This window comes from Panthera pardus, unplaced genomic scaffold (assembly GCF_024362965.1).
Source record: "Panthera pardus isolate Hobbes unplaced genomic scaffold, ASM2436296v1 HiC_scaffold_3, whole genome shotgun sequence".
NCBI lineage: Eukaryota > Metazoa > Chordata > Mammalia > Carnivora > Felidae > Panthera > Panthera pardus.
Genome location: NW_026526876.1, coordinates 47,813,343 through 47,884,040, shown reverse-complemented (window position 1 = coordinate 47,884,040; position 70,698 = coordinate 47,813,343). Strand labels below are relative to the sequence as shown.

At 47.2% G+C, this 70,698-nt stretch overlaps 1 protein-coding gene and 2 long non-coding RNA genes across 6 annotated transcripts; 1 reads left to right on the top strand and 2 right to left on the bottom strand.

Annotated features, from left to right (window-relative positions):
• The first annotated feature begins 23,959 nt into the window (after positions 1–23,959).
• On the top strand, positions 23,960–56,310 carry TBX4 (T-box transcription factor 4). 4 transcript variants are annotated; one of them, XM_019431102.2, is made up of 9 exons: positions 23,960–24,068; positions 28,700–28,900; positions 29,721–29,815; positions 37,894–38,013; positions 39,294–39,441; positions 50,052–50,204; positions 51,171–51,259; positions 51,385–51,620; positions 54,106–56,310. In XM_019431102.2, exons 2-9 carry the CDS (start codon positions 28,703–28,705, stop codon positions 54,723–54,725), a joined length of 1,659 nt encoding a protein of 552 aa, XP_019286647.1. In that variant the 5' UTR covers positions 23,960–24,068; positions 28,700–28,702; the 3' UTR covers positions 54,726–56,310. The 4 variants fall into 4 exon arrangements, with proteins under 4 accessions (XP_019286647.1, XP_019286646.1, XP_019286645.1 ...); XM_019431101.2 differs by lacking the exon at positions 23,960–24,068 and adding an exon at positions 24,703–24,844; XM_019431100.2 differs by lacking the exon at positions 23,960–24,068 and having other exon boundaries at positions 27,877–28,900; positions 54,109–56,310.
• Positions 56,178–57,919, bottom strand: LOC109256129 (uncharacterized). Its single transcript, XR_002075518.2, has 2 exons — positions 57,021–57,919; positions 56,178–56,850 (listed from the first exon to the last, which is right to left on the bottom strand). It is a non-coding gene; the product is annotated as an uncharacterized LOC109256129 (long non-coding RNA).
• A 5,690-nt stretch (positions 57,920–63,609) lies between these two features.
• Positions 63,610–66,207, bottom strand: LOC109256131 (uncharacterized). Its single transcript, XR_002075519.2, has 3 exons — positions 65,915–66,207; positions 64,660–65,341; positions 63,610–64,211 (listed from the first exon to the last, which is right to left on the bottom strand). It is a non-coding gene; the product is annotated as an uncharacterized LOC109256131 (long non-coding RNA).
• Between the last annotated feature and the right edge of the window lie 4,491 nt (positions 66,208–70,698).

Genomic DNA, 70,698 nt, shown 5'->3' with positions numbered 1-70,698 from the left:
CATCTGTAGGAAAGCTTTTGGATTATAAGTGGAGGAACAGACAGAATTCTCTAGAGGGGGAACCATCTAAATACTTGAAAGTTGTCATGCACCCCTTTTCCTCTAACCCACCCAGTCATCTCCCTAATTTCCTCAACTGCTTTCCACTAATAAGAATCTATGGTCTCAAGAGACCCTTTGAAAAATGTGTGCCTCAGCGGGTAGAGCACAGAACACAGCATCTCTCTTCCTGCACTGGTTTAAATACAACTCAATATCACTTGCTTTTTGGCAACCATGAAGCACTGTTGGCTTAAATTGGTTCTATGGGGTCAGCTGTTTGGCCACATCATCTCTCCATTATGGACAAGTGACACTGATTTTTATTTTAATCAGAAATGATGGGTTGGGGCACCGGGGTGGCTCAGTTGGTTAAGCACCTAACTCTTGATTTCAGCTCAGGTCATGATTCACAATTTGTGAGTTTGAACCCCATGTCTGGCTCTGTGCAGAGGCTGCTTGGGATTCTCTGTCTCCCTCTCTCTCTGCCCCTTCTCTGCTTGTATTCTCTCACTCTCCCTGTCTCTTAAACATAAGTAAGTAAATATTTAAAAGAAAAAAGAAAAGAAATGATAGATCAATGGTGGTTTTTTCTTTTTTGCAAAAATGATAAAACCTATTTTAAAATTCATATAGAATTTCAAGGAACCCTAAATAGCCAAAAACAATCTTAAAAAAGAAGAAAATTCACGTTTCCCAATGTCAAAACATATTACAAAATTACAGTGATTAAAACAGTGTGCTATCGGCATTAGGACAGATGTATAGACCAATGAAAGAACCGAAAACCCCAAAATAAACCTTCACATCTATGGTCAATTGATTTTCCACAAAGGTATGGAAACTATTCAATAGGAAAAGGAGAGTCTTTTCAACAAATGGTGCAGGGAAAACTGGATATCCACATTTAAATAATGAAGTTAGATTTTTACCTCATACTGTATGTAAAAATTACTCAAAATAGATCAAAGACCTAAAATGTAAGAGCTCAAACTATAAAACTCTTAGACGAAATCATGGGAGAAAATCTTCATGGCCCTTAGATTTGGCAATGGTTTCTTAAATATGATACCAAAGCACAAGTGACAAAAGAAAAAAATAAATAAATTAGACTTCACAAAATTAAACACTTTTGTGCATCAAAAGACATTATCAAGAGAGTGAAAAAGCAACCAAAAGAATGGAAAAAATCTTGCAAATCACATATCTGATAAGGGTGTAACATCCAGAACATATAAAGAACTACAACTCAACAACAGAGAGACAAATGTCCAATTTAAAAATGGGCAAAGTGGGGCACCTGGGTGGCTCGGTCGGTTAAGCGTCCGACTTCGGCTTAGGTCATGATCTCACGGTCCGTGGGTTCGAGCCCTGCATCGGGCTCTGTGCTGACAGCTCAGAGCCTGGAGCCTGTTTCAGATTCTGTGTCTCCCTCTCTCTGTGATGTGACCTCCCCTGTTCATGTTCTGTCTCTGTCTCAAAAATAAATAAACGTTAAAAAAAATTATTTTTAATGGGCAAAGAATCATGAATAGATAGTTCTCCAAAGAAGATATACAAATAACCAAAAAGCACATGAAAAAATGCTCAACATTATTAACCATTAGGGAAATGCAAATCAAAATCATAACTAGATACTACTTTATACCCACTAGGATGGCTAGAATTAAAACAAAACAAAACCAAGTGTTGACAAGGATGTGGGGAAATTGGAGCACTTGCATATCCTGTTGGGAATCTAAAATGGTGCTGTCCTTCAAAAGGCTAAACAAAGAATTACCTTATGATCCAGGAATTCTACTCCTGGGTATATACCCCTAAGAATTGAAAACAGGATTTAAACAGACAGTTGTAACCTATGTTGATTACAGCATTATTCACAATAGTTAAATGGTAGATACAACCTGAGTGTCCATCAACAGATGAATGAATAAACAAACTTTGGTTCATATGTACAAGAGAATATTATTCAGCCACAAAAAGAAACAAAGTTCTGATATATATTACAACATGGGTAAAACCTGAAGGCATTGTGCTAAGTGAAATAAGCTAGATACAAAGGGACAAATATTGTATGATTCCACTCACATAGAATGTCTAGAATAGGAAAATTTTTAGATCCAGAAAGTAGGCTAGAGGTTACCAGGGGCTGAGGGAAGGGGAAATGAGGAATTATTGCTTAATATGTGCAGTTTCTGTTTAGGATGATGAAAATGTTTTGGAAATAGATACTGCTGATGCACAAAATTTGAATGTACTTAATGCCACTGAACTGTACAATGAAAAATTATTAAAATGGTAAATTTTACATTATATATGTTTTACCACAATTAAAACTTTTTTACATGATTGGGGCACCTGAGTGGCTCAGTCAGTTAAGCATCTGATTCTTGATTTTGGTTCAGGTCATGATCTCAGGGTTTGTGGGTTTGAGCCACTTGGGATTCTTTCTCTCTCTGCTCTTCCCCCAATTTCTCTCTCTCTCTCTCTCTCTCTCTCTCTCTCTCTCAATAAAGAAATAAACTTAGAAAAATGTTTTTACATGATTAAAATGGCAATTTTTATGCTGTATATATTTTACCTCAGTTAAAAAAAAAAGGTAATGGGTCAGCACTGCTGCAAAGTCATAAAACACCTTCATTGTGAACTTGAAAAAGGGTCCTCTTCCTCTGGGTGAAATTGAGTGGAGTGCCTTCATTTTAGCTCCCATTTAGTCTCTCAACCTGTAAGATGCATTTGGGGAGTGAACAGCCTATGCAACCATACATGGTGACCATGTGCTACATTTTCTATTTCTGTCTGTTTCTGGTTGGTGAAAATCATGTTGGGTCTTCATTCTGTTATCCAATATACTTGCCATCTCCCCCAGTTTGGTGATACCTACAGAGCTGATACTATGCCATCTTCCACACCATTGATTGAAAAGTCAAACTGGGCAGAACCCTGTAGCTCCTCAGTAGAGCCCTCCTGCCAGACTTCTACTGACTTGGACTAACACCCTTAGGGTATGACTGTCTAACTGCCACTCATCCTACTTGTGCCTCTGGAATAATACATATATCATCATGCTGTGTCCTGCCTCCTTCCTCGCTAGTATTCTCCACATTTTCCCACATTGTCCTCGAAGATTTCTTGAGAACTAGATCAGTCTTCACCAAACTCCAGACACAGGGTATCTCCTTCATCTGCCAGTCTGGACATCCTATTACAAAAGAAAATGAGATTTTTTTTTTTGGCCTGCATGCATCTTTAATGGGATGGGATAAAGCAGGGAAATGGTTTCCCAGTTTGAGCATGGCTAAGAATAACCTGGAGGGTGACTGTTAGGCTCTCCCCAAAGAGATTCAGATTCAGGAGGTCTGAGTGGGGCCCCAGCACTTGTATTTCTGGTAAGTTCTCAGTGATGGTAAAGCTACTGGTCCAGAGACCACATTTTGAGAACCACTGATGTATGGGGGCAAAGGAAATGCTTTGGAGTCAGGTAGACCTTAACTTGTTTGCATGTCAGTTTCTTTGAAATCAAGATAGTAATCCCACCTAATATGGTAGCTGTGGATTAAAAAGAGAATGCATAGAAACACTTAGCTTGGTGCCTAGCACATAAGTGATCAATAAACGTTGACATATTACTATATCTGGTAATGAATCTGCGCTGGCTGCTTTTCTGAGCTGCTCACACACCGTTGCTAGATCATCCATCTGCACACTGGAGCAGGGGTTGGTCAGTTACTGGCCTCAGTTTTTCTTGGGTTAATCTGGGTAGTGGGTAGGTTTCAAAATTGGTTACCTGAAGAAAGTAGATTGATTAACTAAGAAAGAAGAGAAGAGAATAAACCCTTCAAGTGGGAGGAAGGAGTCCTGGCTGAACTGGGGGAGGATTCCTCTACCCTCTGTTTCTCTTTTGCCTCTTAGCTGGTCACTTATAATACTGTCAGAATCTTACTTTCCAAAGCCCATTCATAGATAGCAAGTCAAGAAGATGGGTGCCCAGCCAAGCCTGGCTCCCAGGCAGGGCAAACCTCTGCCCTAGATGGATGGGACTCCCAAAGCAGACCTCTGCCTCACCCTGAGCATCCTCATTCCTGCCACACCTCAGATGCTGGGCTTCCTGCCTTACTCTTGAGATGCATGTTTCAAAACTGAGATGTCACAATATTCTGTGTTTGTTCCTGCCTGGTGCTTCTGTCTCAGTGGCAGTCCCCAGGCTCAGAGGTTGAGTAGGACTGATGGACAGAGCCAGCCAGGCAGCAGATTCATCCACCACCTCTACTCCCCTCTCCCAAGTCCACAGGCCTAGGCCTGAGAGGCCCCTCCCACCTCCCCCCCCCCCCCCCAAATCTCCCAAGCTCTGAAAGGAGAAAAATGTCCAAAACCTCCAAGAACTGTAGGAGCAGAGCCTACCCCAGAACATGCTTCTCAGTACCTGCTGCAGGTACAACAAAGAAGCTAGACTGCTTCTTTGTTGGCTCTGCAACCGTGGATATGTTAACAAAGCTCCTGATACAACGCAGTTTCCTCTTTTGTCAAATTGAAGCTAATGATCTTACCTGCCTCAGAATTGCTGAGAAGATTAAATGATTTTTTATGGCTAGTGCTTAGGACAGATCCTGACACATGGGAAACTCTTAGTAATACTGATTTCATTACTATTAGTTTCTGGGCCAGAGTTTTTAAAACTAATGGTATTTCCCCATCTGTAGTGGGTTCAACCGTGTCTCCCTCTCCCAAAGGTATATCTAAGTCCCATCCCCTGGTACCTGTGAATATGACCTTATTTGGGTAGGCTGTTAAGGATCTCAAGGTGATATCACCCTGGATTTAGAGTGGGCCTTAAATCTAATAAGTGGTGTCCTTACAAGAGAAAGGACACAAAGAGAGGCACAGAGTCAAAAAGGCCATGTGAAGAACAGATTTATGCCTGCCACAAGCCAAAGAAGTGGAGTCATCGGAAGCTGGAATGAGGAAGGAAAGATTCTTCTTTAGAATTTTCAGAGGGAGTGTGGCTCTACAGGCAACTTGATTCCCAACTCTGGTCTGCATAACTGTGAGAGAAAAAATGACTATCATTTAAAGCACCAGGTCTGTGGTGAGTTGTCATGGCAGCCCTGGGAAATGAATACACCTTTCTTTCCGATTGTCCAGAGGCCCTGCCCAGGCTCACTCTCTCTTGCAAGGGTCTGTTCACATTTCTCTCTCCTCCTAGCAAAAACACCCAGCTCTTGGGGAAATCTACCTTGATGTGAAGTGGGAAAAAATATAATTTAGCTAAAAAAAGTCTTTCCCTCTGAGCATTAAAAACTTTCCCTCACACGCCTGCATTCCAAATGAAGCTTTCTTGGTGGAATGTGGGTCTGAAGATTTTCAAGGCCTGCTTGGTCTCCCTGGCTGGGCTGGCTCACTCTGCAGAGGGCACTTCTGCCCAAACACTGACCAGACCAAAAGGTCATGAGAGACCTCTTTGTGCTGCTTGGTCTGTAGGGCAGGCTTGGTACATCATTGTCCAAATAAATGTTTATTGACTTAAGAGATAAGGGATGGGTTTTGCTGATGTCCCCACCTTTACCCTAGTCTTAGAAAATTCTATGAGAAGTGAAAACATATCCATACCCAGAGTTGTACACAAATGTTTAGAGAGGCTTAATTTACAATAGCCAAATCTGGAAACGATACAAATGCCATCAACGGGTGACTGAATAAACAAATGGTGGTATATCCCTATAGTGGTATACTACTCAGCAATAAAAAGGACTAATCTATCCACCAGTATAGGTGAATCTCAAAGTCATTATGCTGAATGGAAGAAGCCAGACACAAAAGAGTACATACTATACTATTCCATTTACATGTAATTCTAGAGAACAGAAAATTAATCTATCATGACAGGAAGACTAGAAGCTGCCTGGGGCTGGGGTAGAGGGAAGACTGGCTGCAAAGGGGCATGAGGGGACTCTTGAGGGTGATGGAAATATTCTGCATCTTGATCACGGTTATGGTTACACTGATGTATACATTTATCAGAACTCATCAAATCAATACTTTAAATGGGTTCAGTTTATTGTATGTAAATTATATCTCAATAAAGTTGATTAAAAAGAAAACTCTGTAAGCTGTGGGCCCTAAATACTACATCCTCTACTTCAATAAAAATAGAATATGCATCTTGCATGTGGAGAAGTCTACTTTTTAAAAAAAATTTTTAATGTTTATTTTTGAGAGAGAGAGAGACAGAGCATGAGTAGAGGAAGGGTAGAAAGAGAGAGGGAGACACAGAATCCAAAACAGGCTCCAGGCTCTGAGCTGTCAGCAGAGATGGATACGGGGTTCAAGCTCAGGAACAGCGAGCTCATGACCTAGGCCAAAGTTGGACGCTCAACCAACTGAGTCACCCAGGTGCCTCGAGAATTTATTTAGACAACAGATATGTATTGAACACCAGCCCAGTGTGTGGGCATCTGGTTGGCGCTGGGAGGTCCATAATGTAGGCTGTGCCCTCAGGAGTCCAGGGCTGAAACAGAGCTTGCCAATTTCTCAAAGACAGATGAGCTAGGATGAAAAGAATGTGCCAAGGGAAAAGAATGTGTCATCAGTGCTACCTTGACTGAGATGCTTATTACAAGTATTAAAAATGCCTGGGCTCCATCCCTGACTTAGAAATGCTGAAAAGGCCTAGGAATCTTTGTTTTTAATAAGTGTCCCAGGGAAATCTTCACATCGGATAAATTTAGAGAAAATGCTTAACTGGGTCTCTACTTCAGGCAGAGGTGGGAATCACTGTCTCCCCCCAATTAGAGGACTTTGAACTAGAAGGGCCTGTGAAGGGTAACCCTTCCCACCCACCTACCTACCTACCTCTGGCCAATGGGAATCTGCCAACTCCTTCTTCCTCTCTGCTCCTGGAGTCTCAGCCTGTCTACCAGAAATTCCCGTTTAGTTAACTCTCTCCCCCTTCAGAAGCTCCTGACTTTTTGGTCCATCTTGGGAAAAATAGAAAAAAGTTCCCTCTCCCCAAATCCCACTATCTTTCAGAAGGGTAAATGTTTTATTAAGCAGTTCTGCAACTTGGGTCAAACATGTCGGTCCTTTGACTAGGCAGTTTCTGCTCCTCTGGCCTGAGAATTCAATGCTAACCTAACCTAGTGAACACATTCCCCATGGTCAGAGTGGTGGGTGTGAAGCTGTTGGAGGGGGTGGGGGGGGATTCCTTCCTCTGTGCATTCAGGCCACAGGGAGAGGTGGTCACTATGTCAATGAGCACTCTCTACTCTGCAAGCAGACATTGTGTTTTCATGAGCAAAACCCCAACACATCAGGACGATGTGTGGTAGCAGTGGGGACACAACATTCAGAAAAGTTCTATGTCACAGCTAGAGATCACCCAGTACCTCAGGGTCAGAAGCTAGACGCCCTTCCCAAAGTTGGCCAGGTTCCTCCCTAGGATGCCAGGACTTTGGGCAAAAGGCAAGCATTCAGGCCTTAGCTGCTATCCTTCTCCCAGAAGAGGAAAACTGTCCCCTCTTTGAAAACATGCCATGGTGACCATATTTTAAAATCCCAAATCAGGGGGCACCTGGGTGGCTCAGTCAGGTCATGATCTCTCAGTTTGTGAGTTAGATCCCTGAACTGGATTTGCTCCTGTCAGCTCAGAGTCTGGAGCTTACTTCAGATCCTGGTCCCGCCCTCTCTCTCTGCCATTCCCCTGCTCTCTCTCTCTTTCTCTCAAAAATAAATAAACATTAAAAAATAGGTGTGCCTGGGGGGCTCAGTCAGTTAAATGTCCAACCCTTAGTTTCGGCTCAGGTCATGATCTCACAGTTTGTGACTTCAGGCCTGAAGGTTTGTGACTTCAGATCCTCACTGACAGTGCAGAACCTGCTTAGGATTCTCTCTCTCTGACCCTCCCCTGTTCATGTGCTGGCACACATACTCTCTCTCTGTCAAAATAAATAAACTTTTTTTAAAAACCTATAAAAATAAATAAAATAAAATAAAATAAAATAAAATCCCAAATCACGACATCATGCTTGATAAAAAAAATTTGTAGATTGACACAAAAAGTCAATCAAAGTTAAACATATATAAATTATGTTGTAGTTACATACAGAATAAATTATATTTCTGGGAAAGAATGCAATCAAGGCAAGACACTGTCTTGAAAATCTAGGCCAGTGATTCTAAATGCGGGCAATTTTGACTCCCAAGGGACATTTGGCAATGCTTGGAGACATTTTTGGTTTTTACAACCTAGGGTAGGGATGAGACCAGGAATGCTGCCAAACATTCCACAACAGGACAGCTCCACAACAAAGGATCAGCCAGTCTAAATGTCAGCCTGTGCCCAGGTCGAAAAACCCTGGTCTAGGCTCTCTGGTGCTGTACCTGTGGACCCCAGGGTGTTGGCCCTGGCATTGGTTTCTGTCCTACTTACTTTGGTCCTGGCCTTGACGTTGTTGTCAGAAGGGAGAGGCTTGGGACCCCTTGGCTCTCTGCTGCTTCCTCTCTTGTCAGCAAATACAAGGAGACAACTGCCTTTGAAGAGGTGCCCAGGAACCAACCCCAGCATGATGAGAGTCAGGCAAGGTGTTGCATGAGTATCTCCCCTGGAAGAGCGTCCAGAGCAGAGACCAGCTGCAGCAAGGGGCAGGGAGGAGCACTGGATTTGAAGGGTTCTAGTTCTGCTTGACTCTGCTTCTGACTTGGTCACTTAATCTCTGTGCTTCAGTTTCTTCAGTTCCTCCTCTGGGCACAGGTGCCTGTTCTTGCCTTCCTCACAGGGTTGTTGTGAGGGTCAGGGGAGATGAAGGGTGTGACTGGGTTTTGGAAAACTCAAAGGTCAGGCAGTACCAACCCACCGAGTAGCCTGTGTGTGTGGATACAGGAATTTCCCAGGTGGCCAGCAAGAGGTGGGAGGATAACTCTGGGCTGAGAGATCAGAATGAGTAGCCTGTGGGGTTACGAACAACCAGGTACTAACGGAAGGAGAAGGAGGGGATGGAGAAGGAGGGGATGGGGGTGGCTGGCAGCACAGTGCTGGGCAGCAGACGGAGCCTTCGTTTGAGGATTCTGTTTTCTTTTGTAGCTCTCACACAGAGGGGGCAGGTGCTGTATAGCTGTCCAGGAGTCCCAAAGTTTTTAGGAATTTAGGAATTTGGAAAAAATTTTCTTACTTACAAAACTTTCCTAATTTCTTCCTTTTTAAAAAAATTTTTTTACTGTTTATTTATTTTTGAGACAGAAAGCGTGAACAGGGGAGGGGCAGAGAAAGAGGGAGACACAGAATCTGAAACAGGCTCCAGGCTCTGAGCTGTCAGCACAGAGCCTGACGCAGGGTTCGAACCCACGAACTGTGAGATCATGACCTGAGCCGAAGTTGGGTGCTTAACTGACTGAGACACCCAGGTGCCCCCTAATTTCTCTTAACCCATAATCTTTGGCTATGGTTTTCTTTTCATGCACATGTGTGGGAGAGAACATCTAGTCTGTTCCCATAAATTTCTGTTGTTAGATATTTAATTTTGTTCCAACTAATGTTTATTATAGACATTTCAGTTATTCCAAATTTGTGCCAATATATACAACATAGAGAAGAAATACCTACCAAAGAATTAGAAATTTAAAACTAGATTTAAAACACCTTAAAAAGGTGGACAGAAATGCTTAAAGATATCTAAAGGTTGCAAAACCACTTCACAAGGAACTAAAAACATGAATATGTTCAGAACATCAGCTGTGGGTGTAAGTGTTCATCACTTCACAACCATGCTGCTAATCAACCTGCATTGGGCCAACGACACAGCACTCACTCACTCCAGCATCTCCTTCCCGAGGCTGACCTACAGCACATGTGGCCTGAACCCTTGAACTACCCAGGGGTTAGAGGCGCCCACCCCTGCACAGTCGAAAATCTGCCAATAACTTTCGGCTCCCCCAAAACTTACTATTAATAACCTACTATTGACCAGAAGGCTTATGGTAACATAAACAGTCGGTTAATATACATTTTGTTTGTTACATATACTATTTACTGTAATCTTACAATATAGTAAGCTAGAAAAAAGAAAATGTTACTAAGAAAATTGTAAGGACAAGAAAATACATTTACAGTACTATGCTGCATTTATTAAAGAAAAAAGTCCATATATAAGTGGACCTGCACAGTTCAAATCCTTGTTAAGGATGTAAGTAGAAATGAGCATGTGTGTGTATAAATTTTTTTAGAGGTGGCAGTGGAGTATAGTGGTTGTACTTTCTGCCCAGAAATTACAAAGAGACCCCTATTTACCAGCAGTATAACCCTGGGGCTGTTACTCAATTTCTCTTGACTTTGGTTTCTTCGTCTGTAAGAGATGGATAATAACGATGGTATGTGAGAGGGACACTGAAGCCAGCCAGAGAAAGAGCTCCCAATGGCTAAAACTGGAACCATCTGAATGACACAATAAATAACGTAAAATTGGATTTTAACCCAAAGTATAAAATAAGTATTCATGAGGTTGTACTGATATAAATAAATGACTAGATACATAAAGAAATGGAAAAGAAGAGATAAATCTACTGTGAAGAATTCCAAATACTGTTTGTAGATGCTCTTCCCTCAAGGAGGCCAATGTAACCCCACTCCTGACATTCCAGCTATGCACGGTGACTTCCTCCCAACTACTGCAGGGGAGGGGAGAACAGAGGAACTTAATAGGAGAAACCTAGCAAACACTCAGCCAGGTGGTCAAGGTCAACATCATTAGTGATAAGTCATCTTGATAATACAAACCTTTGATAGGATGTGATGAGAAGGGCACTTCACCTCTGAGGCCTTCCTCCCCCAAATCCATAAGCCTGGTCTAGTCATGAGGGAAACATCAGACAAACCCCAATCAAGGGGGGTCCTACAAAATACCTGACTGACACTCCTTAAAACTGTCAAGGTCATCAAAAACAAGGAAAGTTGGAGAAACTGTCTCAGCAGAGAGTGGCCTAAGGAGACATGACTAAGTGTAATGTGATATCCTGGACGGGATCCTGGAGCAGAAAAAGGATATTAAGTTAAAACTAGGGGAAATCTGAATGAAGTATGTGTGGACCTTAATTAATAATAATGTAAAATATCTATCTATTCGTTGTGACAATTATATCATATTAATGTAAGATGCTAACAATAAGGGAAACTAGTGTGAGCAATATGGGAATTCTACGTACTATCTTTGCAACTTTTCCATAAATCTATTCTAAAATAAAAAGTTTATTTTAAAAAGTGGATAATAGGGGCACCTGGCTGGCTCAGTCAGAAGAGCATGTGACTCTTGAGCTTGGGGTCGTGAGTTCAAGCCCCATGTTGGGTGTAGAGATTACTTAAATAAATAAAACTTAAAAAAAAATTAAAAGTGGATAATAGTGTTTATGTTATGTTGTTGCTTTCAGTAAGGGAATTTATATCAAGCATTTAGCATACTGGTATATGATAAGTGTTTAAAGTTAGTTATTACTTATCATTATTGTTCCTATTTCTATTTTTCTTATTAAAAATAGCAATACAGGGATGCCTGGGTGGCTCAGTCAATTAAGCATCCGACTCTTAATTTCAGCTCAGGTCATGATCTCATAGTTTGTGAGTTCGAGCCCTGCATTGGGCTCTGCACTGACAGAGCAGAGCCTGCTTGGGATTCTCTCTCTCTCTCTCTCTCTCTCCCTCTCTCTTTCCCCACCCCTTCCCCACTTGTGCTCTCTCTCTCTCTCTCTCAAAACAAATAAATAAACATATATATATGTAATAGCAAAACATACTCATAATAGAAAATTTTACATACAAAGAAAAACATAAGCCAAAGAAAATAAGGAAGAATATCCACAATCTTACCCTGTCTGAGACAACTACCAATCACACCTTGCTGTGGGTCCCTTCAGATATGATTAACTGTAAAATTTCGATCACACCATATATACAATTTGGTATACATTGGTATATATTTGGTATATATGGTGGCCATAATTCAGTTAAGTAATTTTTGTTGCTTTGTTACAACTCTTTGCTCTTACAAGTACTCAAGAACATAAGTAATGGGCTAAATATTAGTTAGGGAGAAAAAAAGAAAACCCTGAAAAATTATAAAAACTGGGCACTAATGCTTAAATATGCACAAAGGGTATTCAATGGTTCATCAAAACAACCCTCATCTGAAAAGCCAATGACTGACTTTTCTACATCTATTTTGTTTCATAATTTAAAAAAAGTATTTTCTAAAAGTAAAGAAAGATAAAGAAGTAAAGAAGATACTCTAGCAAAATGTTGACACTAGTTATCTGTTTTGTTTCCTTTGCATCTGGCTCTTGACTGCCAGATTCTCTACAAGGAGGATATTTTACTCTAAAGCAGCAGGAGTAGAATCCAGGATGATGGCAAGGCTGTCTTCAGCCTCTCAGCTGGGCTCCTGGGCGGCTAAGTGGGTTTGAGACAGAGCCCCTCAGTACAGGCCCTCTGGGTGGGTGAGGCCTCCAGTGGTGTGTAGGGACGTGCTGGCAAATTTTAGGCACTGTCCATAAGAGGGAAGGATGAAATAGAAGGTAGCACTACTGCTCTTTCCAGAAACCTAGAGAAACCAGAGTGCCTGCTCTCTAATTCGGTGGCCCCTTCCCATTTACTAGAGCCAGCTCATTTGATCCTCCCACAGTCTGGGAAGCAGGTAGACTCCTCTCCCCTGCACTCGATCTGCTCTTCCTGAGGTCCCCGGTGACCTCTAATTGCCCCCCTCCCCTAATCATTTACACTCTCCTCCTTGACACCTTTGCCAGTATTTTACATTGCTGACCTCTCCCTTGCTCTTTTTTTGCCAGGACTGCACTGTGTCTTAGACAACTCTAACTGGCTCTTCTTGGGCTGCATCGCTGCTTTCCTTTCTCCTTTCCCACACCTTCCAGACTCTTCTCTGGGCTTCCTTCTTTTCTCTTTCTAGGAATTCGCCCTTAGTGGCCTTATCGACTACCAATATAAGCCCCCCACCATGCACTGATGTGTTCGAAATCTTTAGCCCCTGTATTTCGACTTTTTTTAAAATGTTTTTTATTTTATTTTTGAGAGGTGAGGAGGGGCAGAGAGAGAGAAGGAGACAGAAGATCCAAAGCGGGCTCTGTGCTGACACCAGATAGCCCAATGCGGGGCTCAAACTCACAAACAGTGAGATCATGACCTGAGCCAAAGTTGGATGTTTAATCGACTGAGCCACCCAGGTGCCCAGATACCCTGTATTTCCAACTTCAGTCTTGTCATGATTGAAAGGAACCTCTGGCTGGCTTAAGCAGAGAGGGGATTTATTAGAAGGATGGATCCACTCACCATCTTGAAGGAAAGGCTGAAGATCCAGGCTTAGAAATGATGGAGGCTGGAGCAGTTCTGGGAGCCAAGCAGTTGGTGCAGGTGAATAACTCCTTCAGGGTACAAAGACTGAAGAATGTAGGATAAGAATGTTACCTACCATGTAGCGTTTGTTGAATCTTAAGTGATCGGTACAGATAAGCAAGTTGAGGCCCCCTAACATGATTAAATTCCCATTCCTTTCATTCTTCCTGCCATTATGCTCAAGATGAGAATTCTGGGAAGACACCATCTAATATGATCTTGGCTGGGGCAGACAGATCCCCTTCACTGACAATCCCACCAAAATCCTCAGTGGAAATGATTCTTTCCCCTAAAACTATACTAGGGTTCTTTTTATTTATTTATTTTTTTAAGGTTTATTCATTTTTGAGAGACAGAGTGTGAGCAGGGGAGGGGCAGAGAGAGAGACACACACAGAATCTGAAGCAGGCTCCAGACTCTGAGCTGTCAGCACAGAGACCGATGTGGGGCTCGAACCCATGAACCGTGAGATCATGACTTGAGCCGAAGTCAGACGCTTAACCTATGGAGCCACCCAGGCACCCCTATACTGGGGTTCTGCACATGAAAAGGGGGAGTGGACTCAGGGGATGCAAAATGACAAATGTCTAACATATTCCTGCCCAGAAACGTCCTTAACTCCTGCCTCTTTCCTGCTCCACTTCTCCTAAATACTATTCTAATAAATTCCCTGCTTGCATAAGTGATCTCCTTGCTGCCACTCTTCACCCCAAAATCTTCCCACCCCACCACTAGTCATCTTCTAAAATACAAATCTGATTAGCCCAGCTCTGTTCCCTCCTAAAAACCTGTTATGGCTTCCCCATTGACCTTAGATAAAGGTGTGGTTTTTTTTTTGTCTCAATTCAACTTTTATTACCCTCATTATACACAGGTGTGTAGACAAAAGCTTTTTATCAGCTAACTACATGAAAAGATATATATTGTACGTAATTCATGTGATCCAATAAGGGCAAAAGCAGAGGACTAGAGTTTTCCCCTTAAGAAGAAAAAATTCAGATCTATGAAAAGGACAATGCTAGTTTTAAAAAATTGTATTTACTTACAAGCATTCAGAATGTCAACAAAACAGCTGCAACTTTTTTTTTTCCCCAACTGCAGAATGAACAGAAAAACATTTCACAGAAGCTGCATCAAAAACAACTAAAGATGAAAAAACTACCATCCCCATGGATATCTAATTTGGGGTGTGCACCAACAAGAGCCTGCTTTAAATTCCCATGCCAGTTTACAGCCTCCATACTGCACCTACCAAGCTTAGTAGCTACTGAAAATACCATGGGGATAAGGCTAGCTAAAGACGCGTTCAGTAGTGTGTAAACTCTATTTAAAAAAAAAAAAACACAAAACAAACAGCTGTAAATTTTTTTCTTTAAAAGTAGTGAGTTCTGGGGGTTAGATGCTTTATGGACATGGGAAAAAACTGCCCTAGAACCAACTTTTTCATCATCACCATCTTCCTTACCTAACTTCTTTTTCTTGTTTTTGGCCAGGATCACTCCCGTTTTTGCCGCATCAGCTTTCCTGTAGCTCAGTATGCAGCAATATCCTTTTTTCCTATCTTTTCCTTCAGCTTAGCAGCCTTCTTCTCATGAGGCTGCCTGTTATCTGCAGCAGTGCTATTCCACGTCCCTCCCAGGTCCTTTGCAACATCACCAATGGACAAGCCCAGATGTTCTCCTTTGATTTTTGGATGATACTCAGAACAAAACAAGATGAAGGCCAAAGGCCAATCTTGGATACACTGGGATCCTTGAACTTCCCTGTTATTTCCCCTGTAGGGGGGATGGATACAGGTTTTCATGTCTCATACTGAGCCTTGTTGGTCTTTACCTTGTCTTCAAATTTTCCTTTCTCTTTAGAAGACAAGTCTTCCACCTTTCTGAGCACTATTTAGAAAACTTTGAAAAGTTGACTGAAACATCTTTGCACTTTGTCTTGTGCTCCTCCTGGCAAGTTTGCAGAAAGAATGCATATGATGATGTTCTGCCTCTCAGAATCCCTCTTAGGATCTCCTTTGCTCCTGTTTCCCTATTTTTCCTCAGTGAGACTCAGGTCACCCAGTGCCTGTCTGACTCTCAAGTGCCCTGGCTATTTCTGTGGAGCTCAATGTACTACACTGGCTGTCTAGGTAAAGTTATTAACATGACTTACAAGGCCCTTCTAAACTTTTACCTTCCCACGAAACTTCATTTTCTGTCGCTGCAGCTCTGCTGTTCCTCAAACATGTTCTCTGTGCCTTTGTACAGGTTATTCCCTTTTCCTGAAATACCCTTTTCACATTCTCTGTCTCTCAGGATCCCATACGAATTCATCTTTCAAAGATGGGCTCAGATGTTATCTGCTCATGGAACCTTCCTTAACAAGGCAGGATGAGTTGGTAACTCCCTCTTTTGTACTCACATCATACCCGGTATGGGTTTAGATTACAGCCCTGAGCACGTTTTATTACTGCATTTGTTTACAAGTCTGTCTCCCCCGCTAGATTGGGAGCTCCCTTCAAGAAGAGCCTCGGTTTTCCTCTGCTTCATTCTTCTAGCGCTTAGCACTGTGCCTAGAATGTAGGGTTCGGTGAATCTTAAGTGAACTATACAGAAAACTGAAGCCCAAAGAGGTTAAGTCACACACCTAGAAGAAGTAACCAACCTGATGGAGGGATCTGGAGAGAGAGATGTGATACATCAGATGGTGCTTTTTATAGTCTAGGCAGTTGCTAAGGACTGTTTGCCCCCCACCTCCCACCCATATACAGGCTGGTAGTCGCCTATTTATTCCCTTGGGAAATTTCCCTTTGGGAAAATTGGGCTCAAACTCAAATAGTCAGGAGAGATTTAAGTTAAAGAAGAGCAAGGCCTTCTTGTTCCTAGACAAAAAAAGTGAGCTGACTCGGAATGCATGGACTTGACCTCTGGGGGCTTTTAAAAACAAGAGAGACTTTATCAGGAGGACCAATTTCCAAGTCTTGTTAGAAGTAGACAAATGTCCGAGTCTGAAGAGTCGGCCTCTTGAGGAGGCCCATATGGAGCAGAGGAACCAGCCGGAGAACTCCAGTGTCTCCAACCTTGTTCCCATTGAGCTCAAGGATGTTTGGGGGAGGGGAGACAGATGAGGGAGCCCTTGCTAATTAAGCCTCTACCCATGAGCGAATGTGAGGCTAATAAGGCAGCCCCATTCCAGGGCACCTCCACACCAAGCCAGCCGGTCTGCCTGTTTATTGCCCGTATGGAGATCATTAATGCCTCCTGACACTGGGGTCATTCCTGGGGTCAATCCCTGAGCCCGTTCTGCAAAACAAGGGGAAATGAACTTCCCAGCACATGTGGCTCAGGCTTGGCGGGGAGGGGGACTCCTGTCACCCCACACCTCAGTTCTGGGAGAGATCAGCACCCCAGGCTGTCAGACCCCCAACACAATCTTTCTCTGCCCAAACTGGACTCTGGGAAGGCACTCCTGGAGAAGGGTGAAGGGAGCCTTCGTCTGGGCCAGGACAACCCCCACTGAGGCTGTCCCAACCCACAGACAGACACTAATCCCCTGGCGACGGGCTGGGGTGGTGTCTGGGAGCTGCAGCTGCAGCTCGACAGGGGCCAGGCCCCCGGCCGCAGGTGGCGGGAAGGCACAGGTCGGCGGCCACGTGGGCACTAGAGGCGACCTCTCCCCACCCTCACCCGCTTCCCCCCGCCCATCCGGTGGTGATTGGGCCCCTTACCCCTCCGGATCCAAGATGGAGTATGGGGCGGGGTTCCAGGCCAAGCAAAGCTGTGATTGGTGAAGCCCAGGCCTTTTGAGCTGAAGGACGGCCTCAGTAGCCACTCAGGAAGCTCCTGGAGGTGGTAGTGGGCACCCAGCCGCTTTACTTCACACTTAAGCAACCAAGGCGGCCTCGCAAGTCCAAATCTCGCATCTTGGGAAGGGCCAGGGTTGGAACAAGGAACCCCGCCCGGGACGGGCCTCTGGGCAAATCCTTAACGGCCTGGGGCCTCTTCCTCGGGAATGATCAGAACTGGGAATGAGCTCCTACAGGCCCAGGAAGATGTCGAGAAAAACCCCAAATAACTTGAAGGAAATCAATAGGATTATGAAATTAATGCCACCGTAGGCTGAGTGACAGTTACCAAATAATGACCTCAGGAGGACAAGGCTGAGGTTAAATGAGACCCAATAAATAAAGGGACGTGTTCAAAGGAGGAACTTCAGAAAATACAGGGACATGGGGGTCTAGCATGGGGACTCCTCCCTGCCCTCCCCTTCTAGGGTCTGTTGAATTCTAGGCGAGCCACAGCCTTGCCTCCCAGAAATGCACACGGGGTCTGTGCCCTGTTCAGTGCCAGTGCTGGCATAGCTCTTAAGCTCAGGGCTCTTTGAATAGCTCCATCCGCCCAGCTTCCGTGGCTGAATGAGGGAATGGAAACTGACTGTGGAGGTCCGACCAGTTAACAGAGCCCCAGTATGCCTCTGATTCCTTAGAGACAGAGAAAGGACCAACTGCAGCAATAGGGGTTGAAGCTAGATGTTAGGAGGCACTTCCCAAACATTAGCTGGGTGGAGGGAGTTTATGAATCTTGGAAGCAAGGAAGAAGGCCTGTTATAGAGGATTTTATTTCAGATGAAAGCACACTTATCTTTATCCCCATTTGTGCCTGGGTTAGTGAACACTGCCTTTTTTTGGCCAATATGGTGTTACCAGCTAGAAAGGGCCATCAGTATGGTCTTTGCATAAGAAAAGTTTGTGGTACAGTCTGTGTATACAGTGTTCTCCATTCCACTACCAAGTGTCCAGGTGAATGAGCAGCCTTTTGCCTGAGTCCTGCTGACTCTTCCAGTGGCCAGGTTGGTGGGGTCAGTGGGAGGCAGAGCATGGCGTTTCTGGGACCATGAAGGAGTGTATTGTCTTTCTTTGGGGAGTCTAAAGAGAAACTAAGTCTTTAGTTTTTTAAAGAGAAACTAAGAGAAACTAGGTAGGTATTTTATTTTTTAGAAAATAAACAATAATGATAGCTAAGCTCTTGGGCTCTTGAGCCTTGGGTGTCCAATGACCTCTTTTCTTACTGTGAGACCTTGGGAGAGTCCTGTTTACAAAAATGAGAATAGTGTTATTATGTGTCAGGCAGTATTTTACACTCTTACAACAACCCAGTGGGGGAGGTATTATTATCCTTGCTTAACAAGTGAAATGAACTTAGGTTCAATGACCATAGAGCAGCATACTTAAAAACATGGTCACTGAAGATCCAGACTAATTGGATTCAAATCCTGACTTTATTTCCTGGTTGTATGACCTTGGGTATATTACCCAATTTCTTCATCTGTTGAAATGAGGACTATGATAGTACTCACCTGGTGAGGTGGTAAGGTTGAAATGAGGTTAAGCACATAAAGCTCTTAGATTCCTGTCAGACACATTGTAGGTGCTCAATAAACATTAGCTATTTTTGTGAGCCCTTCAAGCACGATTATCTATATGATAAATAGATACTTTCTACTGTCCTTTCAGGTGGCTGTTATTATTAAATTCATTTTACAGGTGAGGAAACAGGCTTAAAGCAGATCATATTGTAGGTCCCTCTGTTAACAGCCTGCTGATGACCTGAATTTAGGTTTTTTAACTCAAATTCCAAGAACGCTGTGGTAGCTTGTGTGCTCTTTCATTCTTGAATCTTAATTTGTTTCAGCCCCTCATTCAAAGGGCTCAGTCGGTTAAGTATCTGACTCATGATTTTGGCTCAGGTCATGGTCTCATGGTTTGTGGGACTGAGCCCCAAATCAGGCTCCAAGCTGACAGCACTGAACCTGCTTGGGATTCTCTCTCTCCCCCTCTCTCTGCTCCTCCCCACCTCACTCTCTGTCTCTAAGTCAATAAATTAATTAAAAACAAACAAACAAACAAACAAAAAAAACTCAGTGTGGCTGGGTGGCTCCATCAGTTAAGTGTCTGACTTCAGCTCTGGTCATGATCTCAGTCACGGTTTGTGAGTTTGAGGCCCCCATAGGGCCTTCTGCTGTTAGCATGGAGCCTGCTTCAGCTCCTCTGTCCTCCTCTCTCTGCCCCTTCTCACCTTTTGTGTGCTTGCTTGTGCTCTCTCTCCTCTCTCTCTCTCTCTCTCAAAAATAAACAAACATTTGGAAAAAAAAAAAAAAAACACTTGAGGACCCAAATTAAAAAAACGTTGAGGACCCAGTTTTGGATAGTGTGTGCTTGGGAAGAATAGAGGGCAGAAAGAGGAGGAAAGAGAAGGGAGGTTGGATAATGAAATAGATTCTCTGACTTAGGAATATTTTTTACCCAATATGACCCTAGCAGATATAACTTCCTCGGACAGGTAGTAAAATAAGTGTGTATTTCAGAGAAGTCTTACTGGAGGAAATGGAAAGAAGTAGCAGTGCCGGAGCATGTAGTGTAATGGGGGAGAAAGTCTGATCTGCAGAGAATCCACCTATGGATAAGGACTCTGGAACAGAAGGCCTAGATTGCTAGCCCTGACTATACAAAATGAAAATTTGATCATTCATTCCTTATCTCTGTAGTGCCTCAACTGAGAGTTATAAGAGGGACTCACCTGTGCTATTGGTAAATCACTGCCTCTGTCCTCAGTCCTGAGGGGGCTCAGACCAGAAGGGATCAGAGCAGCACAGTTCTCAGTTTCTTCTCACTGGAAGCTTCCTAATTCTCTTTGTGGGAGAAGGCCCAGGAGGCCAGGGTGAGAGATCATGTGAGCAGAACTGCACCTGTGGTAGGAGGGAAAGCCCCTGAAGCAGCTGCCACCTACTACCCATTCCCCTTGCTCCATCCTCCAATTTCCAGAAGGAGCTCAAGGTCCTGCTTCCACTACCCCAGTTGCCTTAGCTTGATGAACCCAATGGGATGTGGGCTGGAAAATCTAGAACCAAGATTTGGGGCTACTCGGTAACAATAAAGTCATAAGGGACAAGTGAATTCCCTGCTTCCTCACCCATCTTTTCCCTTTTGGGGACTTACTAAGGACCCCCAGGACTTAGATCATAGCACACACTAAATAACATGGCTGGGAAGGGGATGTGGAGGAATTTTGTGTCCTGGAGTTGAATGGGAAGGTATGTGCAAATGCACAAGGACACACGTTCAGATATGTATCTGTCATTATGGAGTGCCTAAGGACTCACTCAACACTGAGCTGGGACCTTTACACATGTCTCTGGAGTGTATTTGACTGTAAGTAACAGAGACCCAGACTAACAACGATGCAAAGAAATAGGGTTTATTTTTCTCACGTTATAAGAAGCAGTTTGACACTGGTCTACTGGCTCAGTGATGCCATCAGGAACCCAGGCTCTTTCTTTTTGTTCTGTTGTCCTTAGCGTATTGGCCTTCATCCTTGCATCAGGGTCTCTAGAGAGTGAGAATTCCAAGGATCTCATCTACAGGAGAAAAGATTATGTTTTCCCCTTCATCCAGAAAGCAAAAAATTCCTTCCCAACCTTCCTTTTGCCAGTCTTCTGCCCAGGCCTCATTGGCCAACATTGGATCATGTGCCCACTGCTAGCTACAAGAGAGACTAGGAAAGCAGGGAACAGGATTTCCATGATTGACATACAGCAGTGATTTTCAGCTCTGATCCTATCCTCAAAGATTCTGACTCAGTGGGTCTGGGGTGGGTCTTGACATTGGTATTTACTAAATACTCCAAAAGCTTTTCTTTTCTTTTTTTTAAAAATTTTTAATTGTAATTTGCTTTTCACCACACTGTGGAGCCAGCTGAAGCAGTCATCCTCAACAAGCCTCCCCTCCCCTCTGGATAAGCCATGTTACTGCACTGACTGGGATTCTCAGGTTTATCCTGCAGCCCCTGCTCCCTTTGGGATTGATTAATTAGTAAGTTTGCAGGTTATTCATTAGTGAATTTGCAGTTAGTAATTGGTTAGCCAATCAGTTGGCTAACTAATAGAACTAATAAACTTACCAATTAGTTGGCCTTTCCTTTTTATGTGTCTGACACATAGTGAGCACTTACTTACATGGTAAGCATAGTAAGGACTTTGGATGAATGAATCCATAAAATGGAGATAAAATGGAATTAATACAGCATCTGATGAGATAGTAGTTGTGAAACCACTTCGTAAATAGCAAGACACTATACAGACATAAGAATAAAAGTTGACAAAAGAAACTACTTTAAAATTTAGGGCCAGGAGAAAGTTTATTCCCCACCCTTTACCAAAAACATACTGTTTCCACATTTCTGAAATGGAGAACTACCTTTTGCCCTGCTGCTGATAAGCCAGATTTTGTTCTCAATTATAGCAACTTTGTCAACGCTTAGTGATAGCATGTATTCTTTCTCCTTGATCCTAGTTCACCTTTATACTTGTATTTTTATTAGCTTATTTTGGTTATAAACCACCTCAAGCCTTTTTGGAAAAGAAGTGGGATAAAAGAAATTTTAGAAATACTTGGGAACTAACATATTAGCTATCCTACCACATGTCAGGAATTTATATGCATTAACTTAGCCAAAGTTCACAATAAGCTAGTGGGTCCATGTAATTATCTCCATTTTATTTAAGTGTTAAGGGACATGCCCAAGGTCACACAGTTGCTAAATGATGAGCCAGGTTTCAAAACCACGGTGAGCCTGACACCAAACCTGACGGCTTTCCCCTCAGCCAACCCAAGCCTGTGTGATAGATGCTTGGTTATGGTCAACTATTTGCTTAGCTAGTTGAGGAGAATTTTTATACTTTGAACTCCTCAAATCCATTTTGGAAGAACAAAAACAAAAACACTGGTCTTTTTCTTTCCTCCCACAGGCCATTTATCAGCCCATTTCCTATTATTTTATGTACTACTAAGAAGGAAAAAAAAATACCAATTAAACTACAACACTACAAGGAATTAAATTACCTTTGATTCTAAGATGTCAAAATTTCAAAGATGTCAAAACGTTAAAAAGAAATGTATGTGTTAATCAGTGAAAGAAAGAATTCCATTCTACTAACGGGGAATGTGTATACAAAACCTCCCTTTCTCTCTTACTTGCTGGTTGGTTTGCCCCTTCCTTTTCATTGCCAAAACCTTGCCTGTCCCTTGCATATCTCATTTTTCCATGTCATCATGAACTAGTTGATACTGATTTGGAGTATCTCCTGTGAGTCTCCAGAAAGACTTGCACTTACAGAAAGTCTCCATTCTAGTTTCTTTAAAGAGCAACACTAGATGGTCTCATTATGAACTTCCTCCAATGATTGTCAACAAATTCTTTCCAGAGTCTGGCCTAAATGTAGTCTTCCCATAGTATCTGGTGATTCACTGCCCTCCCTGTTCACCATTCCATACAGTAGTTGGTTGGTTAGTCCGTACACTATTTATTTGCAAGGGATTTCCCTACAGGTTGTTGGAGAGGGCATGGGAGGGGGCTTGGGAGCAGAAGCTGAGACATGTCATCCAGTCCTCCCTAACACAGGAAACATGACTCCCCAGGCATCTCTGAAACACCAGGGCCTTTCCTTTCTCCACTCCAGAAGAAGGCAGGATTGGAGGAAGATTAAGCTTCTCCATCCCTTAGACCTTACTTCCCCTTCCTGGTTTGGGATTCCATCAGACAAATTGTGCAGGGAAGATGGGGTAGTGGAATCTGGTATTGCTAAGGGTGATAGGGATTCTTGAGCAGTGAGCCCATTGTGGAGATGGGTTCCCAGGCTCCTGACAGCAGCAGCTGGCTTTTCTGAGTTGGCATTTTGCCTCCTCCTTTGAGTGCAGGGTAGTGGGAGAGGCATTGATGTTGGCTTTCCATTTCCTAGCATTAGAAAAGGGACAGATCCATCCAAGGAAGGAATTTCCCTGTCCTGTTTCCTTCCATCTGATTTTGAGGTAAAAATCTGGATAGGAACAAAAGCTGATTGGAACTGTTGGGGGCACCAGTGGAGGAAACGATGCAGCCCATGCTGAGGAGCAAGGAGCTAATTTGGGAATTCTGTTGACAGGGGACTCCGGGGCCTTTGGGATAGGTGGGCAGACCTAGCCTTGCCTCAGTATTCTGGGCATGTAGCAGGCTGTGAGGCTTAGGCATGGACTGGGGTCCCCATGGCTCTGTCTGCCTGTGGAGCTCAAGGGTCCTGTGGAGAGGTACAGACAGACATAAAGAAATAGAGGTAAGTGGAGACAGAGGGAGTGGAGAGTCAGAGGTTGGTCAGGGAGGTCTAGGCAGTGAGGGGGCCTCACTTTCTGACTTTCTGAGGCACAGAGGCCGGGTAGCTCCCAGTGCAGTGGTCTCAGCTTCCTAGACTGGGGCAGGGATTGGGCTTCCTCGTCAGCTTTCTGGGATCTTGAGGCTGCTGGCGGAGTCTTGGCCCTCGCCGCTGCAGTTTCGCCCAGAGACTCTGCCAAGCCCTGGCACCTTGAAGCCTGGGCCTCGGCTCGGATTCAGAAGCCGGCCCGGCACTTCCCCGCTGCCGCCGCTCAGGCCTGGCGGCCCGGCCTCCTCCCCGCCTGAGCGAAGGGCCTGCCCTCACCCGTGACCTCCGCGGGCCGACTCCGAGGCGCGCCAGGCCGGGTCCGGCGGCCGCTGTCCGCCAGGCCGGGACGAGCAGGGGCCGGTGAGCAGAGGGGCCGCGCCCCGGCCGTCGCGCCCGCGCCCAGAGCCCGGGAGCAGGAGCGCGCGGGCCGGAGCGCGTAGGTGTGAGAATGTGTGAGGGGCATGGTCTGTGGACGAGTGCGGGGCTGTGGGGCGCTGTGCGCCTGCCTCCCGGGACGTGGGCTTACCGAGCCGCTGCGTGCACCGCTGGGAGCGGGTCTCGGACCGCGGGGTGTGCGGGCGCGGAGCCCGCGGCCTGGGGCTCGGCGGAGGGCGGCTGTCTGCAAGTGGGCCCCCGGCCCGACCAGGCCGGGCCGGGCCGCGCCCCAGTGTGCGTGCCGCGCTGCGGCTCCGGGCGTTCGGTCCTGGTTGTCGAGTCTCCGTGCGAGCCGTGCGGCACCGCCAGGCCGCTCTGCCTCTTCCCGCCCCTCTAATCTAAACCATGCGGGGCTCCCTGTCCCAGCCAGGCCTGCCGGGCCGAGGGCCGCAGGGAGGGCACCGAGCCACGCGGTGGGGGAGCGCGCGGCCAGCTCGGGGCTCGGGGTCCTGGGGCCGCGGAGCCAAGGGACCCTAGAGCCCCCCTCCCCGGGGGGCGGCGGGCGCAGACTGATTGACAGCGGCGACGTCAGCGCAGGGGGGTGGCGGCCCCGGAGGGAGGGAGGAAGGAGGAGGGAGCTGAGGCCCCAAAGTGCAGCCTCGGAGATCAAGGGCCCGCTCCAGAGTCAGGATGTGTCGGGCCCCGAGGGCGCGGCGGGCAACGGGACACTGACCCAGCGGCCCCGAGTCGGTGCCCAGGCCGTCCTGTGCCACTCGGACCCGAGCCTGCAGTGAACCTCGGGCCGCAGGCGCCTCCGCATGCTGCAGCGCAGTTAGGGTGAGTGTGGGTTCCGGCGGGGATGGGGGTGAGCCGGGCGTGCGGGACAGGGGCCACCCCGAGCCCAGCGTTAGGCTGCAGGGTTGAGGAGGGTGAACTGGAAAAGAGGCGAGTAACGGGACGGGGGTAAGAACCTCAGGGAAAGGCAAGACTGCAGGATGGTGCCGCGATGTGCTTCAGATCAGGCTGCCGCCTCGGCCCTACTTCCAGCGGTTTGGGGCGCGAGCCCTCATCTCCACTGAGTAACAGGATGAATTGGGTCTAGGGACCCAAGGGCAAAGAAACAACAGCGCCAGAGCCAAAAGAACATGGTTAAGCTGCGACTAGCGGAACATTGATCTTGAAACTGGTGTTTGCAGAATAAGAAAGGCCAAGGAAGAGGGCCCGGGTGCTTGAGGCGATATCGATGAAGAAATGTGCGATCGGAACCCTGGACTTCAGAGCCTTTGATGCAACGGGCTCGTCAAAATTAAAGCAAGGAGCATTGTATATAAATAATTATCAATGATCAGGAAGTATCAGAATGTGAGCAATTGCCAAAGAAACAGGGCTAAGTGGAAAACTAATATAGCACTCACACTTTAAAACAACAGTAAAATAATAGTCACTTTCAGAACCAAGCGAAAATTGTAATCACAAACTTTAAAAGGATCATAGACAAAGTAACTCCAAATATAGGAACAATGTGATAAGAACCATTGTATTAAAATCAATAGTAAAAATAAAATAAAATAAAATCAATAGTGATACTATAGGAAATAGTAACAAATGATAAAACTGTAGGAAAAGGGTAAACAATTAAAAACACTATTAAGGGAAATACTAATATTAGTATTGATGGAGTATTATATATAATTTATTATTTATACTATTATGAATTATTATAATAAATATTAACCAAAATCTTTAGAGCGATACTAATATAAACAAAGACAGCAACAAGAATTGCTGAAATAATATGACAATTTATGACCAACATATTAATAGTCCCAGCAACATTATAAATAATGGTAGAGTAATAAGAAGCATCGTACCAATGTGATGAAAAATAATCAGAGTATTAAGAACTACAGCAATATCACAAATTATGACAAAGTAACAAGGAGTAATGATGTGATGAAAAATAACCAGCGAATTAAGATTGTAACGTTACAAATAATGACAAAGTAACAAGATATTGTAATGATGTGATGAAGAATACCTGGAGTATTGTGAACAATTCTAACAAAACAAATAATGATAAAATAACAAGAAGTATTAGAAGGATGTGAAGAAAACTAACATCTATATTGAGAACAATGATATTACAAGTTATGGTAAATAATAAGTTATTGAAACTGTGACAAAGTACAGAGATTGAGGAGCCAGCAACAGAAGCATTTTAGGGGTACGGAATAAAAATTAAAATAACAATAGATTAACATGACCTGCTGGAATAGTATATTTAGTAATTACCTAGATATTAGTAACAGTGTCACCAGGAAGCCCTAGAATGATGGAGCAGGGACCAGAGAGCAACAACATGTTTAATAATGATGAATTAATAAATCAAACCAGTACTTTAAATATACAGTGTTAAAAATAAAAGGTTCTAATAATTTATGTGATATTTTTAATGCTATCGAGCTGACACGAATACTGCTCTCATAATAGAGATAATTAAAATATTTAAAATAATACAAAATGTTAATTTCCCCAGTGCAAGAAAAATATCACCAGTAATTTAGAGTAAAGAGAAAAATGCTGTTCTCCTTAGAAAGCGAGTTGGTTGAAAGCGACGGACGGAGCGAAAGCGCGCGGAGCCGGCAGGCGCGTCCGCGAAGGGGTCCGCGAGAAGGGCGAGCGCGATGGGCTGCGGCCCTCGGGCTCGGCTGATGTGGAACGCGGCTGTACAGTGCGCCGGGGCTCGGGGTCCGAGGGGAACCAAGGGGACAGCCAGTCTGGGTCAGCCCAGAGGGAAGGAAAGGAAATTAGCGGGGAGCCCCATCGAGGGCGAGGGCCAGCTGTCGCGATGTCGAGGGCCAGCTGTCGCGATGTCGAGATGTGTCTCCGCGGCTGAGAGAAAAGGAAGAGGTGAAGCCCGCGGAGTGGAAGGAGAGCACCACGCTGCCCTCGTCCCAGGTGGGAGCGGTGGGACCTGCGTCAGTGGATGCCGGCCGCGGACGTGCTTAGTGCCCAGGACTGAGAGTGCCAGGCATGAGCCAGAAGGCGGCCCTGCACGGCTCCGGGTGCGACAAGTGCTCCGTAGAGGACCCGGTGGCCAAAACAGCATCGCGCCAGGCGGCGCGTCTTCCTGCCCCCGTGGTCTGCCGCGCTTGTGACCAGCCGATGGCCCGCGCCCATCCCTCTGACCCCAGATACAGTCCGGACCAGCGTCTTGGGCCAGGGCGTGCAACTACCCTCCTCATGCAATGTCCCCTTGCCTGGGGGCTCTGGGTTTCCTAGGCTCCACTGGGAACCAGCATGTGGCCCAAGGCCGGTACTGGGGCTGGCCATGCCGGGCAAGACTTGTTTCCTGCTGCCTGTGGACCAAGGACTGGGAGGGCTGTCAGCTTTATCTTTATGGGCTTTTCCCAGCCCTACTGGCCCAGACCCCTTTTTTATCTCCCTCTGTTGCACTTGGCTTGTTTACTTTGTGAGGCCCTGGGAGCCGATGTCTACGACCTGGGATGGGGAAACCGGTAGGCAGGATGGCCAGAGGCCTGGGCCTTGGGATGCTCAGGGAGATCCAGGAGAGAACAGAAAGAAGACAGGAGGAAGGGGGAACACTCTTACACAAGAGAGGCAGCCAGGCACATAGAAAGCCGCACCAGATCCAAAAGAAGGGAGAAGAGCAGGGAGATGGAAAGAAGCAGATATAATGCAGGGTTGCATCCATGATGGAGGCAGGAAAAGCAGGTTCTGCAGCCTTGGACAGCCTGGTGGATAGTTCTAGACTCTTGGGGAAAGATAGCTGTGCTGGGGGGGTGGGGGGGTGGGCAGGACTAGGTTGTGTCTGTGAACTGGACCCACCCAACTGGCCTGGTCCTTAGCTGGGAAGGGTCTGGATCCTTTGCTCCAAAGCAGAGCCCTTTGGACTGAGGGAGCCAGCGAATGTGAATATATGGGCAAGGCTGGGGGGCCCCTGGCTGAATTCAGGGCCTAAATCAGAGCTGCCCTGGGACAGTGTGGCTGCTTGAGTGACTAGAAGACTCTGTGTGGGTGCTTGTGTCTGGGTGTGAAGTGTGTACCTGTGTGAATGACACACAGGGTGTCTGTGGGAGTGGGAATGTGCAGGAGTGAAAGCCTTTGGCTCAGAGAGGCTCTACCTGACTGCTGTCTAAGGGAGTGGGTGAGGGCAGATGGGTGAGCAGGGGCCTGAGGAACTGCCCAACCCTAGGCCCTTTCTGCAGGTGTGGAGCCCCAGGAGCCTGGGCCCTGCCTCCTGGTTTCACTGTCCTGGCTGCCCTGGGCCAAGAGTGAGCCTGGACCCCAATTATTAGGAAACTTCGAAGAGAGACCCAGGCCTCAGGCTCCCCTGGCGCCCAGCAGGAGGGAGGGACTGGGGGTGCAGCTGGGGCAATGCCGAGAGGGCGGTCCTTCCCCCAGACCTGCTCATCACACAGCCCCACACCCAGAGGCAGGCAGACCTTGAACCGCACACAGACCCTCCCAAGTCCAGACCCCAGACGGTGGAGGCGACGGTCCTGCCCTCCGCATTTTCTCCCTCCCCCAGCTCAGAAGGGGGCGGTGTCCACGTGCGCCAGGGCGACCTTCCCGCCCGGCCCCGAAGTCCCCGGCTGGGCTGGAGCGAGCTGCTGGGCCTCTGGCGAGTGTGGACCTGGGCATGTGACTCGGTGTGTGCTGTGCCCGCAGGAGATGCTGCAGGATAAGGGCCTGTCGGAGAGCGAGGAGGCCTTCCGGGCCCCGGGCTCGGCGCTCGGCGAGGCCAGCGCTTCCAACGCCGCCAACAACCCCGAGCCCGCGCTGGCCGCGCCGGGCCTCAGCGGAGCCGCGCTCGGCAGCCCCCCGGGCCCAGGCGCCGACGCCGCCGCCGCCGCTGCCGCCGCCGAGCAGGTAGGGCCGCGCTGGCCGTCGGGCAGAGGTCGGGCGTCGGTCTGTCTGCAGGGCAGCCTGCGTCTGCCAATCCGCCCCACTGAGGACAAGACTCGCTTCCCGGGGGACCTGGCTGCGTCCTGGACTGCGCGTTCTGCTCCGCTGGGCAGGGCTCCCGCTCTTTGCCTTTCGTCCCTCTTCTGCTTCGCTCCCTTGGGGCTACTAGGGGACAGGCTGGGGAGGGGACCCTTGTGGCAGCAGGGCGAGCCCGGGCCAAGTGTCCGGCTCCGACGACGCTGAGAGGGCGTGGGCGAAAGAAAGCCTGGCATCGGGAGGGAGGAACAGATCCCGGTCGTGTGCGAGCGGGAGCCGCCGCGGGGACGTCGCTGAGAGGGTCACACTGACAATCTGATGATCACAATGGAAGGAATCCGTCTGTGTGCACCCTCGGCCTGCGTGGGTCTGCGTAGAGTCTGAGGGTGCGCGAGTCTGGCCGCAGGGGCGTTTGTCCCTCCTGTGTCTGTGTGTGTCCGCAAGCCTGTGGCTGTGTCCCGCCACGTGGAGTGTTTATGTTTGTGTAGTGTGTCATCTACCCTGGCATGGTCAGCATGTGTCCTTTGCGGACCATCTATAGGCACGGCTCCGAAGGAGTGGGTTTCAGCTACTGATTAAATTTTGAAAAATTCACCAGTGGTACAGGATAATTTTATGAAACGAAATCTTGAGGCATGGGCTTCAGGGGCTGGCAGGACTCTGCACAGTTCCTTGGGCCTGTGTTCTCCGTTCTGTGGGCTCTGCATGGAGCCGTGGCTCAGGCCGACCCCTTCCGTCTCATCCCTAGACCATCGAGAACATCAAGGTGGGCCTGCATGAGAAGGAGCTCTGGAAGAAGTTCCACGAGGCGGGCACCGAAATGATCATCACCAAGGCGGGCAGGTCAGCGCTGGGACATTTATCTGGGGGATGGGGATGACTGGTGGGAGGGATGGGAATCCCCCAGGAGCTCCCTTGACAGTCCTCTCGGGCTCCTGCCAAAGGAGCGCCAGGAGTTCCTTTCGCCACTCGGGTCTTAGCCCCTTGTCCCACCACGGCTTTTGACTGGGCCGCAGAACTTCACCGGAGGATCCATCTCCTCCAGGGAGCCTCCAGGCTTGGACGGATGGGAGGGGTAGCGCTATGCAAATAAAATGCAAATAAGGATCGCGACTCCGGAGGTCCCAGTCCTGCACTATTGGCCCCCAGGGGGGCTGCTTTGTCCTCTTCCTTTTGGGGACCTGCCTGGTTTCTAGGATTGCATTGATTGGGGACCCGGAGATGACCCTCAACAGATGGAGGAAGGGGACTGGACCATGTTTTCCTACTTCCATAACTTTTCCTGGCAGTGGCAACCAGGAAACCTCTCATCCCTCGGGGTGCTGCTCGTCTATTGCCGGCCCCCCCACCTCAGCCAAGGGGAAGGCACCGTTGGGCCCTGCGTGTGTGTTGTTTGGGGAGCAACTCTCGGGTGGTTGCCAGAGATGATGATTTATAAAGTGGAAACATCTTTAAAATGTGCTGGTGTCTGTGGGAGAGAGTCTCGGGGAGAAGGGGAGAGGAGGGAGATGCAGACCAGGCAAGATGAGAGATTCGTTGGGGCCAGCGGGGCCAGGAGTCTCAGGTGGGGCGCCAATGGCAAGGCCAGCGGTTATCAGTGTAGGGGGATTGCTGCAGACAGAGAAGCTGGAAAGTTCAGGTGTAGGAACTGCCCTCTCCCCACTTACTCACATTTGATTCTAGTCCCTGGGGGACAGGGTAGGTGTAAAAATGTCTGTGGGCCCATAATTGGGTTTTCGAAGAAATAAGGTGGCGAAGCCTCAAGAGCCAGGGATGGGGAGTCAGACCACAGTGGCTTCCAGTTCCACTCAGCTGCTTCCATCTGTGCAACCCTCAGGCAGGGTGCTTCAGGGTATCTGCCCTCTCCACATCCCCCTCTGCAAAATAATACAGTATGTAAAACACTTAGCCTAGCTCCTGGCACATATGAGCATGCCATACATGTGAGCCAAAATTAATTGTAATTAGAGAAATGTCTGACACCCAGTCAGCAGTTTTTTTCTTCTTAGAGAACTCTGCTGAACTGCTTAGAGAACGGTGAGCTGTTGAAAAGAAGCAAAAAGCTAGTAGTTTTTGCAGTGTGTAGTGAAAGGGTGCTGTGGTCCTTCTTGTCTGCTCACTGGCAGACCTTGCGAGGTTTCCTTTGTTTTGCTGGGGGTAAGTTCTGGGCACTTGGTCAGGCTCCCTGGTAGGTGGCAAGGCCACCTGGAGCCTCTATCAGGGGAAGGAGCATGGGGATGTCAGGGCCTGAATTTGCTGCATTTGGGGGCTGGGGAAGGAGGATGCATTAGGGAAACCTGGTAGAGGGTGCCACTTGGAATAGTCCTGAAGACAGTGGCTCTCAAGCCTTGCCTCTTCCTAGCTGAGTGCCCTTGGGCAGGTTTCTACACTTCCCGTGGCTCAATGGTGCTGGGGTAAACAGAGCTGGTGACTGTAGACTTACCTGCCATTCTTCTTTTCTTAGTTACTGTGAGACTCAAATGGGGGTCACGTGAGCTGCGTATGGTAAATTGTTGACTGGATTATAAGTATGAAGAGAGGGAATTTATTTATTGGAACTACTGGGGTGGAGGGATGGAAAGAAGAAAGAGAAAGATCCAGAATTTCCCTTTTTAGGCAGCAGAAATATTCTTGTCTTTCAAAAATAAATGGTCTGCATGTTCTTCGGGTTTGCCTGGCCTCTGCCGTTTTAAACAAAAGACATTTGTGATTCTCCTCAGTGGGGTTTCCTGCATCAGTATGGGTCCTCCTCCCTCCCTCCCTCCCCCAACACACACACACACACACACACACACACACACACACACACACACCTTCAGAGGTGACCAGCTTCAGGCGGATGTCTGTGCCTGATCCTAGTGGAGACTTAGAGATGCGCCTCAGGGAATGATGACAATAATTTTTAAATGGCTGTGATGAGGTTGACCACTTATGGTTTCATCACGGTCTTGGCCTTTCATTTCTCTGGCAGAAAGTTATTCTTGCACCAGGCCTAGTCCTTAAGAAAGTCACTAGCCTCGTCGCCCCTCCCCATGGTTCTCACAGACCCTCTTTCCTCCTGCGTTGCTGCTCACTGACTTTGGAGACCACATTCTCAGTTCTGATCCCTGTGGCCCCCTCCCCCTTCACTGCCTCCCTTCCACAGGAGGCAGCTTGCTTTGCTTGGGTCTGTGGTTCTTCAACATCCTGTGGAGTCCCAGTTCTCTTCTTTGTGTCTCTACCGGCACCCTTCCTGGAACACCTCCATTTCTCAGCAGACGGCCTGAAACCTTGTCCTGAACCTGGAATCGCAGATTCCTAGACTGCTGGTAAACTGAGGGAACATAAGCCTGACCCCAGAGAAGGGAAGGCACTTGGCTCTTATAGATAGAAGCAAAATTAAGCAGCTGCCAGGTCCACACAAGCCAAGCAGATGATACTCTACCCCCAGAAAAAAAACCCAACTTTGAGAAATTCCCCTTAGATACAGGGCCCTCCAATATGGGGTTGTTGCTCTGCCCTAGAGACCCCCCTGGCTGGTTAGAGGCATGATACTTGCGATGTGGCTGAGGGAGAGGCAGGTCCCAAACAAGGGGAACAATGTTTCTCAAGCTAGTTTGAGTCTTTGAGTCACAAGCCTCTTGCCTATAAGCTCTTGAAGGTATGAAGGTCTGAAGGCCAAAGTAGAGGATAGTCCCCTTCATTGGATAGTGACTTCGGATTCTCAAACCATTTGATCTGGGGATTAAAATGCCAATCACATTGGGAGACATCAATTTCTGAATGCTCAGTAACCCCTGATGTCAGGTGTAAAACGAGGCCAGAATCCTCCCAGCCAGTTTCTGTCCCTTTCAGGGGCCTCTGCACCCAGAAGGCTGTTTACTGCAGAGACCAGACCCCTCCTCTGTCTACCTCCTTCACATCCCTGCCAAGCTTGAAAGATGTGAGAAACTGCATTTTCTCCCAAACATAGATAAAAGTGAGCTCCACAAAAATTTAAATATAAACCTCCCAAAAATGAAAATTTCCTAACCGTTTGACTGCTCTACTCCTAGGTCATGGTTTTGCCACCAGATAAATCTCCACTATCAGCCTTCATAGCCTGTTGAGTTCAATGTTGCTTGTGTTAGTGACAGTGAATTTGCGTTTGAAAAATGAGCTACCGATGAGAACTCCTGTTGAACCTGTATTGTTTGTTATTCTGAGGCAAGGATTTGGCCCGGCTTAATCCGGGGCTTCAAAGCCAATTGCCCTTGCTCTGTATACAGAGCGTCAGAGCCCAGTGGCGTGGGTGATAAGACAAGTAAGGGTTGAAGACACTGGGAAAGTGGGTTGGGGAGAGAGTCCTTTGATCTCTTTCTAAAGTATTTTCTGAAAGCAAAAGTCTATCAGAAGGAAGTGTCTTTAAAAAAATCTGAGAAGCAACTGATCTTCCAAAACAGCATCCATTCCATATACCCTCACTCTTGCCACCCCCCCTCCCCCGACCTCAGGGAAAATATTTCTTAAAAATGCTTTGAGTGAATTAGAAAATTATGTGCGTGTTAGAGAGAGAGAGAAAATTGGGACTAAATTACAAAGCTTTGCCATTGCTCTCAGAAATCATTTGGCTCTAGAAGGTTTAGTCTCCGTACAGGCAGCACCAGCAACGCAGCCCCCACCTCCTCCAGCAAACTCAGCCTTGGTGGACGGGCCTTAGCCTCTTCCCAACATACCCAGAAATCCCTCTCAAAAGTCCCAGACACTAGAGATAGAAAGAATGGTGGGGTTTTCTGGGGACCCCTGTCCTTTGCCTGCAGCCGGTTTCTTTCCGACTCTGGGATCCACGGCTGGTGTATGTATTTACATGTGTGTATAGACACACACATATGATATATACGTGTATAATTTTCAATGTCAGTTTTATTGAAGTGGAACTTGCCTGCATAAGTGATCAAATCTTAATTGTACAGCTCTATACACTTCCACAAAATGAATAATACACTGGTACAAATCACCACCCAGATAAAGAAACACAGCAGAATTCTCTTGTGTGCCCTCCCACTCCCCACCACTCCTCTCCCCCCTTGAAGCCCCTCTCCAGACTTCTCACCCCTTCTATTTGGTTTTGTGTCTAGTTTAAGGGAAGGCACATCTAGCTGCTCCTGGGGTTTCCAGGCCCTCACAGAAAGTCAGGCTGCAACCGGGTTGGGGACTTGGGGGTCCGGCCAAGTGGAGAGAATCTGGCTGGTTTCCTACGTCCTGCTGACTCCCTGCACCCCCATTCTGGATTCGTGGGAGACTAGTAGGTCGGGCCAGGAATTTGGCGATCGCTTTGGCCGGAGAGCCGGGAGCCCCCGCCGCTCTCTGAGACCAGCTGAACTTGCGAGTCTCCACTCAGCAACCAGCGAGCATTTGAGGGGTTGTTGCCAAAATCACAAGGTCCCGAATCCTTGCCCCGTGCCCCGCAGGCCTCCCACACGAAGAAACGTCCAAGGAAGCTTATCTTAGCAGTTCATTCTAAAACCATTTCCGAGTATGAAGTAGATAAAGGCTCCAGCCCGCATCCTTTCAGAGCCTGTTTCGTGATCAGAGGAGAAACCCCCGGCTTTCATCTCCTCCCGGGCCGGCGGGGCGGGCGGCTTGTTTATTCCCCGGCGGAGCCGTTTCCGCGTGTGCCGGGAGCGCCCCTCTGTCTGGGGGTCCAGGAGCCCCGAGGGGGCGTCAGGCGCGCGGACCGGAGGCTCGCGGGGCGCAGGGAGAGGGTGGGGCGAAGGCTCGACCGCGCGGGGCTTGGAGGCCGCGAGGTGTCCGGGGCGGGCGAGCCAGGGATTCCGGCCAGGCCAGCGCTGGCGGCGGGGCAGAGTGGGACACTGGCGGCTCAGAGTCCTTCCCTTCTTTCCTGCCCGCTCCCCCAGGTGTTCATTTCCCGCATTGATGTTGGTTTTCAGGTACATTTTACGTCCTAAGCCACAGAAACAACTTGATCTCACCCCATCCTTTTCATCTGTTTCAGTAGAGAGGGTCTTTATAGTGTGGAGTCACCAGAGAGGATGGCATAGCTCCCAGACCCAGCCTGGCCTCTGTGGCAGGAGTCCTGCCCACCTGGTGAATGGTCCCATGCTGCGCCTGGGGCTTCAACTTTAGGGCAAGGGCAGATGCCTTCAGCTGTGGCAGGAGGCTTCCGGGGTGGGTGGAACATACACTTCCCCTTGGCACTCAGCCTTTTCCCCACAGGGTGTGCCCTTCATCCCACTGGAGCCCCCTAGGTGGGGCAGTGATAGTGCCTAGGGTCCCCAGGGCCCGTGTTCTCAGAAGCAGTCACCAAACTGGACCCTGACAGAAAAGCCGATACAGGTTCTCATGAAAGCAGTGGAGTTCACTGAGCCTGAGTAGTTCAGCCTGGAGCAGCGTCCCCTTTCAGACCAGATATCCCATCCCCCGCCCCTGCTTCTAAGGGCAGCTGCCCTAGGAAGGGGGGGATTGGTAGGCAGGGGAGGCAGAAGCTAGGAGATACCTTCCTTCCCTGCCCCAACTCTTGGCAAAACCTCCCTGAGGGTGTTTTCGGGTCAGGAATCCAGTCTTTAGTCAGCTTCTGGGTGAAGCCAAATCCTAGGACACCAGCTCCGTGCCTTGGGGAGCTGAGCACAGGCTACTTACAGGCCTTCTAAAAACCATTTAGTGGATCTTAGCCTGGCTTCCTGAGCTGCTGAGATGAAGTGTAGTAAGGAGTAGGAGAAGGGGAAGGACAGGGTCTTCATCCCCCTCTCAGCCTAGGTTATGAAGACTGTCAAAGTGGCAGCGGGACATTTTTTCCTGGACCCCTTTGTGGATACTGGCCTGGGGGGGAAGCCATGTCTGCCTTCTGCTGTTGCCACCTGGAGTGATTACAGGAGAAACAGACTAAGCGCAGGGCACTGGTGCCATGTCAGCCCCAAGGGCAACCAGGGCTGCCCCATTTTGTGGCAGTTCCTGTAGCAGTTACAAAATGGTGACCTGGAGGGGACAGGATTCTTGGCCTTTCCCCGGGGAGCAGGGGAAGTGAGGCAGCTGATGCCTTCCCTGCTTCAGCTTTAGGCCTATCAGGGGAGAGGCTGGGCCAGGAAAGAAGGTGGTGCAGGCTCCAGCTGGGCCCCCAGGCTGGGCAGGCGCTGGTAAGCAGCAGGCAGGATTGGGTTCCTGAGCCCTCTCACTTCCCCCATTCCTGGAGAGGGGGTGGGGTGGACATTTGAAAATGCTTTCAATTGACATCTGAGACAAATTCTTCCACACGGTTTATAAGTCCCTAGACTTACAGCTAGAACTTCCCTCCTCCCTCCAGGCACGCACACATGCACACATGCACACATGCGCACTCCACCGTGTACTCAAGTACGTGCCCTTGAGCGTACACATGGCCACATACCTCCCACATCCCTGGCCCATTGCAGTGCTCTCCCGGGCCTTGCCTCCTGCAAGAGAGAGGGTGAACAGGCTGGGGCTGGGCCAGGGGTAGAACTGAACCTTCCACCTCAGGGTCCTGGCCTGGGCTTGCTGTAGGGTCTGCCTGCTTGTAAAGGCCTTGATCCCTTCTGGAAACCCTGGTAAACTGGTACCCATGTTGACAAAACGGGGGTCTGAGGTGTCTAGGACAGCTTCTCTTGAGGTTCCCTTTATGGTCTCTTAGTGAGGCTTTCCTTCAGTGGACTGGTTGGGCACTTTCCCAACTCAGGGGATTTGGTTCCTGATGTCCTTAGTGTCTTCAGTTAGGTTTGGATCCTGCTTCTCTCTTGGGGAAACACCTTTGTGGGAGATCAGCTAGGAGGGGGTGGGGGTGTCTGAGGAGGATTGTGGTAAAGTTCCGTCTGCTCCCTCTGGAGAAGTCCAGTATCAGGGACTCGATGACTAAGGGGCAGAACTCTGCCCCTGCAGGTATGTGTATATGCTATTGTACCTGTGTGTGTGTTGAGGGGTCTGGGGAAGCCCGTCTCTAGAATATTCACTGAGCCTCAGGGTCCTGGATAGTCTTAGCATGAGCTGTAGAAACTGGAAAACTTCCTGGTTTTTTGGTGAGTCCTTTTTCACAGAGGTAAGTCATCCACTGGTTTGAGGAGGGAGGAATGCAGTGGGAGTCAGTGGTAATAGTCACAAATGGACTCAGTTAATCCACAGACCAACCTATGAGATAGGTAGTAATATCCCCATTTTAGAGATAAGGAAACCAAGGCACAGAGAATGAGATCCAAGCAAGTTGCCCAATGCCTCAAAAATTGTCAGGGTTGGGCCAGGCTGGTGGACCATGGCAGAGTAGTTCTAGAATCCATGCTTTTCTCCATGAGGCTCCTGAACTGACTTCACCTGGTACCCAGTTAGTATACACAAGCCCAGGCAAGGTCTTCACATGGCTAAACACCTCTGCTAAACACACCAAAAGAATCCAAAGACCTAGCAACACTCTCTTGTTTTTCTGTGAGTTGGTTCCAGGCCTGAGGGTTTCCACAGAGACAAGGCCCAGAGGAGATACCCCATTGATTACAGAAGCAACTGACAGGGCTTTGAAGTCTTTTGCTCTGACCCCCTGTAATGGCAGCCCAGAACTTCAGCTGTATAGGGACTGGCAAAGGGCAGGAGGGAAATTAAGCAGCCAGGTTGGTGTTGACATCCTCTCTCATGATCCTGAAACTTTCTATGCTTTAGCTGCTTACAACCAGTTGCCCTAAATATTAGGGGATTGTTGGGGAGAGGGAATTGCATTGGGGAAGCCATGTAAACCCTCTTTCTAGGCATGCAGACCAGATGAAGCTACCTGGACCCAGAGAGAACGGCTAGTGCAACCTTTCCCTTGTGTAGGGGGAGGCTGAGGCAAGGTCACACAGTTCTGATCAGGGCCGGTGTCTCTTAAGGCCTTCTGTTCCCTCACCCCTGGGTGTCATCTCTCTTGATGCTCTGTCTATGCCTCTACCTCACACCTTGGCTTCCCCTAGGAGGATGTTTCCCAGCTACAAGGTAAAAGTCACAGGCATGAACCCTAAGACCAAGTACATCCTGCTGATTGACATCGTCCCTGCGGATGACCACCGCTACAAGTTCTGTGACAACAAATGGTAAGAACCTGGGACCCTCACATCACCTGCCTTCTCTGAACTGCTCTGTCCACTCACCACACCCATCTGCACCTGATGTTTGGTCCAGGGACTCACCAGTTAGTTCATATGATTGCCCAGATCCGCAGTCTTGGGAGCTGAGCCTGCAGAGGCCACAGGGTCGGCCAATGTCTGCACACCCGCTAAAGTGAGCTGCAGGGTTTGAGTGTTCAGTGGATTTCGAGTCTGTTCTCTCCCTACAGCCATGGGCAAACAAGATTGGTGACTACGCTGTGGGATGACAGATGAACACGAACACTGGATGAATTTAGGCTCTGGTAGTGCTGCACTGGGGAGGAGGATGGGAGCTGTTTGCTTGAGGGACTTTGATATTGGATGGTTAGACATCCAATGACATCTCTCTGCTGCTCTTCCGCTTAGTTCCTCATTGTCTGGCTATGAGCCCTCCCTTTAAGCTGTCGATCCAGAGTGAGTGGCAGCTGCCTGATGGTTGGATGATGGGACCCTCTGGCAAGAGGCTGGGGGGAACAAGTGGGCTGTAAGGCAAAACAGGGGCTGGGTAAGTAAACACTAGGCTACTTTTCCTAAGGTCACCTTCTTAGTACCCTGTCTGCCCCCAGAGCCCAGGACAGCGCTCAAGGAGAAAGAGGGATTGACTGAATCAGTAGCTAGCCAGGATGTGGGCTTCACAGTAGGCTGGTAGTGGGGCCAGCAGAGACCTGGCTGAGGAGGCTGGATTCGGTGACCAGGTCTTGCCAAGGGCCATGTTTCTATTTCTTCTCTCTTTGGGTTGGATTATCATTCAGAGCAGGCTCTGGCTGAGGGGAGGTTTACCAATTAATTTCCTTGGGGGTGAGCACTCTTTTGGGGACAAGCAGTTTGAAAGTTGTCTAGGTCTTCTGAGAAGCTCCCTCCAAATAATATAATTTATAACGTTTTAAAGTTGTAACTGTAATACATACACAGAGGTGCCTAAATCGCCCCACAATATATTTGTGATTAGCCCCATTCTTTGAAGTAAATAATCACATTTGTCTGTACCCTCCCTTTCTCTTTCTACTCCAGTAAAATAAAAGAGGTTCATAATTGCTCCTCCTCCTCAGCGCTCTCTCCTTTGACCCTCACTCCTACTCACAAAGTCCGAAATTGAGAGTATAGGACTAGCAGTGATTTCTTTCCCCCTCAAGTCTACGGGGATTTGCTCTAACAGGGGACAGGGAATCTGGGCTTTTCCAGACCCCAGAGTAATCAACTGCTGTAATCATCTGTTCTGTTGGCAGGATGGTGGCCGGGAAGGCTGAGCCCGCCATGCCAGGAAGGCTCTATGTCCACCCCGATTCTCCTGCCACTGGGGCCCACTGGATGCGGCAGCTAGTCTCTTTCCAGAAGCTGAAACTCACAAACAACCACCTGGACCCCTTCGGTCATGTAAGAAAGAGACTGCCTGGCCTTGAGAGCCAGTCCTTGAGCAGTGCTGGGGGTGGGCTGGTAGGTAGGGATGGAGTTCTAGAGAATCCACTCTGGGGATCCAGCTCCAGGCTTTGGCACTTGCCGGGCCAGTTGGAGGAAGGAGCCCAGAGTCTGAGTCCCTCTGATGTACATCCTTCCCCTCCCACTTGCTAACTGGGTAACTTTGGGCAAGTTTTTGAGCCTTAGTTTCCTTATCTAGAAACCTTTCGTGGTTGTGAGAATCAACTGAGAGAATATGCATGAGGCACCTTGCACATGGGAGGCTCTAAATATGGCAGCTATGACAAGGACAGTGATGCTGGATCAAATCTTTCAGCGTCAGGTTCCCCAAATTTGGCCTTGCTGGAGCATAAGACAAGTTAACTTTCTTGGGAAAGAGTCACTATGAGTTCCAAAGCCTCTCTCTGGAGTATGCCGTCTGCCTGGCCTGGCAGCCCCTGCCCTCTGGAAGGGAAGGCCTCACTCTGGCTCGGATGGCAGCTCCTTCCTGGCCTTGCCTCGGACCTGGTTCTTGCCAGAGAGACTCTGAAGCCCCAGGGATGCTGCTGCTGACGCCCCATCCAGGCTGCTGAGGCTCATTCTTTCCCCATCTGATTCTGGCAGGCCCACAAAAAGCGTTTTATGTGGAAATTTTTAGCTCAAGTGTGTGGTAAACTGAAGCCTGGGGAGCTGGTATTATCTGCCAGGGCACAGGCCCTGGCCTTCTCCATTTCCCATCGGTACCCTGGAAGTACAGGATGGGGTGGGGTGGAGCATGGGTGCGGTAGAGGCTGCTAGATGCAGTTGCCCAGGCCATACATGTAACATTCAGAGTGTGGATGGTGGTAGGGGAAGCAGGGGTGAGGGGTGTGCAGGTATGTGCCTTTTTTATATCTAAATTCTATTTCTGGGGAGTTGTATGCAAATCAGAATTCTGTGAATCATAGTTCCTCATGGAAAATGCCAGCAATGGGTCATTTCTGATTGATTGGTATATAACTGACAGGCAGCTCTTAGTTCTAATTTTCTCAGAGTCTGTTTAGTTTTTTTCTCAGTTGGTGATCTATAAACAAGCAAGTAGGAGAATGCTTAATTAATGTAATTAGCCCCTGAGTTTTCCATCTTGCGAGCAGCACAGGCTTTCCCATGCAAGGCAGGCTGATGCTGTGGGCGAGGGGTGGCAGAAATGTGCAGCCCCAACTTCTCATGGGGGCAGAGATAAGCCACTGATCTAATGGGAAGGGTTGGCCAAGCACCCACTGCCTAGAGCACAAGGCCTTTTAATCGAGGGGCAGAAGGGCCTTCTGGGTCTTACTGGGCACTATCCTGACCAAGACTTTGCTCCCAGTTGACCCCTACCTGGCCTCCTCTGCTTGCCCAGGCCATGACACTAACCTGGAAAGGTTAGTGAAAGCCTCTGTGCCCGGAGTTGGGGAGCTTAGCTGGCGGGCAGGTCTCTGCCCCCAAATGTGCATGTGGACCCCATGGGACAGACCACTGGGGGGAGCACAGAGCTTGGCAAGAGCTAGATGTTTCAGTGAGTGGCCAAAAGTACCCCAGGCATCAAAGTTCTGGTGAGAATTTCAGATGCACAGCTTGCTATCATGGTTCCCAACTGCAGGGGTGCCTCAGATGACTCTTCTACCTTTACCCCACCCCTGCCACCCCAGCAGAAAGTGGTAGGGGTGGGACTCAAGTGGTTGAAAATCTGGGCTTTTTAAAGTGGGAGAGAGGCTTTCATAGCCCAGCAGTAGATTTTCCCAGCCTGGCTTGCCTCCTTGGTGGCTCTACTGGAGTCCATGAAGGGTTTGCAATAATCCTGCATATGGTCTTGAGTCTGAGCAAGTTGGGCTGCTTGATGGGCTGGTGACATGGGGGTTGCCCCTGGCTACACTTGCCATGCCTGCCAAGAACTCATGTCTCCTTGGCAATAGGGATACTCCTGACACAAATGCAGCTTTCTCCAGAGGGTTGGGATGCAGAGCATCTTCCTTCTCCCCATTCCCGCACCTACCCAGCAGAGGCAGCTTATTGGTCACAGCACCCTGTGTGCAGTGGCAGGACTCAGGGATGATGTGATTGTTTCAGGGGCTGGGAGTAAAGGAGCTGTGCTTGAACCCACACTTCTCTTCCCAGTCCAGCATTCTTTTGGCTTGTCCACCTGTCTTTCTGCACCCAAGGCTTGAGCTGGCATATCTTCAGTTATTTGGAGCATCACTGGAGAGGGAACAGCTTCTGATCGTGCAGGCAAGGGCTGTGGAGATGAGCTAAATATTCCTAGATAAGCCACGTGGACCATGGCTTTCTGCTCATTGGCCTGCACCAGTGGGAGTGCTGAGCCCTTCATCACCCTGTTTGGTTTCTCAGTGCAGGTGCCTGGGAAGGAGCCATCTCATATGCTATGAATTTGCCCCAAACAAGCCCTTCATTCTGTGCTGCTCTCCTCCAGTTTCAGTTTTCCCTAAAATCTCCTAGGCGTTGAGGACCTTTCTCAGCCAAATGAGCTTTGGACTTTTCCCTCAGGTCTCATAGTATCTCAGGGATTTTAACTGAGATTTTGCAGCCTAGGGTCCCGGGGAGAGCTTGGGCTTGGCAGCCTGTCCTACATACAGGGAACAGGGACCCCTCAGACCACATGGCCACATGTTTTGGCACAGGGTTCTGACTAGAAAACTCTTTGTGGGCTTTTGCTGTAGTCAAGGAAGGCCTCTGTTCCTTCCTGGGGCAGGTTCAGGGATGATGACCGGTTTCTGGGAGTAAGCGCAAGCAGGGACAGAAAGGATCCTGGGGGCTGGGGGCTAGGACTGAGCTGCTGCCTTAAGGCTCGATTCAGTTCCACTTCTGTTCTGCTGGCTGTAGAGACTGCCTGTCCCTTGCTGCCTACCTGCCATCCCCTTCCATCCACAGCAGGGTCCTGGGCCAGGTAACCATGAAATGGAAAGAGGAGCTGCTTCAGAAAGTTGAGGCGGGCTTCACTGAGACAGGGCCTGCATCCTGCAGCAGCACATGGAGATGGCTGGGACTTACTCTTCTCCTGATCTGGAAGCCGGGAGCCGATGGCTGCAGTGGTGTGTGTGTGTGTGTGTGTGTGTGTGTGTCTGTGTGTGTGTCTGTGTGTGTGTGTGTGTGTGTGTGTGTGACAGAGAGAGAGAGAGAGAGAGAGAGAGAGAGAGAGAGAAGGAATGGCCTTCACCACCTCTTATGTCCCAGGACTCCCAGATTGCTGAGGAGGAAGACCAGCAAATGATTTCTGACGCAGAAAGTCTAATGGTTCCAGAGGCCGAGTTAGCTCCAGGCTGGGGTGTGGGCTGCAGCTTCTTGGTCACAAAGTGGCGCACGCACTTGTCCCCTCTGTATGCTACTTTCTCCTCTGGCCACATGGCTCTTCACCTAGTTAGTTACTCCTGAGCCTTGGGATCCAAGCTCAAATGCCACCTCTTCAGAGAGATGGTTCAGGGTCCCCACTCTGGCTCTCAGAGTGCCACGCACCTTTCTGTCCTAGTACTTACCACACTAAGAGTTTTATACTTATTTATCAAGTTTATTTCTGCATAGGAAATACAGTCACATGGCTTAAAAATCAATCAATGAATGAATAAAAATGTCTGTAATGAACCATTTTTCTCCTCTTGGTTCCCTATCCGCCCAGTTTCTTTCAATCCCTGCCACCCATAACCGTTGTTCCTAATTTCTTTTTGGCATTTCTTTTTGCATATACAAGCAAAATACAGAATCTCAAATCCTTTCTTTTGTACACAAAAGGTAGCATACCATAAACACTTTTTGCACCTTGCGTTGTAAACAGTATAAAATGGAGATCATTCTGTTCGTATAGAGCTTCCTTTTTCCTTTTTTTACAGCTGCATTTCTTTTTCAGTGCACATTTCTTTCATAAATTATGTAGCCAGTCCTTACTGAAGAAATTAAGATGCCTATTTTTGCTCTTTTATCTACGTATCTTTAAATTTTCTTATGTTTATTATTTATTTTAGAGAGGTAGAGAGACAGAGTGCAAACGGGGAAGTGGCAGAGAGAGAGAGAGGGAGATACAGAATCTGAAGCAGATTCCAGGCTCTGAGCTGTCAGCATAGAGCCCTACACAGGGCTCAAACCCACAAATGTCGAGATCATGACCTGAGCCGAAGTGAGATGCTCAACTAACTGAACCACCCAGGCGCCCCTATTTTTGCACTTTTAATTAAATTTCTACATATATCATTTTACACGTGTGTCAAGTATATCTGTGTGATAAGCTGCTTGGTCAGAAGGTATTTGGATTTGTAATTCATAGTTTCACCCTCCATCAGGGTTTTAACTGATGTATAATTCCCACCATTGCTGTAGCCTCACCAACAGGGTGGGAGAGCAAAGTTTTAGACTTTTGCCAGTCTGATGGGTAAAATATAGATACTGGTTGTAGTTTCAATTTGTATTTCCTTTATTATGACTAAGGTCAGGCATCTTTTTTCCCTTTCTGTGAACGTCTCTCTCTATCCTTTGCTCATTTTTTCTCTCAGATTTTTGAACATTTATTAATTCTAGAAGGTTTTATAAATTAGGAGAATTTAGCTTTTATACGTGTTAGGAGTTGCTCGGATGTTTCCCCAGTTTGTCATTTGCCTTTCGATTTTACCTATAGTGGTGTTCCCACACAGAAGTTTTTGACTGAATGTATTGCTCTATCCTTATGGATTCTGCATTTTGACTAGTTTAAAGCCCTTATCCACTCCGTACTTGTAAGGAAAATTTCTTGTGTTTTCTTCTAGTATTTTATGGATTTATTTTTACATTTAAACCATTGATCCTTTTGGAATTTTTTCTGGCATTCGATATGAGGTGTGAATCCAACTTTTCTTTTTTTCTAAAGAGCCATCCAGTTGTCCCGACACCAGCAATTGACTTTCTCTTTCCTACTTGGCTTAGGATGCCTTATTTCTGTGCACTAAATCCCCATATGAATTTGTGTCTGTTCATGTGCCAGTGCCTTAACTGTTGAGACTTCATGATAGGTTTTAGTGTCTGGCAGAGCTGGTCCCCCGTTGCTGTTTTGTTTTTTTTTTTTTTTTTTTTCAGCGTTTTCTTGGCTAGTCTTATCTATTTTTTTCATATGAACTTTAGAATCAGCTTATATTGTTGAGAAACTTATTTGTATTTTTATTAGAATTGCTTGAAATTATAATTTTACTTAGGGAGGATTAATAGGAATACCCTTCTCTTGGTTGAAGTCTTCTTTTTTGTCTTTCCAAAGTATATTCAAGTTTTCTTCATAAGGTCCCACACGTTTTCTGTTAGGTATTTCATCTTGTTCATTACTATTATAAATGCAGTCTTCCTTCCAGTACATTTTCTCACTACTTACTTTTGCTTGGTTTTTGGATTACTCTGTGACTTCCCCACCAGATAGGAAACCATAAGGTTTTTGTTTGCTTGCTTGCTTGCTTGCTTGCTTTTGGTCAGGGGCCTGGAACCCACAAACCATGAGATCATGATTGGAGCCGAAGTCAGATGCTTAACTGACTGAGCCACCTAGGCACCCCAGAAACCATAAGGTTAAATCACCATTGTATCCTACTGCCTGTTACTGTGTCTGGAACAGTGGATGCTGGTAAGCAGTAAGCGAATGAGTGAACCGGCTGAAGGGGGTGGTATTTGGTGTTTAGAGAGAGAAGGCATGTCCTCCACCAGGGGCTGACATCCCTCCAAAGCTTATGCTGTCAACTTGTCAGTAGGGACTCAGAGCTACTGATCTCCCTCTTTTCCTCTTTTTCTCCCACATTTGCTGAGCCCTGACAATGTGCCGAGCCCTTGCTGGATGTGTTGGGAGATACAGATGCCCCATACACTCCAGATCAGGCCTGGTGCCCCTGGCCAGGTACACATATGAGCTCAGGCTCAGAAATTAGTATCAATTCTAGCTCTGCCTCCCACTGGCTGTCTGAGGTTGGGAAAATTCCTTCACCTCCCTGAGCCACAGTCAGTGGGTCTAATAATAATGTCTACTTTACAGAGATGTTGTAAAGAGTAATTACATGATGTGTGTAGGTTCCTCGGCACAGGGCCTGGCACCTAGACTATGCTCCATAAACACTGGCTGCTAGTGCAGAGACTGTGGGAGAAGGCAGAGGGTTTCTGGAACCCTGGGTTGCTGCCCTGGGAGTGAGACCTAAGGCATATCAGTTGGCTAACTCAGTTCTAGTTTAGATATTCTTTCAGCCAATCACTTACCTTTCTGGGTCTCCGCTTTTTTTCTTCTTTAAAAAAGATGTTTTTTAACATGTATTCAGTTTTGAGAGACAGAACTCTCTCAGAGAGAGACGGAGACACAATCCGAAGCAGGCTCCAGGCTCTGAGCTGTCAACACAGAGCCCGATGTGGAGCTCAAACCTACAAACTGTGAGATCACGACCTGAGCCGAAGTTGGACGCTTAACTTACTGAGCCACCCAGGTGCTCCTCTTCTTTTTATGTAAGCTGTAGATCCTGTCTCTGTCCTTCCCTGTTTGCAGGACTGGAGAGGGTAAGAAGGAGGATGGAGAAGGTAGTCTTAGAAAGTAAAACTATGATGCAGGGGAAAATCCGGTTTTAATAGATGACAAAATGGACATTAGCCACACTTGTATGGCTAGCATTCAGATACACTGCTTTCTGTGATGGACAATAGGGCCTGGTGAGTCCTCATCTCATGCGGTGTTTGGTTGACACTTTGTTATTCGTTACTGAATATGTTGTTGAGAGCAGTGTGTGCTCTCTCGAAGGTCGTCTGGAATCTTCTCAGGATTCTGTCTCCAACCAGCTATGTGTTCTTGGGCGAGTCACGTTCCCACTATAAGCCTCCTGTTCCTCATCTGTAAATTAGGAGGTTGGACTAGAATGATTTCTAAGGTCTGCCTCTCCATGCCCTAATGTTCTGTGATTCTAATGCAGATAAATCTGGACCTCATTGGCCAAGCACGCTATGGAGATCTCTCGAGGAGATGGATGTTTGGCACTATCACAGTTGTTAAAATAGAACAGGCTTCTGAATTGTAGCCAGAACATAATGAATCCCATTTCTGTAAAACAATAACGGGACCAGTCATGTAGTGGGGTTTGTTGATGTGGCTGGTCCATTTGGCCCAGCATCCTCTGCCACAAATATAAATGTGAGACTCTGGCAAAAGAGATTAATGTGGCGCCTGGGGAACTTCCGAGTAAAGCCAGGTGTGAGTCACGGAGTTGGTTTCACATTCTCCTGGGCTGTTGGGGCTGAGGCTCCACTTTATATTTGCACTGGTTCAATGAGGGGACTTTCTTCCAGACACCTGTCCAGGTTCCAGACTGTCCAAGTTAGAAGGGGTGTTTGGGACCACTTCTTAGTTGAAGGCCTCACTTTATAGATAGGGACTGGAGGGGAAGAGCTTGCTCAAGACTTATCACTGGTGAACAGAAATCCATAGAAGCTTCTGGACCCTTCTTGACTTCTCTGTGTCTGGGATTGCACCCCCCTAGTGGCTCCTTCCTGCCCCTGCAGGCAGTTTCTCTCTTCCCAGTTTTCCCTGCCAGCCAGTCTGGTTCCCTCCCCTAAAAGGTGTGTTTGGCAATCTCTCCACGTCAGTCAATAGAGGACCTTGTCTGATAGGCTAAGGAGTTTGGCTTTTAACCCAAGGGGCAAGAGGGAACCATCAAAGAGGGAACCCCAAGGGGCAAGAAGGAACCCCATTATAGATATGACATTTATTGAGCTCTAAATGCTGGCAGGAAGTGGGGGAGGGGAACAGGGGAGGCAAGAGGAGAAACTACAAAAGGTGCCTCTCAAGCAGTGTGCAGTGTTCCTGGGTGAACTGGAAGGTTCTAATCAGGGGAGTGACCTGATCTGATGCGTGGCACGTGAAGATGGAGAGGAAATAGATATAGACAGGGAAGAGGTGGTCCCAAACCTGGAGAGAGATGGTGGGCCTGGATCAAGGGTGTGTGGGGTAATGGAGAGGTTTTTATCCTGCAGATGGAGTCACAGGACTTGGTCATTGACTGGACCTGGAGGTGAGTGACAGTGAGGAGCAGGGGAGTCGATAATACCTAGAACTCTGGCTGGACTAACACAGCCTGTGACTGCCCAGTTGGCAGAGGAGCAGGGTGGATGCTGTCATTGGTCTGAAGGTGTCCCGAAGGGAGAGCCCAGCCTCACCATGCAGATGCCTGCATCTGCCTTGGGTCTGTTAGTCCAGTGTCTGTGCTCTCCCCGCCCTAGGAGAGCCAGCGTGGCCAGGGAACTGCAGTGTGCAAGTGCTTATGGGGAGGTTGTCTGCACACATGTTTAATCACTGTGTTTCACCTGAAAAATGCCTCAGAGGTTACCTTGTCTCTAGTGAGCAAAGAAAGACAGGAGAGGAAGGGACAGGGAGCTTGTGATGATGGCCCAAGTCTCCCCAGTCCTGTAACCCTGCCTTGTACTTACTAGTTCCTGTTTTGGGGTAAAGGAGCCTAGAGATACAAAAGGAGTAAAAGATCTGGCCCTTTCTCTTGAGGGGTTTATAGTTTAATTGAAGGGACAAGAAGAAATAGGAAGCCACTAGGAAGCAACACAACAGCCAGGCAGACAGTGCACAGGGAGGAAGTTTCAGTCAGCATCAGGAGTTCAGAACAGGACCTAGTAATCTGGGAAGGCTTCCCAGAAGAGTTAGGCCTTGAGATGATTGCCCTAGAAGGTGAGAGAGAATGGGAAAGGAAAATTGAGCAGAAGGAACTTCATGTGAAAAGGCCCAGAGGTGGGAATCTGGGGACTTCTGGATGCATCCAGGCCACCTCCCAGGTATTTAGTTCTGGGAACTTAGGTCCTTTGTGAACTCCTGCAGCTGGGAGCAGTGCAGGTTGACGGAGTAACCCAAAAGGACTGGGAGGTGTTTCCCAAGTTCCAGCCCCTCTCCCCAGCCTCCTAGAAATGGATGTCCATTGAGGTTTCCCAAGGGAGAACTTGTGTCCACCCTGAGTTGTTTTTGTTTTTGTTTTTTTTAATCTGGCTGGCTCCCAGTTGAGCAGTGGGTCCCCAGCTGCAGGACCTGGCTTGAGGTTTGGAGTGCTCTGTACCTGCCCTGAGAAAGTCCAGAAGTTTGTCACTGGGGTTTAGTGGGGCACAACCAGTGCAGAAGGCAGAAAAGCAAGCTCCTACTGGATGAAGCTACCAGGCCAAACTGAGGAGCCCAGGGAAATCCAGAGGCCACAGCCCAGCTCCTGACCCACCTACTTCCTCAGCTGAGCCTGCCCTCTGGGCTTTCTCTGTCCCCAGCGTGTGCTTCCCAGACTAAGACTTCTGCCTTGGTTTTCCATGGAAGAGCCTGGCTCTGGCCTTTCTTTTGGCAGTCTGGTCACTCAGGGGTTTAATCTTGCAACAAGCTTCAGCATCAGGCCTGTCACTGGGAATGGGGAAAGGTGGGAGCCAGCAGGGCTAACCCAAGAAAGGGCACTCTTGGAAGGAAAGGAAGGAAAGAAAGGAGGTGAGAGAGTAATGGGGCCAGAGAGCCGGCCTTGCCCAGCTAAGATAGGAGCCAAAGGGTTAACAAAAGCAGCCGTGCTGATAAAATGCCCCAAATTCCTGGTCCTGCCTCCAATGGGGAGGGCGTCTGGCAAATGTCAACGATAAAAAATACATTTTAATGGCACATTATTCAGCCGCTACCGTGGGGCACAGCTGAATGAAGCAGGTTTGGAGCAGCAACTACTGTGTGTTACTCCCGGGGCTCTGGGGCCAAGCCTCCTGGGCTCTTCGTGTCTGGTGGGGTGGCCCTCCTCCCCAGTCCCAGGCATCCCCAAGGGCCAGTAGGTTCCTGGGGCCTCCGGCTTTCTCTGGCATTATTTCTGGAACTTTGCTGTCTCCTACCTCGGCACCTGGAATTCTAGCCCACGATGGAGCTTCTCCCCAGGCTGTGAGGTGTCTTGGGCAGGTCTGAGGGCAGGATGCAGCTGGGTTTCCCCGGCATCCCTTCCACAGGCCTCTGCAAATGTTGAGACAGATGGAAAAGAGTCAGAGTGGAACTCTTTCCTCCGCTCCTCGGCCATTCTGCACACCCAGTCAGGTATCTATAAGAAAGGCCAGTCACATGATGGGGAGTGGGGAGGAGCAGGAGAGGTGGGAGAAGAATGAGAGGATCTGGGTAAAGAGTCAATTGAAGCAGGAAACCTGAGGGGTAAGTTATATATTAGGATTCCATTTTACAAATATGAAAGCTGGGGCTCAGAGAAGTCCAGTGATTTGCCTGAGGTCACACAGCAAGTCAGTGGCACCCTGGGACTTTGCCTACGGCTTGGAATTCCACCTGCTACAATATACTGAGGTCACTTGAGCTTTTAAATGTTTGGTTCTCCATTACTGCAGTAAAACAATCTGTGCCATTAGGAAAGCCAGGTTTTGGTTCCAGAGCAGAGAGGCTGAGTGGGGACCATGGGGGCTGAACTGGTGCTCGGGGACCTGGTTCTTCACTTGGGAGCATTAGCACCTTTCTGGCTGTAGTCAGGCCCTGGAGCCTGGGCTTTTAGGAGAATGAAAGCCAGCCCAAGGCCAGCTGACTGAGACCAGGGTGGAGACCTGGAGCTCAGAAAGAGACACTTCTCTTCCAGATCATCCTCAATTCCATGCACAAGTACCAGCCACGGCTACACATCGTGAAGGCTGATGAGAACAATGCTTTTGGCTCCAAAAACACAGCCTTCTGCACCCATGTGTTCCCAGAGACTTCCTTCATCTCTGTGACCTCCTACCAGAATCACAAGGTACGGCCACCCCCATAGCCCCCACTGCTGATGCTGCCTGGCATTTCTGTGCTACTACAGAAAGGCAGGAAGTGACGTCCCCACGCAGTGCGGCTGAGACGTCCCAGACACCTATATTGTCCCTCAGAGCAGTGAGAAATTGGATGATGAACAGGAAAGTAGACCAGACCCCTAAATCTTCAGTGCAAAGTAATTATGGAGAATGGACCAAGTTGGCAACTGTAGAAGCCAAGAGCATGGATCTTGCCCTGTGGCTTGAGTGTTAGTTAGCCATTTTGTTCTACAAACTTCTTCTTCCTGGTGGGATTTAAAAGTTGATTCTGGCCTGTCAAGGAAGGGGAGAGAATGGGGAAAGGAGCCCAGGGTACTGTCAGCTGTAGAAGAGCCAGGACTGAGCCTTCTGGAGGCCATTCCCAGGCTGCAGTCAGAGAGGTCCGCCTCCCACCCTACACCCCCTTCCATAGCCTGACCGTCCCAAACTGCCTCCAGACCCCTGCATGGGCTGCTGTCCCCTGTCTCTCTGCCTTTGCCCGTGCTACCCTTCTTGGAGCTCTTTTCACATCATGCATATTGGGACTGGCGAGGTGGGCTGGGGATACTGGGGAAGGGCCATAGGCTGTGGCAAATTTTAGGCAGAACATTGACAGTCAGATTTGTACGGTCACTTGGAAGCTGAGGTGGCAGTTGCACTGGACAAGGGTGACACAGATGGGAAGCTGTTCCAGGCACAGTGGGACAGGAGGACAGGAGACAGAATCAGAAGGTCTGAAGTTAGTAGAATGGATGAAAGCTAGCAAGGAGCCATATGTGAACAGTGAGGCCAAGGAGGACCCAGCAAGACTGCAGCTGGTCTTGGGCTTGGGTGTGCAATTTACCCAGGCTCTGAATGTGCCTGGGGCAGTGGGGGAGGGCCCAAAGCCTGCCCAGCCCTCTACCCCAGCGACTCTGTGTGTCCTCTCCTGACAGATCACACAGCTGAAAATTGAGAACAACCCTTTTGCCAAGGGATTCCGGGGCAGTGACGACAGCGACCTGCGTGTGGCCCGACTACAGAGGTGGGGCTGCCAGGCCGGGGGGTAGGGAGGGCAGGCCGGCTGGGTTCAGGCACACAGACCTGGTAACCCTCAAAGTATCTTTACTCTCTTCCTGTCTCCCTCTGACTGTCCTCCCACACCTCCAGCAAAGAATATCCTGTGATCTCAAAAAGCATCATGAGACAGAGGCTTGTCTCCACCCAGCTCTCAGCCAAGCCTGACGTCAGCCCCCTGCATGGTGCCCACCAGGCGCTCCAGCACTACCAGTATGAGAATGGTGCTCACATGCAGTTTGCTGCGGCCGAGCCACAGGACCTTCCCCTCAACACCTTCCCAGCCCAGAGGGACTCCAGTCTCTTCTATCACTGCCTGAAAAGACGAGGTAGTTCTCTCCAAGTCTGGAAGCCCTAGAGGGTCAGAGGAGGGATAAAGCTCTTCCTACAAACACTTTCCACGAATGCATGGGTACACACACACGTACCTGGTTATTGTGTGGCCTGGGAGAATAAGCCTGAAAGGTTAGGGACCATGGTCAGGCCCCATGCAAGAATATTGATTCTTGATTTAAAATATTTTTTATGTTTATTTTTGAGGCAGAGAGAAACAGAGCATGAGCTGGGGTGGGGCAGAGAGAGAGAGGGAGACACAGAATCTGAAGCAGGCTCCAAGCTCCGAGCTGTCCCGAGCTGTCAGCACAGAGCCCAAAGCAAACAAGCCGCGAAATCATGACCTGAGCCGAAGTCAGGCGTTTAACCGACTGAGCCACCCACGTGTCCCAATTCTTGATTTTAATGTACACTTCAGAATCCTCAGAGACAGCTTGTGGTCTTGGTGTCCCCAGACACTGGTACCCCTCCCCCATTTCAGATGTTGCTTTATAGCCACTGCTTTCAGAGCCTCCACGGGATGGGCAGATCACACAAAGTCAGCTGGACTCCATCTCTAAGCATGGGAGGAGGCTGAAGCATCCTAGTCCAGAGATTTTGAGATTGAGGCTGTCATTTATCAAAGCAACTTCAATCCTAAAACACGGATGACCCAGAGTCATGAGAATGGAAAGGCTTCTTGAGAATGGAAATAAACTACTGTGGATGTAGATTGGGAGCCAGGAAGACAAGCAAAAGAAATGTTTTCTTCTTCTTTTGGAGAAGAAGAGCCCTGAGCTGGGAACTGGCACATCTGAGCTCTGGTAGCAGTTCTCAGTTTCTCCATATATAAAATACAGATGATTGGTGTTTACACCAGAAGAACCCTCAGGGACCCTGAGATTCTCTTGGGAATGGGTTTTAGGGACTTTTGCTTAAAATCCAGAATGTTCTCTCTAGCTCCTAGGGAGCAGCTGGTAGAGTTCTGAGTATCTGCTGCTCTAGTCCTGTTAGAATGAATGGCCTAGAGCAGGGGTTAGCAAACTGTGGCCCTTGATCCAAATCCGGACTATTGTCTGTTTTTGTTCAACCTGTGAGCCATAAAAAATGGTTTTACATTTTTTTAGTAGTTGAAAGAAGTCAAAGGATGACTATTTCATGATATGTGAACATTATATGAAATTCAAACTTTAATATCCATAAATAAAGTTTTATGGGAACACAGACATATGCATTTGCTCAACTACTGTCCATGGCCACCTTCGTGTGATAACAGCAGGGTCAAATAGCTGCAAAAGATTCTGTTACAGCCCACAGAGCCTAAAATGTCTACTATCTGGCCCTTTACAGAGAAAGTTTGCTCACTCCTGACCTAGAGTCACTGGGCCACTTCGCAGGTCCAAGAGCTTAGTACTTTTGAGAGGAAGGAAGAATTTGGAGAGACGAGAGAAAGGAGGGATGAGTAAGGGTGAGAGAGCTGGGTGAAAAAAGAGGCAAGTTTCTCCTTTTCAGGGAAGATGCTTCCAGAGGGGAAGAGTGGAGAGATGAGTGCAGGCCTTCAAACTCAGTCCACTCATCCCCCAGGCCACTCTGCCCTGTGCATACACACAGCTCCCAGAATGAATCCCTAGAGAAAACAGAAGGAGGGAGGCCAAGTTAAGCCTTTGGACAAGTGTTCTTAAATTTGTTTAGTGGTCTTTTGCCCAAGTCTTCAGGCCTGGGTCATCCCTGGGTCCCACGGGAGGATGTGACACTCCAGAGAGTCAAGCTGTCATGGTTGAGGAGGTTGAAAGACATGCATACATGGTTTGGGGCAGCTGATGTCATCTTTCCCCAAAGAGAGTATGTTTAGCCTTGAAAGTAGAAGTCACCTTTTACTTATTATCAACTCCATTTCTTAATTTTGTAAATACTGTTGTGTTGGAATCTGTATAATAACAATCTGCCGGGATTTCTTTGAACATATGTAGTGTTTACTTCTTCTTCTAAAAGTAATAGGAACGTGCCTGCGAGTAGCTTTGGCTTGCTAAGGCCTTCCTGGGAGCTGAGGATTAAGGCAGAAACATTGTGGCTTTAATTTTCTGGCTAATTCAGACAGATGTGGCCTCTGGGCCTGGTTTGGCCTGGCAATTGCCTCCACTTTCCTTGGCCAGGGTGGGCCTAGCCTAAGAATGCTAATGCACATTAAGGCCTCTTACCATCCCCGAGAGTCAGGGTGGCAAAGGATGAAAGCTATATGCCGCCTGGCTAACCACATCACTCAATGTCCACTGATGTGGTATCCCCTGTGGCCTTTGAGCAGTGTCCATAATCTGACCATTTCTTGGCTGCCACCACCTCATAAAAGCTGTTGCTGATTAAAATGGTTCTGGGAGTACCACGGCAACATGGGGCAGGGCAAGCCCTGAATGGCAAGGGTAGGCTGTCTTGGCATCCACAAGGGGTGTTCTGGGCCCTGGGTTGGTAGAAATGGCCCTTCCTGAAGGTTTCTTTGTCTTCCAGCAGACAGTGCCCGACACCTGGACCTGCCCTGCAAGCGATCCTATCTGGAGGCTCCCCCTGCAGTGGGGGAGGATCATTACTTCCGCTCTCCCCCTCCCTATGACCAACAGATGCTGAGCCCCTCCTACTGCAGTGAGGTGACCCCAAGAGAAGCCTGTATGTACTCAGGTTCAGGGCCCGAGATTGCTGGGGTGTCTGGTGTGGACGACTTGCCCCCACCCCCACTGAGCTGTAACATGTGGACATCGGTCTCACCATACACAAGCTACAGCGTTCAGACGATGGAGACTGTGCCTTACCAATCCTTCCCCACACACTTCACCGCCACCACTATGATGCCTCGGCTGCCTACTATCTCTGCTCAGAGCTCCCAGCCACCAGGAAACACCCACTTCAGCGTCTACAATCAGCTCTCACAGTCTCAGGTCCGGGAGCGGGGGCCCGCCGCCTCCTTCCCCAGGGAGCGAGGCCTCCCTGCAGTGTGCGAGAGGAAGCCACCCTCTCCACACTTGAATGCTGCCAATGAGTTTCTCTACTCTCAAAGCTTCTCCTTGTCCCGGGAGGCTTCCTTACAATACCATTCAGGAATGGGAACTGTAGAGAACTGGACTGACGGATGACTCCCATGTCTCTCGACAGCCCCAGGACCATGTTCATCCAGTGTTAACCTCTGTGGGTGGCCTGCACTACCAAGAAACACAGGAAGGTATTTCAGAGGGTGTGATGTATGCGTGTGTGTGTGTGTGTGTGTTTGTACATGCGTACATTTGGAGAGCATCTATCTTCTGATATACAATTGAGGCCATGACAAGAAAAAAAAACAATTATCTAAGAAGCGATTTTGGCTGCGGGACCTGGGTCCACTGTTATCTCACATGTCTTGACATGTGCATGGATGGGATGGGAGTAGAGAGTTCATGCGAGTTATTTAGAGATTTGGATAATATAATCTTTGATTTACTCAGGGGCCAGGTGGTGCAGTCTCTCTCATAGGGAAAGTTGGGGGAAGATTCTCATTGCTGGGGTGGGAGGGCTTTGTGCACATCTTAGAGCTCCTGGCCTTCTGTTAGCAAAGAAGCTGAAAATCTTGTTTGGGGGACAGGAGGCCCACTCTTTTGGCTTCTGGAGATTCTGTGAGACTACCTGAGACGTGCACTCAGCTAAGCCACAAAAGCCTGCTCTGAGAGTAGAGCTGACTGCTCAGTTACTGGCCTGGAAATTGATCCCTGGAGTTCTGAGGTCTGAGGGATGATTTTCAGAGAAGGTCATGTGCTAAGTGCTACCTGATGAGTATTAAAAAAGGGTTTTTTCCTTCAAGAGGAGGGAAAATGCAACCAATAGCATCTCTGTCATCATTCAGGTTTTCTTATACAGTACAAAGCCCTTCCCCTCCGTCCCTGACATATAGTTTCTCACTCTCGGGTGCATAAGACTCGGCCTCTCAGGCACCATCTGCATCCTGTGACTGGCAATTATGAAACACACTTCACCTGGCAACGTCCCCAGGAGGTTACATCGGAGCTGCCGCCAGGCAGAGCCTGTTCTCCCAGAAAATCCTCGCCTCTGGAGCAAGAAAGCCCAACAGAAATAAAAACAAGAATTGAGAAAACATTCATTTCTTCCAGTAAATTCAGCCAGTGAGCTCAGAGAGCAAGGATAATTCTCCAGTGAGGTGAATCGTGTAGTCCCCAGCCCAGCTCTTTAGCATCGAACGTCACCAGACCATCCATGGGGCTGGTATGAACTCTGTAATCAAATTTGGGAAATCACTAAACTCTTTGCATGCTGAATAGCTATTTATATATTATATATATATATAAATAAATAAATATATATATATATATATATCTCACAAATGCAGGCCACATGTCAAATTCAGCTTTGCTTTTTACAAATGAATAAACCTAATAAAATGAACGCTGGAGGGGGTATTTGGAAAGACATCTATTTAAAATTTTATTACACATTTGATGTTAAAAACTAAGAATGGTTTAGATAAAACATATAAATAAATAAATAATAAATATATAAATATATAAATATATAAATAAATAAATATATATATATAAACATACACACCACAGATTAAACTTTATTAGAAAGACATATTAGCCAACAGGGGGTATGGAACTTCAAGTGTTTTGTTATATAGCATGGACATTTTATTTTACATATCAGAACATAAAGCCATTTTACAACTGTGAAGTGTGTGGATGCTCTTTACTACTGACTTGTCATTTCTTGGCTCAGCAATGGTCTCATCCTCCCTTTTGCTGGTATTTCTTCTGTGCCTCTGAGCATTTACACTATGGAGCCAGTGAGCCTAGAGTGAAGGAATTTAGGACCAACGGAACAGCTGTATCTTTGATCTCGTGCTACTCTGCAGATGATGGGTCTGGATTTCAGGGTCCACAAAGACCCCAGAAGGGCAAGGCAGGCAGTACACAAGAATCTGTCACATTTCAGTAGTCAGCACACAATCTGGTGGTTTGGAGGAGGTGGTCTTACACGTAGGGAATTCTCGGTGGGATCTGTGCAGCTTCTTCAGGTGAGGAACTGAAGAGCAGGTTGGAGTGAGAACATGAGGCTTTCCAGAGCAGTCAGATGTAGGAGCTCATCAGCCACCTGCACCCTAGAGAAAGGATTCAAGGCCTGGAAGAGACCTCTGCATCCTCCTCCTCAACCAGATCCCTAAAGCTTGGTCACAAGATGGAGTGGCAAGAAAGGAGATGAATCCAGTCCACCCTATTAGATTAGAAGAGAAGCTGGTGTCAGGAGGTGTGTTGGGGCTCCCTCCTTACAACGCCTTGCCTCTTGCCCCCTCCCCTCATTGTCACCCACCATCTCCACTGCAGATTGGTCTAGGAAGCCAGGAGAAAAGAAGACAAGGGTAAGGGTGTTCTTTAAATCCATACCTTCATCAGGATGAAGATGAGATTTCCTGCTGGATAAAAAGTCCACCTTGTCTCCTATTTCCCCAGAGTCCTTTCCTGTGGCTTTAGGGCTGCTCTCTGGGTGGACTTCCTCCTGCAGAAGGAAGCCAAGCTCCTTCTTTCCTTGGCTGTTGGCTCCCACCTTGGGCTTTTTGGTCACAGAGAAAAACTTAACTGAACCTGGCTTAGGACACAGAGAAGTGGTGGGTTCATCCTAACTCACACCTGCTCTGTTCTTTTCTTTCTGGGTGGATTGCATTCTGGAACACTCCACACCTTCTAGAACCCCAGGCAGAGGGCTGGGAGCTAGACATGGGTTCCCAGCCTCTCTCCAGATACACAGTTGCCTGAATCCAAGGTAAAGAAAGCTGTCTGTCTCTTATGGGATATTCTGAGTCTAAGCGGCCCATATCTTCCTACCAGCTTTCTGGGAAGCATGAGGTCCTGGGGCTTTCCCACCTGGGCATGGCTAGAGAGCAAGGCCTGAAGTGGGATTTGTGGAACTTTCCTGCCCTTCTGAATCAACAAGTCAATAAAAAGGGGGCACATGGGATACCCTGGAACAAAGGGCACCATTCAGTAGCGCCAACAGGTCATACATCATCGGGCCAGAAACCTGCCACATGAAAAGTGTCTGCTTCTACAGTGCCCTGCCTGGGAAGGGGGGGGGGGGGAAGATGAATATTCAGCTGTGAGGCCATAGGCAGGCAGCCCCCAAGGCTCTGATCACCAGCCCAGAGCCAGCCACTTGGTGAAGCTGGGCTAGGCTCTTAGCTGCAGCTCAGCTACCCAACTGCCCTCCAACAACAGAAGAGCCTGGAATAACAAAATGGAGAATGAAAGAGAAGCTGGAGCAGACTGACAAATTGTTAAAAAACCAAACCAACTTCCAGTCTTGGCTGGGCCTCAGGGGGTCAAGAGGCCTCAGCTTGCCCCACTAATGGAGCCTGCTGGAGAAGTAGCAGCCCCAGCCTTGCAGGGTCTTATCTTACAACATAAAATTAAAACCCACTTAAAAGGCCGGAGGGCATGTTAACATTCCCCCTGCTGTCTAATTGAAGTAGTTCCCAGTGCAAAGGATTTCACTTGAAAGATGTCCCCCTCCAAGCCCCAGTTGGCAGGCAGGGCACGGGAGTGGGGAGGAGGAGACTGTCATTTCAAAAGACCAGCACAAGCTCAGGCAGGAAAAGCCTGGTTCTGTTTGCCTTCCCCACCCAGGCAGCAGGTGGCGACAGCAAAGGTTAGGACAGGCTGGGTTGTTTTGTATTTTTAGAAAATTTTACAAATTCATTAGCAGCTATGTCAGCAGAGGCCAGACTCCCGACAAGAAGCCCTGTAATGATTCAAATATGGCGAGCCTGCAGCTAAATCTGGCAGTCCCTGCAGCCCAGAGATTTCTATTACGTCCCCCAGCGACGCCCTGCTCCTATGCAAATATATTACAGGTCTCCCAGGCATACGGAATCAATCAGGGACATCCTGTAAAGGTGATGAACTTGCACTGGCCATCCTGAGTAATGGGAACCAGTCAGCCTGCAGCCGGTTGGGACTGAAAGCCAAGGTGACAGCTATTAAGCAATTGTGTGCAGAACAAAATGGCAAAGGGGCCGGGTAATCAATTCAATTTCGATGGGCGACCCAAGCAACTGCAGCGTCTGTCGCAGCTGATTAGAGGGGCCTGCTGGAGCTTTCAGTGCGAGCCCATCAGAGATCAGAAACAGGCCTGGGATGAAAAGGGAAAGAACTGTCTCCTGAGAAGCAGGCGATGAAGGACTCTGTTTTATGTGACTGTGTTCTTCCTTCTCTCCTTGAAGAAAGAGTAGAAAAAAAGCAAGCAGTTTGGAGATTAGATAGTTTTCTTTTCAGCCATTTATCATTATGAAGGAAAGTAGACAGGGCAGGGGCAGAAAAATCTCCAGTGGGATTTCTGCAGAGTCTCACTAAGAAGGACCAGGTTTACACTTTGCAGCTCAAACAGCCCCTGCTTATTACCACAGCCTGACGGGGTCTGCAGAGCGTCCAGAGTCTCTCTTCCCTAACGAGTGCAAACAGGTCCCAGCGCTCTGAGGATCACAGAAATTCTCCTGCAGAAACCCCAAACCACCAAATTGTATCATTTGCGAAAATGAAAGCCCGAGTTGGAATAATGGGGAGAGGAGGCAAATGGGAAAGGAAAAGATGAGACAGAGTTGTACAGAGTCCCAGCTGGTTAGGCCCCCGCTGTGGCCCCCCATTTACCTGGGCCCAGTGCAGGGCAGGAAGGGCCCTGGCTGTGTCTGCCCAAGTTCAGCACTGACCCCAGTCTGATGGTGGATCCTGTCAGCCTGCATGAAAATTCTAGGCTTGTGTTCGGTTCTCCAGTGCAGAGGAGGCAGAAAAAGAGCACCCCACAGGCACAGAAGCCATGAGAGAGACCAGCTATGGGACTGAGGTGGGAATGAGAGAGGTTTGTGAGCAGATGGCCAGGAAGATGCAGAACCAGGAAGGAGAGGGCTCTCTTGGAGCCCCGGGTGGGAAATAAGCATCTGAGGCAGGGCTGGCAATGAAAGAGGAAGGGCAGATTTAGAAATGAAGAGCCACGGGTGGCCCTGATCAACCCCTCCGTAAGAGAATCACAAACTGATAATTAACTTGAGCAAAGCTAACCTCACTAATAATCTGAAATGCAAATTAAAGTGAGAAAACATCACTTCTATCTAACAAATTAATAAACATTTAAGAAAAGATGTGGGGAGTAGCTCTCAATCATTGCTGGTGGGAACGCAGATTGTTATAGTCTCTCTGGAAAAAGCAACTTGGTAACTTGGACAAAGACTCTAAAAGTGTTCATATCCTAAAGAAAATAACCAGAAATGTGGACATAGCTTAATGCTCTATAATGTTCATTATGGTATTATTTTTAATAGCCCAAATTGGAAGAAAGTAAATAATGGTTAAATAAATTATGATATACTCATACTCTGTACTATGATGTAGTCATTGAAAATATATTTACAAAGTGTGTTTAGTGACACGGAGAATTGATTTAATACTAAGTGAAAAAAGAGGATCATAACACCGAGTATGATCTCAAGAATATTTGGGAATGAAAAAAATACATCAGTGCAGCCAAACTACAGATCATTAAATAGCAATCGACAAGAGAATGAAATATATAAATATATAGGTCCATGATATATTATGTGAAAACAATTTTCTAAGTAATAGATATGGTTTCCCATTTGTGTGAAATACAAAGCAAAAAACAAACCTGTGAGTGTGCATATATGTGTGTGCATGGTGTGTGTGGGGGAGGGTAGGTGGTTGGGTGGGTGTGGGTGTGTGTGGTAGGGGCTAAGAGAAGACTTAGGAGGAATTTTTTCTGATAGTTCCCCCATACATCTCTGTTTTATTTTCCTTGTTACAATGAGCATGTATTTCTTCTGTAACCAAAAGATTCAATTAAAGAACAAAGAAAAATAACTTGTGATTATAGAAGTGCCTGGAATAAAAGAGAAGAAACTGTGTCCAATGCTATGGCAGTAACCCTGGGAAGTGGCCAATGCTCCCAGTCAGGTGGACAGAGATTGACCTCTGGGCCCCCTCACATCCCTTGTTTTCCTCCTGATCCTTGGGCTGTCCTTCTTAGACACCTTTTCGTCTGCCCAGTCCTTCAATGCTGCTGTTGCTCAAGGACTGGGGCTTTAGCCTTGTCTTCTCACAAGGTACTCTCCCTGGGTGAGGCCATTTGTTCCCACGGCTCTTTCACCAACATACACTGACAAATCTCCAGTCTAATCTTTCCGTCTCCTGAGATTGTCTTCTGGATGTTTCTGTTTAAGAGATTCAGAATCTCCAACTCCTCCTGTTCAAACCTGAGCCCTCCAAACATCTCCTTGCCTTATATGTTTTGGTAAATGGCCCTGCCAGCCAAAGTCTCATTGCTCAAATCAGAAACCTGGGCTTCAGTTCCCTACCCGCCCAGCCCCCAAACACTTGCTAATTTATGCAGGTTCTATGTTCTAAAGACTGCTTACATCTGTATACTTTTTTCTCTCCTTCATTAAGTCTGTGTCCCCCAGAGTGGCAAATCCTTGGGTCTGGGCTGCCTACCCTCTAGTGTTAGCTGTGTGAGGCTGCAGGGCTTTGGGCTGGCAGGAGCAGCACTCCAAGGCACTAAAACATTGCTCGTGGGGTGATGGCTGTTCAGACATGTTGAACCAGGGAATTGCCCAGGCAGAAGACAAGAGGCTGTTCAAAGGTAGGAGTGCTGCTTTCATTGGTGACTCTGCTTTAGGCTTGGTGTGGTCTGCTTCTTCTGCTCTGGCTGCCACTGTGGAGGTAGTGAGAAAGCAGGGCCCTCCTGCAGCTCATTTTGTAGGGTCACAGGCTAGCCCCCAGACTCACAAGCTATCTGAGCACCCTCCTGCCCTGTAGGCCGGCATTGAGAGTGTATGCTCCCAATGACAACTCTCTGTGAACGTATCCAATTGCTTGCTAGGGGGTAAATGAGCCCCAGGAGTACTAGATCGGTGCCGTTTCCAGCATCTGCCCTCCACGTACCTATATCTCTTTCCCTTTCAGGGATTCCAAATTGTCCCCTCTCCCAAGTACTTCCTTGGGAGACCTATGCCAATTTAGGACTGGCTTTGTCTCTCCCTTAAGAAGAGAAAAACCAGGGGCGCTTGGGTGGCTTGGTCAGTTGAGTGTCTGACCCTTGATTTCAGCTCAGGTCACGATCTCAAGGTTTGTGAGAGCGAGCCCCATTTCCGGCTCTGCACTGACAGTGAAGAGCCTGGGATTCTCTTTCTCCCTCTCTCTCCGCCCCTCGCTTGTGCACATTTTCTCTCTCTCTCAGAATAAATAAATAAAAATTAAAAAAAAAAAAAGAAGAGAAAAACAAAGACAGTAAGTCCCCAAACATGACTCCCTACATAAAGCACCTAGAACAGGGTGCATGCTTAGGAAATGATGGTGTTCCTTAGGTCTAAGGAATTGGGAGATTCCTCCAAATATAATTTAGTGAACAATTGGTGGCACCTCAATTTGTAATTGCCTCCACTCACCACATGCTGGCCATGAACTTGCTGCCCTCCGCCTCACAGGGAGGTAGGTTGTCACTGCATTAGGTCCCATCCTCTCCATGAGGCTGGGTCAGGTTGGTCCAAACTAGCAGAGTTAGTAAATAATCCAAGTACCTCTAAAACGACTGTTTAAAGTGTCTGGGGAATGGCCTCAAGACCCCCTCGGGTTGGGTGGCAGAGCCAGGGTATCTTTCCCTTGCCTTTGCAACTCCTGGCCACAGAGTTCTTCCTTGGGATGACCTGGAAGAGACTTGTTCTGGAGTCACGATTCTTTACACCAAGAATTCCTAGCTAGGGTGCCCGAAGCAAGGGTTGGGTCTGTAAAATGACGTAGTTCCATTAGGAATGATGGAAACTATGTGAGCTGCTTTTAATAACACCAAATACAGCACAGCACAGCACAGTCCTCCTTCCCTTAAACCCCACGTGCTGATGGCCCGGCCCACATGTTCTCTGGCCCAGACTGAAAGCCAACGGCTGTCTCTTCAGGGCAGTCGATGGACCTGAATTTACTCCACACAAGGCACCGAAGGTTCAGGCATTAAGCTCTGGCCTGTCACACTGCAAACCTGCATTTTCTAGCCCAAGAAAATGAGCTTTTGGTTTTTTCTTATAGCAGTGAAAAGAGCTTGGGATGGGGTGTGAGAGATGTGGGTTCCAGTCCCAGTTCCGTCAAATGCTGGCTGTGTGGCTTGCCCTCTTTTTGAGCCTCCTTTTCCTTCTTCTGCGTAGCTCCTCATTTCCCTTGCAGCACTGAAGGTCTGTAAGTCCGTGAATAATAACGTCTGCACTCATGAATTTCTTAGTTATAACCAGGACTCTGTTTGAATCTATAGCAGGACTTGCTCCAAAAAAGAGTAATGGAAGGAAATACAGAAACTTCTTTTTCTAATTATATTTATCTCATCCTTTTCAGATATCTAGTGTAGCATAGTAGTAAATATGTATAATTGATAAATAACTTTATAAATAATAAATAATATATTGGGATATGTGCTTTAAAGCTTTTTGCTGAAGGGAGGTAAGATTTTTTTTTTTTAACGTTTATTCATTTTTGAGAGACAGAGAGAGACAGAGCATGAGCGGGGAAGGGCCAGAGAGAGAGGGAGACACAGAATCCAAAGCAGGCTCCAGGCTCTGAGCTGTCAGCACAGAGCCCGATGCGGGGCTCAAACTCACGAACTGAGAAATCTTGACCTGAACCGGAGTTGGACGCTCAACCGACTGAGCCACCCAGGCACCCCAAGGTGAGATTTTTAAAAAAGGATGAGGGGCACCTGGGTGGCTCAGTCAGTTTAACATCAACTTCAGCTCTGGCCATGATCTTGGGTTTGTGGCTTTGTGGGCTGTCAGCTGTCAGCGCAGAGCCCAGATCAGATCCTCTGTCTCCCTCTCTCTTCGCTCCTCCCCCTTGTGCACACCCGCATGCGTGACGCCCCCCCACTCAAAAATGAACATTAAAAAAAAAAAAAAAAAAGGATGGATGGAGACTAAAGGGTGCTAGAGCAGTCACTGTGAGGCTCTGCGCTCTGCACGACCTCCCAGAGATGGTTTACCAGAGCTTTGGATGGAGAGGCACAGTGAGGTAGTGAAGACAGAATGGGCCTGGAGCCCTACCACTTATTAGCTGTATGCCTCATCTCTGTGAGCCTCAATATCTCCCTACATTTAATTAGGGGTAATAAAGCGCTACCTACCTTCCAAGCTTAAATAACAGATTAAATGAGATAACACAGATAAAACTGTGCCCAATTAATGTTGTCCCCCTTCCCTACCATGGGATGCCCGTCTGCATAGGTTTCATTTTAGATGCTGAAAAAATGTAGACATTTTCTTTTCTGGGAAATTCCTTTTATTGCCTTTCGGTACTTTATTGCTTCTCCTGTCTCACAGTTAAGCCTTCTTTAACAGCCGCCAAAGCCTATGCGCAGTTAGGTATGGAGTGCCAAAGGGAGCTGGAGGGCCATGCTGGGAAGAATCCTGCTTGGTCTTTCCAGCGCTCTGAGCACCTCACACTCCTAGGGGTTTGGGGCTCATCCAGGATTCAGGACACCATTCAAGGACATTTAGGAAAGGGTATCCCTCCAGCGGAGAAGCCAGCTGTCTTCACCTAGGAAGAGACAGCTTGAGTTTTTTGCTCCTTCATTCAAAGCTCATTGCCATATTCAGTGACACTGGAAATGAATCTATTCTTAAAAGAAAGTCCCAACTCTGCCACTATTTTGTTGGAGGCATTAGACAATCCCTCAGTCTTTTTCGGCTTCAATTTCCTCTTTGCAAAGAAGGATGAGCACTATCTGTGCTGCCAACGGCCTAGGCTTGGCATGGCTCATGGGCCAAATGAGACGCTCTGCATGAAAATACTCAGTAAGAAATGAAAGGGATTGCAATTATTAAGCTTCCCGTTGGTCCAATTAGCACCAGCCCACACTAATTTCTGCCTATTCATGAAAAAAAAAAATCACTGCTTTTCATAGACTAAGGAGGGGGAACGGTTGGCAAGGTATTGAACAATCTCATCAGCTCTGAGAGGTGGATGATTTAGTATCATCACCTACCTTATCATTATCCTTGCCCAGCCTGCATCCTCAGCTTTTGACGAGGTCAATTTCCGGCACACAGAAAAGCCTGTGGCTGTGGTCGGAACAATCGGCCACAGTACTCCTCTCATGTTGTTGATCCCTTCATTTCCTCCAGCAGACTCCTGCCGGGGACTGAGTTCTAAGTTTTACGCTACTCTTTTGGACTAATCATTTGCAACAGCCCTGAGCACCCTGCCCCTCTCTCACTTTTGCTGTCCAGCTACTGCTCTGGATGGCAAGATTATTAATTGGGACATGATCCCAGTAAAATGGCAAGAAGGATTCAAGGAGCTGGTTCACTGGACCTTAAATATCCTGCCCACAACTTTACAGCTCAGGCGGCCATGGAGGAAGTATGAGTCATACCCAAGAGGTGAGGCTGCTGCTTAGGAAGGCCTCCACAATGACATTTTTCACGCTTGTAATAAACCGCTGTATTATTAGAACTCACCAAAGCTGAATTTAATGAAAGTTTTAGGCCCCAAGGCCTGAATTTTTCTTTTGTATTGCAAAACAAAACCAACTGGTCCAATTCAAATTAACCCCAGAAAATGCTTAGACTTTAATTATAATTTCTTTCATTCTTTTTCCATTCTCTCTTTCTTCTTCTCTCCTTTTCTCCAGTCTCTCATCTACAAATTTTGCTGGAGATTACAATCTGTTGGAAGAAAAGGAAATGTACAAGAGGAGGAAGAAATGAAAATCTTAGAAACATATTCAGGTAGTCACAAGTTTGTCTACAGGAGTCTTTAACAAGAGTTCCTGATCAGAGACACAGATTCACATGAGAAACTTTTAAAAGTGAATGAAGAGGAGAAAAATACCAGACCCTCTCCATTTGTACCAGAGATATAATGGGATTTAAAATTCAACTGTATCAAAGCTCCTCCAGTTAGACCTGGGAGGCATCCTTTTGTTACAGCAACTTTGCAAAATACTGGTGCCACAAGCAAACAAATGATCACTCCAGCAATAAGGAGAAGACAAGTCCTTTATTTTTTAAATTTCTGGGTCTGAGCCCTCGGGAACTACCTTGGGGGAGGGTGGGAATGAAATGTGCCGCTGTGCACCTGGCCTTCAGCTATTCAGGAGCTTGGGCGGCAGGAAATACCTCGGGGGCAGCTTCCGTATTTGCAGGAGCTAGTGAAAAGACATCTTTTTTCCCCTCACAGCTACGTTCGTAAACAAATGTTCACTCTCCAACCCTCACCCCAATTTGGAGCATATTTACCCAATAAAGTAGGCCTTCAAATGCCTCCTTGTCCTTCATGGAACTGAAGAGCGCGGCGCCGCTGGCTTCGCCGCCACGGTAGGGAGCGCGCTCTCGACCCTTCCCTGGGGCAGCTCGGTAATCCTCCGAGCACCGAAGCCCCACACGAGCTACTGGGCTGTAAAGTCGCCCAAGATGTCGGCGAGGAAGACTACTTCAAACGCGCTGCCTTCAGCATCAAGGAGCCGGCGGTAGCGGCGGGAGGGGCGGGGGGTGCTGGCAAAAATTCCGGGCCAGAGCTGCCTTTGTCTTAGCCGATCCCTCCTTCCCCTCCTTCCGGGGATCGGGCTCAATGCTGATTCCTGCAGGGGAGTCCCTGCTTGGCATCAAGGCTGGCCCCAGGCATAAGATCCTAATTATTTGAATGGTATTTGTTTTCATTGCTCTTTTTTTTTTTTTTTTTTTTTTTTTTTTAATGTGTCCAGGTCGATGGCATTTTAATGCCTTATTAAACGGGGGTTTTACAGCAGTCTGTCTGTTCAGTCTCTGGGCCCATGCCTGTACTTTGTGTGCAGGGATTTTATCTTTCCTGCTGGCTGAAAATATTTTCCGAATTCCCTATAAAAGTTTTCGAGATTTCCTAAGACAAATAGAGCTCCACCAGCTCTAAAATGACCTTGATGCAGTCGGAATTACATTCAGACACATGCTTTCTCCCTTGTTTACACAAAGAACTGAACTTCACTTGTGCTCATTAGCTGCCGTTCTGAGTACACACCAAATTTGCTCCACAAATGTGCTGGTGCGTAAAAGCACAACTCTACCTGGGATGGCTCCCCAGAATCCAATCTTTTACTGGTTTCTTCCATCCTCTCAGATGGCTGCCCTGGCTTTGAAGGCAGCATCAATAAAGATCAATAAAGCCTGATCCTGGATGAGGGGTTTGCATAAGAGTGTGCAGCATGTACAGCTGAGGGGAGCAGCCAGGCCTGCAACAGAAACATGACTGTCGTGAAGCTCCACAAAGTCGCCTAGAAGAAAATCAGCAGAGTCCTTTACTTGTCAGTGTGTAAAATTTTATGAAAATATGTTTTTCAGAAGGAAGCTGAATGTAAAAAACATCGAAATAATCCACAAGTCAGGCAACGTAGTGTTATGGAAAGAACCTAGAACAGACATAGGTTCAAATCTCATTTCTGGTGCAAGTTAGCATGTGATCTGGGGCAAATAAAATGGGAAAAATTATCTTTATCTGTATCTGTATCTATCTCAGGGTTATTAGGAGGCTTGGAAAGAAGTAATGTGTGTAAAACATCTAGTGCAGTGACCGACCCGGTGATTGTAAATAGCTACCATTACTATTTCATGAGGATCCTTAGGACTCAGATGGGCAAAAGCACACTCATTGTGTGTACTCGGGCTTTGTTAAGGCTTCTGGAGTGGGAGAAGGGAGGCCTCAGGGACTGAATGTCCACTCTGAGCCAGATATAGCAATAACTGGTGTAACCAGAATTTATTTTTTTTTTAAATTTTTTTTTTCAACGTTTTTTATTTATTTTTGGGACAGAGAGAGACAGAGCATGAACGGGGGAGGGGCAGAGAGAGAGGGAGACACAGAATCGGAAACAGGCTCCAGGCTCCGAGCCATCAGCCCAGAGCCTGACGCGGGGCTCGAACTCACGGACCGCGAAATCGTGACCTGGCTGAAGTCGGACGCTTAACCGACTGCGCCACCCAGGCGCCCCATTTTTTTTTTTTTTAATTTTTTTTTTTCAACGTTTTTTATTTATTTTTGGGACAGAGAGAGACAGAGCATGAACGGGGGAGGGGCAGAGAGAGAGGGAGACACAGAATCGGAAACATGGTGTAACCAGAATTTAAATCCAGATCTGACTCCAAAAGCTGGTTCCACTGTCCAGGTTAGGTAAAGTAAATATGGAGAATTATATCTCCATAATTCTCCTGTAGCACAACCTAAGGCTGAATCAGCCAGATGGGGCTTATTTTGCTTAGATGGCACTAAAAACCCCTCCAATGCTCACTGCTTAACCACCTGGAAAACTCCCTTTGAATTTCTATTTTGCTGGGTCTTTTTTTTTTTTTTTTTTTATAGCATTCCCTCCTTGGTGGTGTTTCACTAACATTTAAGACATTTAACGTTTAAGACAGACAAATACCCTGGAGATGAATTGGTAGGGATGCCCAGTCCGTTCAGAATATTTCCCGCTTATTTCATGTCTGCTGTTGCATTAAGCATGTCACAACAAAAAATGGAAGGTATCTGGGTGGCTCAGCCAGTTGAACATGCGACTTTGGCGCCACTCATGATCTCGAAGTTCGTGAGTTCGAGCCCCACATTGGGCTCACTGCTGTCGGTGGAGAGGCAGCTTCAGATCCTCTGTCCCCCTCTCTCTGCCCTTCCCCTGCTTGTGCTTTCTCAAAAATAAACTTTTTTTTTTTTTTTTTTTTTTTTTTAAAGAGAGAAGGTTGCTTGATGTCTGCAGTTGGAAAGGACAATAATCAGGGGGTCATGGCTTAAAAAAAATTTTTTTTAATGTTTATTTTTGAGAGAAAGAGAGCGAGTGAGTGGGGAAGGGGGAGAGAGAGAGAGAGAGAGAGGGAGAGAGTCACAGAACCCGAGGCAGGCTCCAGGTTCCAAGCTGTTAGCACAGAGCCTGATGCAGGGCTTGAATCCATGAACCGTGAGATTATGACCTGAGCCAAAGTTGGATGCTCGACCAACTGAGCCACCCAGGCACCCCAGTCAGGAGTCATGTTTATGCTACTACAGTTAAAACCTATCACTTATTTGTCAAGGTTTGACACACTTGAATGGAATCAATGAATACTCTCAATTTTAAGAAGTACGTTACATTCCTTGAAATTCTATTTGATTCCTTTTTCAGTCAATTTAGTCTTTTAAAAAAATATTGCTTTTTACTCTGTGTGATCTGTTTTTTTATCCATCTTAGCCATGTTTTAAAATAATCTCTAGATGGTAATTCTGTTCTCTGACGTTCTTGGAAGGAAGCATCTGATATGCCATTTACTGGGTCTACTGATGTTTCACAACAGGATTTTTTTCTATCGTTTTGTAATTTGTAAGAATTCATTCTACACCATTCTTTATCTTACCAGTTGTACCAGCATGGTCCTGATGCAAAGATAGACAACAGACCAGTGGAACAGCACATAGAGTCCAGAAACACACCCACACATATATGGTACCTGAATTATGAAAAACATTATACTATAGTAGAAAAGGATGGTTCTGTGTCAATTGGATACCAATTTGAAACAAAATGAAGTTTGACCCCTGACTCACCATACAGAAACAATAAATTCCAGATGTATTGTGATCTAAATGTGAAATACAATAAAATATTTAAAAGAAAACATAGAAGAATGTCTCTATGACCTTGGGCTAAGCAAAGATTTCTTAAAGACACAAAAAACACTAACCATAATGAAAGAAACTGATAGACTGGTCTGTATTGAATTAAAAACTTATGTTTATCAAAAGACATCACTAAGACAATGAAAAGCCAAGTACAAAATAGAAAAAAAAAAGACATTTTTTGTATATACGTGGACTTAAGTTCAGAACATTTTAAGAACTCCTATGAATCAACAAGAAAAAGACAAATAACTCAAAAGATAAATGGGCAAAGAACTTGTACAGGCTCTTTGCAAAAGAGGATATCCTAATTTCCAAGAAACATGAAAAAGCATTCAATTTCAATAGTGATCAGGAAAATGCAAATTATGACCATAATGCAATACTACTGTACTCCAATCAGAATGGCCAAAATGAAAAAGACAAACAATACTGAGCGTTGGTGGAACTTCCATACGCAGCTGGTTGAAATATAGATTGGTACATCCACTTTGGAAAATGATTTGGCGGTATCTACTGAACTGTCAGCATCCTACAATTATGTTTACTAGGAATGTAGGAATGTACTGTACGGACAAACAATTCCCCTCTTAGGTATATACAGAAAAATATGTGCATATGCTAACAAAAAGGCAGGTATGTTATGTTAACAGTAGCACTATTCATTATAACTCAAAAGTGAAAACAACCCAAATGTCCATCTGCAGTAGAAAGGATAACAAATTAGAGTATATTCATACACTGGACTATTACACACCAATGAGAATGAGTGAACTACAACTTAATGCAAAAGCATAAATAAACCTTATGAACATAATGTTAAGGGAAAAAAGCCAGACTTAGATGAGTACCTACTGTGTGTTTTCATTATACAAAGACCAACCAGGCAAAACTAATTTGATGCTGTTAGAAGTTAGGATTTCCCTTGGAGAGGTGAGTAGTGACTAAATGGGACTCAACTGAGGCTACTGGACTGCTGGCAAAAAAGTCTGTTTCTTGGTGTGAGTACTGCTTGAATGTGTTCACGCTGTTAAAATTAATTAAAGCATACAATTATAATTTGTGCATGTCATACTTCAAAAAAGTCTACTTAAAAAAAAAAAGGTTATTTAAAAAAGACACTCCATAACCAATCAAAAAGAGAAAAACAAAATTCAAGCCCCTGGCTTAATAAGATAGATTCTTCACACCCAGGTAGTCCTAGCATCAACTTAAATTTACAGCTTTGTCTTTAGTTCTTCCTACATTTTTCACCTTTGAGGATTTTTCTTACTTTCTTAAAATTTAGCCATATATTTAAGAGAAAGTTGCTCTGTTTTTTTAAATTGAGATATACAGGTCATAAAACATTATACTAGTTTTAGTTGTACAACATAGTGATTTGATATATGTATGCACAGTTGACCCT

Bases quoted from the DNA above. Each gene is read 5' to 3' on its own strand.
- TBX4 (XM_019431099.2), top strand. From the start codon at position 28,406: ATGCCGAGAGGGCGGTCCTTCCCCCAGACCTGCTCATCACACAGCCCC. The intron at 38,014-39,293 runs GTAAGAACCTGG...TTCTGTTGGCAG, and splicing joins AAGTTCTGTGACAACAAATG to GATGGTGGCCGGGAAGGCTG. The intron at 51,621-54,105 runs GTAGTTCTCTCC...TTTGTCTTCCAG, and splicing joins TCACTGCCTGAAAAGACGAG to CAGACAGTGCCCGACACCTG.